This window comes from Staurois parvus, unplaced genomic scaffold, assembly GCF_062004578.1.
Source record: "Staurois parvus isolate SC_StPar_1 unplaced genomic scaffold, SC_StPar_1.0 ptg001158l, whole genome shotgun sequence".
Lineage (NCBI taxonomy): Eukaryota > Metazoa > Chordata > Amphibia > Anura > Ranidae > Staurois > Staurois parvus.
The window spans coordinates 602,094-674,182 of NW_028318954.1; the positions used below are offsets into that span (position 1 = coordinate 602,094).

The 72,089-nt window shown below is 39.9% G+C and overlaps 1 long non-coding RNA gene across 1 annotated transcript; it reads right to left on the reverse strand.

Annotated features, from left to right (window-relative positions):
• Positions 1-9,974: 9,974 nt before the first annotated feature.
• LOC149439110 (uncharacterized) lies at positions 9,975-44,767 on the reverse strand. Its single transcript, XR_016307855.1, has 3 exons — positions 44,498-44,767; positions 13,283-13,444; positions 9,975-10,321 (listed from the first exon to the last, which is right to left on the reverse strand). It is a non-coding gene; the product is annotated as an uncharacterized LOC149439110 (long non-coding RNA).
• Between the last annotated feature and the right edge of the window lie 27,322 nt (positions 44,768-72,089).

A 72,089-nucleotide genomic window follows, 5' to 3' on the forward strand; every position in this document is an offset into this window, starting at 1 on the left:
GTAGATAAGATGCATTATTCGGTACAACACTGAAGCTTGTAGATCTTCTCTTCAGTCTATAATATAGCAGGAGTTTGGCAGTTAAAGTACATTAAGATACACACAACAGGTTGAACATGGAGATTCAATTGGATTGACCAGTGTCTTAACACCATGGCTAAAATTTTGTGGACATGCCATTCCAAAACCATGGGCGTTTTTATGGAGTATGTCTATATGAACTTGTGCCCATTCAATCAAAAGAGCTTTTGTGAGGTCAGGTACTGATGTTGGACAAAAAGACCTAGCTCACTATCAGAATTTCAACTTCTCCACTGCAAACTCACCAGAACATATCTTTATGGGACTGGCTTTATGCACAAGAGGCACAGTCATGCTAGATCAGAAATAGACTTGCCCCAGAATGTTGCCACAAGATTTGAAATACACATTTGTCTAAAATGTCTTTCTATGCACTAACAATGCCATTCACTGGAAACACCTGAACTAATTAATTTGGAGGGGTTTACATACTTTTGGCTAAATGTTATACTGTATACATAATTAGGCCTCACGTACATATGAACTCCCCTAGACGTTAAGCTCTCTTGGCAGCAGAAAAACGCTAAATGAGGCAAAATCGTGTGTAAATGCGGTACCGCGTTTAGTGATTGAACATTAATTAATTTGATTGGCCAGAGTATTTTCAATTGACATGGATGAACGCCCAAAGCTAAATGTGGCTAGCATGTAGTCATGTTTAGCCACGATTTTGCCGTATTTAGCGTTTTCTTGGCCAAAATGTTCCTCTCCTCAATGTGATTCTTCTGCATTCAGGAGAAGAACTTCTAACTGCCCCTAAACTCTGCTGCTCCTAGACTCTGGTAAAAGCCTATGTGTACATGGACACAGGCTTTTATTGAGTTGAGTTCAGGGGCTTTGGCAAAAAAACACCAAAAGCTCCTAAACTCACGTTTAGGAGCAGCAGCGTACATGAGGCCTTAAGAAAAAGATCAAGTAACATGAACAGTATTCATAAGATGGAAAGTTTGCACATATAATACACAGTATATAAAACAGTGTTGCAGCACTCCATCTTCTTTATTTCAAGTGGGGATATCAGTACTTTTGAAAAGGCAACATTTTCAGGTAATTTCATTCAACCCTTCCTCAAGCCAAGAATCAAAAATCTGATTGTTGACTTAAAGCGAAGTTCCAGTGACGGCGAGCGGGGGACCAGTCCTTAAAGAGGAACATCCCCTTTTGGGTGGAGCTCTGCTTTAAAGTGGAACTTCACTCTCTCAATCAACATAGACTGTTTTTAATCCTTATGCTGCTAGCATTAGTAAATAGATAGGAGACTGTATTGTATTTACTTGTTTTAAACTTTTTTTTGCATTTTTTCAGTTACTTCCTAGTTACAATACCTAGGCAAATTATGCCATACATTCCAACAGTCTTCAGGAGAGGAGGGAGGGTTCTCAGCTCAGTCTATGCCTGAGCTAAGGGCAGATGGATTTTAGAAAGTTATTGACTCTGAATCATCTGCCCTTACTCAAGATGGCCACTGCCAGAAATGCCAGGGGGTGCTTTTCAAAATGATTTCTCAGGAAAAAAAAGAGCATGGAGACATAGATGAATGGGTTAGTTTGCTTTGAATATTAAAAATGAATTAAATAGCATTTTTTGTTCAGATGCAGTGCAGTTCCACTTTAGGTAAGGGTAGAGAGAGAACTGTTGCTTTTTGAATTACCTTCTGAAATGTAACATTGTCGTGACCTGGAATAAAGAAGGTTGAGTGTTGCAACACTTTCTTGGAGTTATTTATATATTGAAAATTGTGTACGGATTTCTGTTGATGACACCAAAATAAGAGGGGTGTGATCAATCCTTTTTTTGAGTGTATATATATATATATATATACATACACACATACACATACACACACACACACACATACAATATTGCCAAAAGTTTTGGGATGCCTTTACACGCACATGCAGTTTAACCTCTTCCTGACCACCCTGTAGCAGAAATACTGCTACAGGGTGGCAGGGCTGTGCAAAATCATGTATATAAACGTGATTTTGCATTTCCAGATAGGGACGCACATGCGCCACCCTGCCCATGCCGCCATTGCCCGCTACAGCTGTTGATCACCGGGTCCCTGCAGGAGATTCCCTGCTGGCACTCGGCAATCGCTGACAGGGGAGAGGTCTGTATGAAAACAGCACATATCTCTCCCCTGTCAGCACCAGCATGCTGCTTTGTATTGCTATACCACCAAGTGTCAGAATGCCTGCCGCAGTCCCGCTATAAGTTGCTTATTACCAACATTACTAGTATAAAAAAAAAAAATTCCAATATATATACTGCCATTTGTAGACGCTATAACTTTCATGTAAACCAATTAATTTACATGTATTGGAATTTTTTCGGCAAAGACATGTAGCAGAATACATTTTTGGCCCAAATTTATGACGAAATTTGATTTTAATTTTTTTTACTGGATATGTTTTATAGCAAAAAGTAAAAAATATTGGGTTTTTTTTTCAAAATTGTCTGTTTTGTTTTTGTTAATAGCGCAAAAAATAAAAAACTGCAGAGGTAATCAAATACCACCAAAAGAAAGCTCCATTTGTGGGGAAAAAGGACATAAAGTTCATTTGGGTGCAGAATTGCATGACCGTGCAATTGTAAGTTAAAATAACGCAGCGCTGTATCGCAAAAAATGGCCTGGTCAGGAAGGAGGGTAATTCCTCTGGAGGGCAAGTGGTTAACGGCAGCCCAGTCTTAGTCCATAGGGTTCAATATTGAGTTGGCCCACCCTTTGCATCTATAACAGCTTCAACTCTTCTGGGAAGGCTGTCCACAAGGTTTAGGAGTGTGTCTATGGGAATGTTTGACCATTCTTCCAGAAGTGCATTTGTGAGGTCAGGCACTGATGTTGAATGAACTGATGAATTCATCCCAAAGGTGTTCTTTGGAGTTGAGGTCAATCAAGCTCCTCCAACCCCAAACTTGCTCATTCATGTCTTTATGGACCTTGCTTTGTACACTGGTGCGGAGTCATGTTGGAACAGGAAGGGGCCATCCCCAAACTGTTGCCACAAAGTTGGGAGCATGAAATTGTTCAAAATGTCTTAGTATGCTGACGCCTTAAGAGTTCTCCTCACTGGAACTAAGGGTCCAAGCCCAACCCCTGAAGAATAACCCCAAACCATAAACCGCCCTCCACCAAACTTTCCACTTGGCACAATGCAGTCAGGCAAGTAAAAATTGTGTGTAGTGTGACACTGCTAATAAGTGCATAAATAACAAAGGCCAATAAAAGAAAGTAAATAATATATAAAAAAAAAACAATAATGTGAAACAAAAATTGATGTATCAGCAAACACCCTGCTGACCATCAAACTCGTGCATCAATCAATCCACTTTAAACTCAATAATATAAATTAAAATAAGTGTATGAACACTAAATTACAGCTGTATAGAAAACACTAAAAAGACACAATTAAAGAATGAAAAATAAATAATAATCACCTGGCTGACCACCAAACCCATATAGGGCAAATACTGGAAAATCAAACAAAATAGAATAATCTAACATAAGTAGTATTGGTATGTTCAAAATAAATCCCCCCCTATTGGTAAAGTCCCTAATCTACTTGCATAAAAAAATACAATGAACACCCGGCTGACAATCAAACATTTTCAAGATAAAAAAATAAACAGTGCAAAAATGAAAAATATTAATGTTTATAGTTAATGACTAGCAATTTTCAGTCCCCAAGTGAAATTACCCTTCAAAACAATCTTTCCATCACGGTGCTCATCCACCACCAGGCGTGCCTGCTCACCTCCTTTTTTTGACCTATATGTTATACAGGTCAAAAACAGTGCAAACAGTTTTAATGAAGTAAAATAGAAAATTAAAAATAAACTCACAAGGATTGTGGGCTCACACAGCCCAGATACAGCATGTAAAAACAGAGAGGTAAAATGGCGGCTTCCAGTGATACACCGGACATTTATTTATCATTATTTATTTCAGGTACTTATATAGCGCTGTCAATTTCCACAGCGCTTTACACATATATATTGTACATTTACATCAGTCCCTAACCCTCACGGGGTGTACAATCTAAGGTCCCTAACTTACATTCATACATACACATACTAGGGACAATTTAGACAGGATGCAATTAACCTAACTTTAACCACACTTCCATCCAGCGTGTAGCGTCTCAATATCATGTGACTTCCTCAGGAATAGGACCTACCTGTGATGCTACGTTGGATGGAAGTGTGATTTTTCACTATTTGCCCTATATGGGTTTGATGGTCAGCCGGGTGTTTATTATTTTCCCTTTAACTACTTGCCAACCGCAGATAGCCGAATGACGGCTACACTGTGGCTAGCCAGTTCTGGGTGGGCGTCATATGTCCTATGGACACAGCTGATCACGTGATGTGGTAAAAGGCCAATCACAGCGGCCTTTTACCACATGATCAGCTGTGTCCAATGACACGCTGATCACCGGGAAATGCAATTGCCGGTTCTCGGCTGCACTTTCCTCACGCTGTCAGATCGTGAGGAAAGTACTGCCGAGAACCGGCAGTTGTTAGAGCGGGGATCGACACTGATCATCAGGGCACTGATGATCAGCACCCTGATGATCGGTGCCCAGCAGTGCCACCCACAAGTGCCGCCCACCTGTGCCCAGCAGTGCGCCCACTAGCTCCGCCCACATGTGCCACCCACCAGTGCCACCCACCTGTGCCCACCAGTGCCACCCATTAGTGCCCACCAGTGCTGCCAGTCAGTGCCACCAGTTAGTGCCCAGCTGTTGTGCCAGTCAGTGCCCAGCAGCACCGCCAGTCAGTGCCCAGCAGTGATGCCAGTCAGTGCCACCTATCAGTGCTGTCTATCAGTACCCATCATCAGTGTCGCCTATCAGTGCCGCTTTTCCGTGACACCTCATTAGTGCTGCCTATCAGTGCCCTTCAGTGCTGCCTATCAGTGCCCTTCAGTGCCGCCTCATCAACACACATCAGTGAAGGATAAAAATTACCTGTTTGAAAAATTTTCTAATAGAAACAAAAACTTTTTTTTTTTTCAAATTTTTTGAAATTTTTTTGTTTATAGCACAAAAAGTAAAGCGCCCAGCGGCGATTAAATACCACCAAAAGAAAGCTCTATTTGTGAGAAAAAAATGATAAAAATTTCATATGGGTACAATCTTGCATGACCGCGCAATTTTTAAAGTGCGACAGCGCTGAAAGCTGAAAATTGGCCTGGTAAAGAAGGGGGTATAAGTGCCGGGTAGGCAAATGGTTAGTTGAGTCTATTTAGTGTTTTCTATACAGCTGTAATTTGGTTCTTATGCACTATATTTTAATATATATTTTTGAGTTTAAATAGGATTGATTGATGGACGAGCATGATGGTCAGCAGGGTGTTTGCTGATACATCCATTTTTGCTTCACTATATTGGTTTTTGATTTATTATTTACTTTATCTTATTGGTCTTTGTTATTTTTGCATATATTAGCAGCACAAATTTTTTCTTTGTCATTCTTATGTGAGAACATATTTTGGTGTAGGCAGCAACTTTTCTCTGTAAGTGTATTTTGGCAATACATGAGTCTCTCCTTGCTTCTCAGTCAGGCAAGTACTGTTCTTCTGGCAACCGCCAAGCCCAGACTTCCAGGGGATAGCCAGACAGAGAAGCGTGATTCGTCACTCCAGAGAACACGTCTCCACTGCTCTAGAGACCACTACATCTGACGCTTTGCATTGCACTTGGTGATGTAAGGATGCAGCTGCTCGGCCATGGAAACCCATTCCATGAAGCTCTCTACGCACCGTTATTGTGCTAATCTGAAGGCCACACAAAGTAGGAGGTCTTTAGCTATTAACTTTGCAGACAGTTGGTGACTTCTGTGCACTGTGTGCTTCAGTATGCACTGAACCCACTCTGTCATTTTACGTGGCTTACCACTTCGTTGCTATTCCCAGTTGCTTCCACTTTGTTATAATACCACTAACAGTTGACCGTGGAATATTTAGTAGCAAGGAAATTTCATGGATGGACTTATTTCACAGGAGGCAACCTATTACGGTACCACACTTGAATTCACTGAGCTCCTGAGAGCGACCCATTCTTTCACAAATGTTTGTAGAAGCAGTCTGTATTCCTAGGTGCTTGATTTTATACACCTGTGGCCATGGAGGTGATTGGAACACCTGAATCCAATGATTTTGAAGGGTGTCCCAAAACTTTTGGCAATGTAGAGTATATACCACTGAGTTCCAGTGCATATTATTGACACTCAAAAACACGATGTAAATCCGGCAGGATAAAAAAATCAATTACTAATATAATTAGACACAACTTACTGTACGATTTATATTTTGCACATTTGATGAGGATAATAAGTTGGTTCTTTTTTTTATTATACTTTTATTGTAGCTGTTGACACATACTGTGCAACATTGGGTGATGCCGTTGATGTCACAGATGATATAAATGAGATGTTCTGCCACTAGTATACATGTTACCAAAATGCAATGTACTTGATATCAAATAATAAAGCAAAACTGATATTTATACTTACACATTTTATGTAGTTTCCTTTTTTTGTATTCTTCTTTTGACTGATGTATAATAAGCTACAATGAATAAAACATACAGTAGTACATACCTTATCAAGGCACATACAGTATGTTTTCTTGTTGGACAAAAGCAGCTGGCAAAAGGAGACATAAATCCAAGCAAAATAAACAAAACAAAATGTAAACATTAAAATGCATGTTCAGTGTTTAGTGAGGTAGTCTGGTGTCTGGCATCATGGAGTAAATGTTTTGTCCTTCTTTGAATAGATATCCTGCTGCCTCCACAAAGTTTCCATTATATGGTGATGTTTAGTTCAGTCATCTTCTTTATGGCAGCAAAGTTCCGCCTTCCCGAGCTACAGTGCTTCATCTCAGACTCACAACTGACCAGAGATGCAGCACTGCACCTTGGGCTGGAAGAAAGTAGGCAGCATGGAGTAGTAAGCATCCATCATTAATGAAGATTGCTATAAGAGGCAAAACCACACACACACACTGACCTTTCACCACACTGGGGACAAATCATAAATATATTAGTATACACGGTAACTATCAATTTAAGGTATTAAGTTATCTCACAGCTGAACGTCAAGCAAACAGCTACATATACAGATCCAATACATATAAGGGAGCTGTCTTCACTGTCAAAGGGTTTGCGCTTCTGTCTACCCAGCCCGGACATTTACATAGCCCTGCTAGACAAAACAGCCAGGTAGATGATAACAGTTACAGTGGTTTTCTCTCTCCATTCCAAGCCTTCTGACTTGACAGAGAAAGAGCATCAGAAGACTTATGAGGTCTATATATCTGTCAAATCCATCTCTTCTCTTCTATCAGCAAGTTTCTTGTTGGCACATTTGGTTCACTTCTCTCCACTAGTCAGTCTGCTGCTGGTGATTACAAGAAGGTGATGCACCTATACTAGCTGCTTTTAAAAAATAATTGGTGTTTTTCTTACGTACTATATTTAACTCAAACATAAAGAGGAACCCTTGTGAGGCCCTCCTTTTTAAACCCATCGAATCACTCTTCAAGGCAGATCGCGAGTTAGCGATGCATCTTTTTAATGCTGCGAACCTTACAATAGCAAAAGCTTGGAAAACTCCTGCTCTCAGTTTCGAAACGGTAAAACATCTCATGAACGATATCATGGTCAACAAGAAATTGACGTCTCTTCTTTCTGATTCTCACGACTGTTTCCTGCGTGTTTGGCAACCATAGATTTCACACGTATAGCCTTCCCATTTTGATCACACATTTTTAACATTGTGATTTCTTGAACACGTTACCCCCCGAGACCATTCTTCTTCCTTCTTCTTCTTCTTTTCCTTTCCCTTTCTCTTGATGACTGTTCTTGGGGTCGTCGTGTCTCTCCTGTTTATGAACTCTACCTACCCTAGCACTATTCTTGTGACGCAACTAGGAAATAATTGCAACTTTCAACCAGGGTGTGGATGACCCTTCTTCTTTTACATTATTCTCTCTTTCCCTTTCTTCTCTTTTCTGTTTTTTTTCTAACTCTTCTTTACTACAATGTATTTCGTTGTTTTGGCTTCTCACTGTTATATTGGCTTTAGGGTCAAATAAGCACAGTAAATCCATATGAGATGTTATTCTTTTCTTGTATGGTAGGGCTTGTTGCCCTTAGGTTCTACTTCAATTATCTTAAGCTGTTACTGGTTTTTATGCTTGAATTAAAAAAAAAAAAAGTCAGAAAACCATTTTCACACTCGGTTTAGGTCCTTTGCAACCGCCATTTGTATAATGTCACTTCTAATCTTTTGTCATGACTTGCTGCTGTACTTTGTACTACAATGTATACATTTTTCTGATGTTTTCGTTATTTGGCTCTGCATCTGTGTGCCATTTGTCAATAAAACCTTTTGTTAAAGAAAAAATAATTGGTGTTTTATATCTGCCTGGAATTTAGCTTTATCATAATCTGCAGCCTTGTATGAGTTGTGTTACAGTATCTTTTGTTAGCTGTTCTTTATTTAATTAAAGTGTATCAAAAGCCAAAACTTAGTTTTTTTCATGTTGGATAGCTTAGAGGAGGGGTTAAACATGTCAGTAGGATGGTTATACCTAGACATTGGAAAACCACTACTCATCCATAATTGATGGAATGGGTGGGAGAGATGCAATACCTGACATACATTAGAGAGCCAATGGCAATTCTATATGATTGCTATGGAGAATAATACACTATATAGAGTTCATGACTATTCTTCTGTACTACAGTACAATTCTAAACATAATTTGCCTTATAACATGGCTACGTGGACCTCCCCACTGTAACGTCAGAATAGTAATGGCTATCCCCCTCTCCCCTTTGTCCCTCTTTGCTTTCTCCTTGACCATCCATAACCTCCTCCTCTCAAAATCCTCCCTTCACTCTGGATCCCTCATCTTCCTCTACTCTTCTCCTTGATCCTCATTTTTCTTCCATTTCTGCTCTTTCCATCTAAGCATACAACCCTATTATCCACATTATTGTGGAGAGCCCCGTGTTTTCCTGTCAAAGCTGATAGTGACTGTTTGGCCACTATAGTGATTGCTTAATTCTAAACCAAAATGCAATACAACAAGGCCTAGTCTACATGTATCTTGTCTCATTTTTGGATCTTTTGTCCTGGGATCCGTACAGTTGACACTTAACCCTGTACTATATAAACAAAAAAAAACAAACAAAAAAACTTAAGCATAATTTTTAGAAAGATTTCCCTTTACTTCTTGTGCTGTAAACTCTATGAAGGAAATCCTCTCTTAGACAATTGTCATGGCATTGGAAGATTTCCCTTATTTTTTACTTTTCTTAATTTACTTTTCTAGTGGCAACTCAAAATTTTGGCTATACTCTCACTTCAGGATAAATTCCCTAACAGAAATAAAAACCTTAAATAAAAATCTGCGCTAAGAATATAAAGTGCAAAGAAGTGTAGCAGCTGAACACTAATACCCTGATACTAGGCAATACAAAAATACTGTGCATAAAGTGCAGCGCTTAATAAATCTGAAATACATAAATAGTGGTAATACAAAATGTCCAAAATGAAAAACGGGTCAGAAGAAGATAGTCCCCAAAGGCTGTGATGAAACAGGGAAATTTTCAAAGATAGCTGATGTGCCACCAACCACTTGCATGCAAGGCTTACCAGAAAGACATGGCCCTCTGTAAAGAGTGGTCAAACTCGCTTGTGTTATAACAACTGGGAAGGCTAGAGAGCTCAATCCTCCTTTGAATCCCCCAAGAGAGATAGGTAGAAGGTCCTCTACAAAAATTCCCCATTGGGGTAACTTTTTCCACTCCAGATAGGTGCAGGGCCAAGACTGGTGGCATTAAACATGAAAAAGGAATAAATTGCTCCACATAGTGTAAAATTCTTAATAAAAGATCCTTTATTTATATAAAATTGCACTCACGTGGTAGTAGACATGAACAAGCGTGTACAAACAAAAAGATCAATTCTTTCCAGCATCGAAAATTGCCGCCGGCCGGTCGCGCATGCGTGGTAGCATGTGTACGTAGCTCCTCCCTATGCGTTTCATCACAATTGACGTCATCAGGGGCACATACACACGTCCCACCACGCTCCTTATATAGGGCCCAAAGCCCCAGAGGATCGCCCCCATTGGTTACAAGTTGCAGGGGGAAATGACAACACACCTGCAAACTAATCCAGCAATTGATCGGTTTGATGTTGAAATATAATATAACTCCATCTAGTGTTGAAAAGATAGATAGAAAGTAACTTACTAATTAAAATAATAGTATGTCACCACAAATATACGAATAGAACATAGCACCTACTAATGTTGGTGATGTGAAAGTGGTGATAACACCCCTCCTGATCAGTAACCCAGCCGGACAGAATATAATCAGTATATTGTGAGCCATTTACCATTATGAAAGCAAAAAGGCATTAACATAAACTTATTAAAATTAAATTAAAATAAGAGTATATAAAATTATTAAATTATGAGTATATGGTTTGTGATATTAACATATACCCACTATTGCCTCAATATACTATAATACCACCCAGTATTTAAACCATCAATAAACTAAAATCTAATAATAACAATCCTCTGTGAATAAAGGTCGCATGTACTCAAAAAGTCACATGAAATACAACAACAAAAATAATCTACAAAATAACAACAGGACAAGGTTCAACTATTATTAATGAAACAATTGATATCCCATTCAATATTTAAACCCAAAGTTGCATAAATCTTGAGTCGGTATATCCAACTTGTTTCAGCTTTGGAAATCGTTCTCTTTGCATTGCTACCTTGCCAATCCGGAACATACTTCTCTAAAGTAATAAAGGTTGTACCTTCAGGGTTGTTATGTTTTAAAGCATAGTGCTTGGAGACACTGTGTTCCTTGTAGCCCTTCTTTATATTGGCATTGTGTTCACCTAAACGAACATGCAAGGCACGTGTTGTACGCCCTACATATTCTAAGCCACATGGGCACCTTAATATATAAACCACGTCTGGTTGCACATGATATAAACTATTTCATACATTATACCAGTTTGTGTGGCAACAAAATTAGTCATCTTTCTTAATCTAAAGCAATTAATTTGGCAAGCTTTGCACTTCCTTCACAGGTGGTAACCCTCCATATTGGCAAAAAATATTGGCCTAGTAGGTGCTAGTTTGTTCCTAAGATTACACGCACCCCTGAAGATGACAGTAGGATGATCGGGCAAGATAGGGCCCAAAATTCAGTCGTTCTTTAGAACAGACCAATGTTTCCGGATGATATTTTGATCCTTTTGATTGTACATGCTTCTTCATGTCTACTTCCACGTCAGTGCAATTTTATATAAATAAAGGATCTTTTATTAAGGATATTACACTATGTGGAGCAATTTATTCCTTTTGCATGTTTAATGCCATGAATCTTGGCCCTACACCTATCTGGAGTGGATAAAGTTACCCCAATAGGGGATTGTTCTAGGAGGACCTTCTTCCTATCTATTGGAGGATTCAGAGGAGGATTGCACCCGCTAGCCTTCCCAGCTGTTATAACACAAGCAAGTTTGACTGCTCTTTACAGGGGGTCATGTCTTTCTGTTAAGCCTTGCATGCAAGTGGTTGGTGACACATCAGCTATCTTTGGAAATTTCCCTGTTTCATCACAGCCTTTGGGGACTATCTTCTTCTGACCCGTTTTTCATTTTGGACATTTTGTATTACCACTATTTATGTATTTCAGATTTATTAAGCGCTGCACTTTATGTACAGAAATAAAAACCTGACAGATGGTCTAACCCTTCATCACGCTATAAAGAGTTTTGCCTTTAGTTATACTTTATTACAAATAAGCCTGGTATTTTAGCTTGATGCATTCAAGTTGGGTAATTCACAGTCTGACTTCATACAGTATATCTTTCCTAAAATGGTGTCCACACCATAGTTACAAAACCTGGAAACCAAGTCTACCTTCTACTGTGTAATATGAATATTTTTCTCTCCTTTCTCCCCTGGGAGAAACATGGAGGCTGCCATTGCTGTCTTCTCATACTGTAAATGCTAGTTGCCTGGCTGTTAATTTGACCCTTTGTTTGAATTACCCTGGATCATGCAGAAAAGGAATTATGACTTTATGTTGACTTTCCTGGTCTGTGTATTGTTCTAGATCATTGACCTATTAATGTCAGTGGGTCAGTCAGGCAATTTGCATTTTCAGTGAAAGTCAGCATTGTCACTCCCCTTCTCTATTCCTTCTCATTTCCCTTAGGAAGGTATTACTTTAAATTATATTTAAAGCCTTATTTGCTGTTTTGCAGTAAGGAATGGTTAAAACCAATTTTTTGTTCAGCTGGGGAAATTCCTCTTCCTGCTCTGTAGACACATCAGGAAAATTAAAGTACAGAATTTAGCATCACCAATACGGTCAAAGAATGTCCACAGTAGTTATAGGTGACATGACCCTTTAGGACATTGGTCTCCAAACTGTGGCCCTGGGTCCTGATGTGGCCCTTTGCTTACCTTTATCCGGCTCCTGAGGCATTACTCCTGCCACTGACGCCAACAAAGGGGCATAACTCCTGCCACTGACACCAATGATGGGGCACTATTCCTTCCAATGACAGCAACCATGGGGCATAATTTACTCCATTGACAACAAAAATGCGACACTATTCTCCCACTGACACCAACTATTTTTCCCCCTAATACCAAGGAACAGGCATTGTTTACTCCACTTGGTATGGTCCGGACCTCCTAAAGCCTGAAGGACAGTAAACTGGCCCTTTCTTTTGAGAAAGTTTAGAGACCCCTGCTTTAGGAGATAACAGATGTAAGTGAGAAAACAGGAGCTTTTGACTTACATACATAAGATTTTAGAAGACATTGCAGTTTATCAAATACTGTATACTACACCGCAGTTAATCAATGCAAATAGCAGAATAACAATTTAAAAAAAAAACTAAAAAAAAACCCCAAAAACGGTAAAAGGCTAAGTTGTGCATGGCCAAATCTTGGCAGCAATGTAAGTTGTGAGTTAAGCCGGCTGCTCTCTGTGACAGATACTTTTATATACAACTGTTCAAGGTATTTCCTCTGTCTCTCGCCAGCTGCTAATATGAGGTTTGGACTGAATGTTAGGAAATAATTTCAAACCATAAAAGCCAATAGTGAGCAGTTCTCCTTCTCCCTCCTTCTCACCTGGCCTCCTTCTTGCCATATGATTGGAATGCTATGCTGTACTCCACAGCTGTGTGGGCCAAATCCACGCCTCATCCTCCTTCATAGACTCTATTAGGAAAATAAATGGTTGCTGATTTCTTCCACCTCCACAATAGCTGGGGACACATTTTGAAATCATGCCTGCAAGAAAAAAAGAAAGCTTGCATAATTTAAGCACAATTAGCCTCTTGTAATAAGATGACTGAAAAAGGATGTGGATTGTTCTATGACTACGATGAGCAGTAAGGTTTATTGTGAATGATGGCATTGATCTAATCCAGTCCTCCTAAATCAAGTTCTTAAGAAACCCTTAATAGGCCAGAGTCAAAGGGCACTTCTGTTTAAACTAAAATGATGTCATATTGGCTGACTTGCATCTAAGTGGGTAGGCAATGGCAAACGTCTGCTCGGTTAGAGCTTATTTTAAGTGCCACTAATCTATTCTTTGTTCACTTCAGCAATTAAAGTCTAATGTATATACATTAAAAGCACGCTCATTTTACTGTTGTACCATGTGCTTGAGTCATATTAATCTTCTATGGTTTTCTGCTATATTAGGATAATAAGTATTGCAGTTTGGTTAGATGTATACATACACAAAACAGGTCAAAGGAAACTATTCTGTTCGGTGAACAGCGCTACATCTTTAATGCCATTTCTTTGTGGCCTGCAAGATTTACACATGACCCCAAGCTTCCAGTGTTCAATGATTTCACCAGGAGTCATCTGCTGCTTCCCAGCACAGAAAAATGTGTGCAAACCACTTTGATGACCTTCATCAAGCACTGAGAGGGTAGCAGTGCAGCCTCCATTCAGTCAGCCAAGATCACAGAATGCTCATATTGTAGGACTGTTGTCCTTATTCCATGCTCAGTATAAAAATCAGACTCAAACATTGAATATCCAGCTCACTCATATTCAGCCATAAGTGTACATGCATGATACCTCTGGGATGCATGTATGACATAACTAGGACTCATGTCAAAATGTCTGAATTAAGAACTGTCTGTGCCTGTCCAAATCTACCAATTAAAAAAATGTTACATAGAATTAGAGACTAAATCTGATTGATTGCTGTTGGGTTATACTCGTAAATCAGACTCTGATAGATGAAGTCACATATAACCAAAGGTTAGCTACTGTGATCATTTGTGCACTCAAGAACTGTACTGTTATCAAACTATGAAAATTTCCTACAAGCAAGTGATGATCCTCAAATGGATCTGGGCACTATAAAGCTGTCCAAGGTGTCAGATTTACTCAGTCAGTTAAAATAAGACTTCCATGTAGGACCTTACAGATTTGGTAAAATGTCATTACAGACAACCATTGTCCCCATTAGAAGGCTCCCTGGTTCAGTGGTAATCTAAGAATCTGGAAGAAATAAAGGGTACATTGCTCACTGAAATATTGGCATTTCTCCATGTCTCTCATTCTCATCTGCTTTAAGATTTTGGAGAACTCGATTAGGTCTAAGCTTGCAATTCTTTTATCTTTTCAGATTGCTGCATATACATCATAGTTGTCCTGAAATTTAAACTGGGCCAAGCACTTTCGTGATATGAGAGGCATTCGAAAGAGTGACCAAATCAGGCTTTACTGCTTTATTGACATTACATTAGGTTCCCTTCGAAAACTGGATGCTCTCCAATTCTTGTCTCTGGGGATGATGAGTGTTTTCCTGGAAGTTTGACCCCTTGGTCACTGCTTTTATTACGGATAAAGGGGGAGGTCTGGAAGAGGCTGGATCTCATGCGTCTTTATTTTTACTAATTTTTAAAAAAAAAAAAGTTCTGAACAGATGGACAACAGCTGGTTTATGTCTGCTGCACCTCTGGGGAAAAACATCATCATTAAATTCAACCACAACATTAACTGGGATACTGAACTCTACTGCTGTCACATTTTTTCAGCATTTCCCAAAATGCCTTGCAGCATGCCTTAGAATCCTTTAGATTATAGAGATCAGACATCTTATCATCAAACCTATTTCCTATAGAAACCCATTAATTACAAAGTAGGCAGATAATAGGGACTTTGTTGCTATTTGAATAATTTAAAAAATATCCCTTCTTTCCTTGTGCATTTTTATTATAGTAGGCTTCTTCCTTTTTAGTAATTTGTTTATATATGATAGAATTTGATATTCTTGTTTAGAAGTATGCTGTCTTTTAAAAAATCTGCTTGCAGGAGTTTTTTTACTTTAATTTGAAAATGGACACATTATGGCGAATAGCAGTTTCTGAGGAAACCTATGAGGCACCAAGGCCTGGGTGCTGTTCTGTTTGGGGACTGAGAAAATTTAGCACCACTGTTACGAACATATATGTGCAAGGCTTACTTTTGTGATCAAGTTAAACGTCAGCAGCTACAAGCACTGTAACTGCTTACTTTAAAAAAAAAAAAAAAAATAAAAAATATACATAATAGCCTATAAAGTCCAGTGCTGTCTTCCTCGCACCCAATTCTGTTTCTGTTCTTCCATGCCACCATCTTGAATAGAGAAGTCAGCTGTCACCTCCTGATGATTTACAGCTGAGAACCCTAAATGCAGAGAAATTTTGTGAAGCCTCCTGGAAAGTGTGATGTGATATCTCAGAAGACTGCAGACAGGGTGGGCATGTTGATGGCTAAGCCATCCTCACCTAGAAAGAAAAAATTGGAGCAAGTTCCATGAGAAGGTATTTGCTCCAGTAATAAAAAAAATATAGGGGAGTAAAGGTCCGCTTTAGGGTCTAGGGCAGTGTTCCACAACCTCTTTTCAGTTAAGGCACCCTTTAAAATTCTGCAGAATTTCAAGTCACCCCATTACAAAATGTAAAAACTAAACTGATAGTTTTACATAACGCAGCAATATCCACACATGTAGGACACCGAATGTAATTTATTCTTTCAAAGAAAATACATCTTTACACACTGGTACTGACAAGTAATTGCAATATTTCTCTCCCTCACTCAGCTAGTGTGACCCCAGTGATGGAGAGGGGCAGAGGATGTGCAAATAAGTATGCTGTCAGGCACCTGATATCCTCCTTATCAACCAATGAAAGGTGGTATTTGTGCACAGTGAAAACCTGTGATTTGTGTAACTAAAAGGCAGGCTTGATACACCTGCTGGCTTGTATACAATTTTTAGGCATTTTGTCAAGGCACCCCTGAAGAAACCTGAGGGCACCCTGGTTGGAAAAGGCTGGTCTAGGGTAAGATAAAAGGTTGAGTGTTCATGACATAAGCTGGACAAAAGTTGTACCTGATTCTTTCCCTTCCACACATTCACATTTTTTTTAACCTCTTCCAACACCTTTTTCTATTGTCACATGTCTCTTGCTGGCATCTCCTCCAGGAGTGAAAACTGGTGTTCCAGCATTGCAGTCTATGCCCACTCATCATGATGTCATCCTGCTGATACAATCTTCTGGAGCCTGAGAGGACTCTTCTATTGAACAGCCAATAGAGAGCATCCACATCATTCTGGCAACAACCTGAACACCAGAAGAAGGACTTTTCCACTCTGCAGGGAGAGGTAGAGAGTAATCTAGGGACCCAGTGCATCATGTGACCATCGATCTTTGTAATTAAAATATGCTGTAAGGTATTTTTTTTTAACCCAGTGATTAGTTGGGGAAATGAGGCAGGCCAAAGCCATTTAAAAAGTAGTGTATCTAGAAAGGAAAATGTAATAAGGATATGACATTCAATATAAATTGCTGTACAAGGGCAAACCACAAGGTAGGAAAGCATACTATGTGCAGTAAAAATGATTCCCTAATCTAGAACTTAGGAAAGATATTTGAATCCAATAATTCAATACACACAAAAACTTGGGCTTGGTTCACATATATGCATTTTGTGTTTGATGCTTTCTCCAGTGCTTTTTGCAGTTTTGTGTTTTTCTACACGCGCTTTTGCGTTTTGCTCAGCTCTTTTTTTTCTTTTTTTTTTGTTAAAGTGGAATATTTTTTGTTGCTGGGCAGAATAAAAATGCAAACGTGACAAAAACACACTGTCATGCATTCAGCAGCTTCTCCATTGAAATCTATTGTAGCAAAAACACTGCTTTTTTGCATTTAAAAGGGTCCCTGACCCTTTCCAAAAATGTAGCAGCTCAACAAAGCATAGATGTGAACATGTTCCATAGGAAACCATGTTAAGTGGACTGTAGTGCGTTTCTGCAAAAAGCACAAAAAAAACGCAATGGTGTGAATGGAGCCTTATACTACTACATGCTGTTTTATATTAGAAAAAGTCAACTCCAGCATATGTTGATGTTGATACTTCAGGCCCATTCATTTGTATGCAACCTATCTGCACCCAAAATGACTGGTTCAGTTTAGCCAAACATAGGGAAGACCTATCAAAAGTGTTGAGGTTCAATCATTAAATTTTCCCTGACAACTGTTGCTGTTGATTCTGGCATCTAGGCTCTCCTACCTTGTATTGTGCATTTTATTAAATCCAATTTTTTTTTATGCATCTTTCATGCAATCTGTTCTTAAAAAAAAAAAAAAAATTCAGGAGCAACCAATTTAACATTACCTCGTTATACCAGCCAGTGAAGGTATGAGTTACTACAAATGCACTTTGGCATAACAATGGCAATTTTTTTTCCAGAAAGGAAATCACAGCTTAACTTTTTTTTAGCTGTGACCGTTATGTTAATATTACTTCCAAGTCCATACTCCATTTAACTACTGTTGTAAAATTCATATAGACTCCGAGCACTGCATATGTACAATGTGATTGTAACATCAGTGTATCAGTGTATATGTGTAGGTACAGCAAAGAGACATTATTTGTATAATTTGCTTTTTTTTTGTAAAGTAAACCTGTCATGGTACACAGAGGGTACAGAAATGACCAATCCTCTGAAGAGGAAAGGCCTCTAACCCAAACCCTCTGGAGCGCAAGCCTCCAGACAGGGGCAGGGTACACAAAGGTCTGCCTATTCTGCAGCAAGGTGGACCCCACTCCTTAGGGACCAGCCGAAGCCGGTCCACCAAGTACTTGGTGAGGGACTCTCCTGAAGAGAAACTTCTGCAGTTGGGGAGATCCAAAAGAATGAAATGCCACATAACCTCTCCCCGACATCAACCTCCGATAACCTGCACCCTTCATCTCTGTGCAAACAAAAAAAGCAACACACTGGCAGTTTAAGTGCTCCTGAATAAATATGCAATGTGCAACACACAGTGGGCCTTTTGGTCATTATAAAAAATGCCCTGGCTGGCCAAAAGGCATTGTGTAAGAAAAAGCATAAGGTGGCATGACCAAGTGCCAGTGTAAACACAATGATGTGGCTCAACCCAAAGTACCTTTTCTGGCACCTCTGGGGCAAAATATGTAATATGTAGTTTTCTAAAAGAATATAATTCCCATCTGTCCATCCTGTGTAAGCCCTGGTTCAAAATGAATGGAGCTTTGAAATAGCACTACTTCAGCTGAAGTAGCGTGATTTCAAAGCCGCCGGTCAGTTCGATTTCATGTGCGGCTTCATGATATCTTTGTGACTTCATGCACAGATGTCAATGCAAGTCGCACATGAAAATTGACAAAAAATAGTGCAGGAACCTTTTTTAAAATTGGTGCAAGTTGAACAGTTCCATAGGCACAAATAGGGTGCGACTTGTCATGCAATTTTGAATTGTCAAATCGCATGACAAATCACATTGGTGTGAACGGGGGCTGAATGTATCACTCTGTGACAAAGCAATCAAAGTATTATTTAAAGCTTCTTGGCATGACAGTTCGCATGCTATGAGGGGTTCAGCAAGGTAAGATATAAGCATATTGTATTTTTGGTTCCTGGTTTATAACATCTACTTGCTATATTAACAGAACAATGCACTAAATATTAGGTATAATAAGTAAATATATCATGATGGATGAGATCCTGAGTCTGAGATCTTGCAGGCTCTTTCTGCTATACATTTGCAGAATGAGAATACATCTTTAATGTATACAACAGTGTTAATGTGTCACGCACTGGCTATAGATCATTATCACGCTTTACAGTTCTGATGCAGCCAGGCCTCCAACTATAAATAGCTTTTTTCATTTTCCATGATCCAGAGTCAGGGAAAAATGTCTCTTCCTTTTATGGTCTGAAGCAGTTTCTTGGTACTTCAAACACTTAAAATCCCCCTTAGGCACTAAGCCAGGTTGCTGGGGGTATGCTCTTTTTCCACCTATTATTCTTGTGTGGAATTTCTTGTGAATTAGGAATAAATAGAAGGGAACGTAAGACAAATAAGAGACATTAGCAAGATTTGATGATTGCACCTTGCGTCAGTCGACAGAGATACATTTAAAGCCTGTCCATCTATGTTAGTACAGGTACTCCTCGCTTAACGACCGAGTTCCGTTTCAACGACTTGGTCGTTAAGCGAATTGGTCGTTAAGTGAGGAACTACATGTACTGTATACAGTAGTACAATATATGCATAGTATTTGACAATACAGTATTCTGAATAAGTAAAATAACAAGAAAGATCAAACTGAAAACTTCCACTTGTCTTAATTTGCATAGGTTGTGTAATTTACACACAGTACTGGAATGTTGTATTACAGAACATAAAGTTAGCAAAGTACGGTCGTAATGGTCGTAAGTGCGAGCGGTCGCTAAACAGGTAGGTCGTTAAGCGAGGAGTGTCTGTATTTAACACAATGCTGCTTTTTGGTTTATCTTTAGTCTAATCATTTATTTGTAGTTTATAGTTTTGTTTTTTTTATATTTCTGTTATTGGATTGCTGGTAGAAATGTGTAGATAAAATGATTCCCTATGGTGGTTTGGGAACAACAGGTGGCCCTCTGGCAAGTATCTGCTGAGAGGGCAGATGACGGTCATGGATGATCCTCATTAGCGGTTTACTTTAATGCAAATGTTTTTTAGGCAAGTATTTTAAACAGTGCTAACGAGCCCATTGCAGTCTCAAGCTGGCCATACATGGTTCAAAATTTGCCCAGTTCAGCAGGGACCGGCCGAGATTTGATCCATGTATGGTCAGGCTCAGGGGCGGACTGACAACTCATGTGACCCCCGGGCAATAGGGGATAATGGGGCCCTTGTGTCCTTGCCCACACCCAAAAAACCCTATGAAAAAGACAATAAAAAAGGTACCAGGGGCATCTAATGGGGCCCCCTACTGACCTTGGGCAGTGCCCGAGTGCTCAAATGGTCAGTCCGTCTCTGGTCAGGCTGATTGTACCCAATTTGATCCATGGATCTACTTGGATACAACCAGCCTGACGGATTTGTTTTACATTCATACTGCCAACAGCTATAGCTATTAGCAGTAATCATAGTGTTCTGCCAGCTGGGAAGGCTCCCCTCGCCCCTCCTGGTAGAACATAATAGTGCTGAAGGAGGCATTCCCCCATCAACACTGAATGTGTTGATGGGGAACTAAATTATTTTCTTTCCTTTCAACCCGTGCTGGAAGGACAGAAAATCAAGTAATCTATCGGCTGCCCTAATAGCACCAACAGATTTTATATGACTATTGCCAGATTTTGTCAACAGCAGTGTTTGGTGAAGAATAAATACAATCAACTGTATACCACTGTTCCATGTTGGTCCACAATTTAGCCATCAGAAATAACCTAGAGGTGCTAATCTGGCTTGTATTTATCCTAACAAATGTCCATTTTTCAAGTAAGGATCACATTTCAGGTACAACATAGATATACTACAATCTTCAATATAAATCACATCTATATAAAAACAGAAAAAGTTTTTTCATCATTTGAGACTTATTTTTAATTGATTGTGACGGGGTCCAGGGTTGTATGCTCCTTTTTATTAAGAACAAATGGTTGTCTAAGGGCCTCAATGTGTTAAAAACGGTGTGCAGTTTTCAAATAGTGTCCTTAGTTTTAATGCCTTACTGGTAGGCCATGACTGAAAGGCCCAAAGCCTGCCACAAAAAATTGCTACTTACGTGATCAGCTATGTCCTACCAAAGTCTAGGGGTGCTTCTTGTGTTAGATACTCCCGACCATGATCACAGAAGCAAAGGCACTTCTGCGTCACAAACCCATCCATATGCAGTGCAATCTCCCTACCTTATAGCAACTGCTGTGGATGAGGCACAAAATTCTCTTGCGTGAGTTTGGAATGCAGAACCTTGCTCACTTCTGTGATACTGGGAGGAAGCATCCCTTGAGCAGGAAGCTGCCGATCACTTCAGTGAGAGTTTTTGTGGCAGGCTTTGGGCACATTGGTCATGGCTTACTGGTAGCTATTAAAACTAAGAACAATTTAAAAACTGCACTGGGGTCCCTAGATAGCATAGTGTATGTTATTGAAAAGGAGAACTTAGCATTTAATATGTACATTGCCCAAGAACTGGAGCATACAACTACGGAACCCCTCACAATCATCTAAATAAAGGTGTCAAAAGATGAACAACCCTTATTTTTGTTTTTATAGGTTTTTACATTTCACACTGTCCTTGGTGCTCTCTCCTGGAGAAGCTAACACAATGCTTTTACATATGAACAAACGAAACCAGCGCTCAAATCTTCATGCAGACTAGGATAACTGAAACTGTCATTCGTAGAGGTGCAGCCCTTAAAAATTGGGAGATTTTGATACTGGTGAACAAAAGCAAAACAGGGCGCACTCTCTTAATGCGTTAACGTAGTAAACCAAGAATTTATTATGAAGCAGACGATAGACCCTTAGTGAGGTAAGCTACCGCATTTCGAGAGACGAACGCCCTTCATCAGAGCTCTGATGAAGAGAGATTGTCTCCCGAAACGAGTTAGCTTACCTCACTAAGGGTCTATCGTCACTTTGGACTGTCATTATGGACTCTTCTTGTCTGTTTTTATCCCCCTTTGATTTGTGAGTATGCATTTTTATGCTTCATAATTAATTCTTAGTTTACTACGTTACTGCACGAAGAGAGTGCGCAGTTTTGCTTTTGTTCACAATGCTTTTACATGTTTCATGCTTTCTGCTATGTTTTTTCAAAGAGGACATTTTGCCTCAATTCCTGTTTTTATTGGCAATTTGATTGATAAAGAAGATTTGTGTACAATTACCTGGACTAAGGTCATTACTTTAGCTGTTTTTGGTAGTTATGGCATCTACGGTTACCTTCAGCCCGGTTGTCCAACAAGTTAGAGCCAATAAATGCTTGTTACCCCAAAATAAGAAGTAGGTCGGTCTGCTGTGACTAAATATGCACGTCTGAGTGCTAGTATAGAAATAGTTGTGGTCGTGCAGCAGCAAATGCAGCACACGCTATCTTACAGAAAAGTAGAAAAAGAACAAATACTGTAGAAAAAATACTCTTTTCAATGTTTTTAGTTGAAAAATCGAAGCTACAGTTGTATGGATATATATCTTCAGGAACAAAGTGATCTTTTCAGCCTCTGTATGGTTACTTGAAAACATTTTCAATAATATTCAGCTGGTATTTTAAACAAACAATAAAAAAAAAAAAAACCTTTCATTTTGGTAATGCATCACAGTTTTATTAATCCCATGTCCCATTTAAAAATGGACTTGGTTATAAATTTTTTGCAATTCTCCACAACTGTTACACATTTTATAATTACTAGAATAACTGTGTTTATGTCTCAACGTGGGATATTCAGAACAGACACGAATTTCCATTTACTCTCCAAATCTGTAATGTTATTAAGGTTCCATCTGATCGTCTTGTGTGGTTTTGGCATCTATAACTGAATGGCTGCTGGAGTTTTTGATGAGGTTATGTATACACAGTTGAGTCTGCATTGTACTAGAGTACACTAAGCAATATAAACACATTACTACTGGATTGGTTTGCACTGCATTGTAATTCAGCTTCAAAGCCTCAGAAGATCAGTTTAGAAATTAGCTATGAAACCAATCATATGCCACTGTGTGTATGTATATTACTTTCCACATTGAGTTTTGAGAACAGAGCTTATTCTTGTCCTTTACTATTAGTTGAAATGCAGAGTAAAAAGAGAATCTTATATACTGTAAGAACAACAGCCATTTCCTTTAACAAAATAAATTCTCATGCCCAATGAATTGCTCTGGCAAGGCTTCCCAGGAGAGGGTTAATTCATTTAAAAAGGAAATGGGGAGCGTGTGACACAGACACTTAGTTGCTCTGTTTACCAGTAACATTCTTGATGGGATAAAAACAACTGAACAGTACTGGAAGGTCAGGGAGCATGCGAGAGAGGACTCTTCACATGTTGTGGAATGGAAGGGTCAATGATGGGAACAACAGGAAGTGATGGTCTATTCCAAACCACAGACCCCACCGTTGAATTTTGTGGGAATATGGCATGCTGAATTAGGCCTGTTATATTGTGCCAAAATGCGTACCATGACATGTGGTTTATTGTACTTCTCAAAGTCAAAACTTGCTGATGGCAATGAATCCGGCCATAGAGAACTGATTTTGGTATCATTGAAACCAAACATTGCTTATCGTACCTATACAACTTGCAGCAGGTTGGTTTTTGATATGCAGGCAAAAACCTACAGTTTCAATGCTGTGGTTCATCTTTCTATGCCAGTATGCTTTACTGTAGAATAACCAGATAATTCCCTAATCAGAACAATCTTAAAAGTCTGCATCCAAGAATCTTAAAAGTCTGCATTTTATCATCTCACCTGCTGCCAGTCAGTCTGCCAAGTTTCTAATGGCTTGGGGTCAGTTTTATTTTGCTTTTTTTTAAGCTTAGAAATTGATGTTTTATATTGTGTTTATTTTATTTATAGGAAAATGACAATTCTTATAATGAAGCCCCTGTTTTATCTGCACCATGGAATCTGCTTCTGCTGCCATCTTCTATCCTCACCTCCGTTCACCAGCAATACCTTTTCTGCCCTAACTTACAAATTATCCTGAAGCTGTAATAGTACTACACATCACATATTACAAGATTTTACTGCTGCCATGTTTGAAGCTTCTTTTACTATCTGCTGATTCCCAAGAATTACAGGCAATCCACGGTGGTAGTGATTTTAGATGTTTTGTCTAAGTGTAAAGTGACTAGGATTATTTGTTTCTAAATAAAGTATAAAATATATTTTTGCTAAACAAAATTAGAAATAATATACGTTGTAATGTTATTGAGGATATATGTGGAGAACCCAATGTTAAACTGGTTACCCACCCCTGCCCTATACTCTGACATATGGGCAGGTTAAGAGGAGGGGAACAGGGGTATGCAATGACCCAATGTTAAACTGGGTACCCACTCCTGCCCTATACTCTGACATATGGGCAGGTTAAGAGGAGGGGCAACAGGGGTATGCAATGACCCAATGTTAAACTGGGTACCCACTCCTGCCCTATACTCTGACATATGGGCAGGTTAAGAGGAGGGGGAACAGGGGTATGCAATGACCCAGAGACTGAAGCTCTGAAGAAGCCAAGGCCTAAGTCGGCCACTGCTTATTTAAATAGTATGAGTTTGTTGAAGGATAGGGTGCAGGCTCTTAAAAAATGGCTGCTAGAGTCTGCCAATGTGTACGACAAAACCCTCTTGTTGTGTTAGAACCAATGACAGACAGCAGCATATATGTCATGTATGCTTTTGCCCAAAGTTCTACATTTTTAAGTACATACTCCCCACAGCATGTGCTGGTACATGTGCATGCTTGTTGCTTCATGATTTTTTACTTTCAGCAAGCTGGCAACATACAGAATAGAACATCTATTGCCTGTGCAGGACTGCAAAACAAATTAGGATATATATCTACAGTACATAGACATTAGGGCTCAGTTTCTCAACTAGGGTTCCTCCAGAGGTTGCTAGGGGTTCCTTGAGCAATGAGCAATTTCTGCATCTCAGAAAAGTTCCAACTAACACCATTGATCTTTTTGTCTATCTGTAAGGGGGAATTCTTCTCAATGACCACAAGCGTAAGGAGCATTCTTCTCACTGACACGAATGTATCATGAGTTGTAGATATAGTAATTTTTAGCAGGGGTTACTTTATACTGGAAAGTTATTTCAAAGGGTCCCTCTGTGTTGAAAAGGTTTAGAAAGGCTGCATTAGGGAGTTAAGGTGCTGCATCTGGTTTGGACCTCTGGGTGGTTAAGATACCAACTACATAACTACAGTACACAATTGGGGCCATGCCTGGAAGATAAAAGAAGATTTACAGTTACAGGTTGCCCTCCATGTTTATGGTGTGTCATCTGTAAATCCTATAATCTCACTTCCTGCTTAGGTTTTAGACATTGTTGGCAGGTCTTCCACCATTATGAGTAGTGACAAAAGCAATAGAAAAAAACCCACAGCTTTCTAGGAGATTTCACAATGTGTCGAATATCTCCTATTACAAAAAAGAAAAGAAGCATAGAATGATAATACTAGGATAAACACTCTCTTCAATGTACTCAGGAACAGAAAACCATTATAGAAATAAACTGAAAGTAGGTTAACTTCGTCTATTGTCCTATCATAAAGAAAATTATTCTGCTTAAGGATTACTGTGATCTTTTGATCTATTACAAGAAAAGAAAGAAGAAAACTATTAAAATTTGACTGGTCTAGAGTGAGCATGTGTTGACAGTAAGTATGTTTGTTAGTGGGACATTAGAAGCACGTGCTGTTTATGTTATGTGTTGAACACACATGTATTAGTCATCTCCTAGGACCTTTCAAACCTGGACCCATACATCAATTAAAAAAGGTCCATGATTCATCTTTACTGCAGCCATCCAATAGAGGTCCAGCTGACATCTGTATATGTTAGAAACTTTACCCGCCTGTGACCTTAACAAAACCTTCCTGATGTATTTCTTGGGTTTCTGCCTTTACTTTCTTAACAGATAAAAGTTACTTCAACAAGTGTTAGAGTGATATTGTAAGTTTTAGCTCTCATAATTGACAGTCATTAAACAAATTTTCACTAAAATCTTTGATTTTTGTTGGCAAACCAAATACCCAATCCAACACCCAGGATAGCAAACTGTATATGAAGTAGACTCAAGGTCACTTGTCATAAGAGAACTGAAAACATTACATGTTGTAAACATGTATTCTTAATACAAGGCATTATTTATATTTCACAATGATTATTACATTAGTTACATATAGAACAACATCACCACCTGCCCTTGAAGTTGATTGTGCCAGTCACACAAAAGCACAAGAAAACACATGCTTACCCTTTGTTGAAGGGCTTTTGTTCACTGCAGGCAGGTTTATGGGAGTGCAAAATCTGCTTGAAGCAGGTCTAATCAGAAGTGTATTTACCACAAGGCAAACAAGGCATTTGCCTAGGGCGGCATTTTTCAGGGGGGCAGTACTGCCCCTCAGAAGAAGGGATGGAAGAAAGGACACACGCGGCATGAGGGCCTGGTGAGTTCTGAGCGAGGCTGCAAGTTTCATGACGGTGTATGCATAGCCCGACTCTCATTCCCGGGGATGTCCGGGGCTGTGAAGGTGAGTGACTTTCTTTCTCTCTCTCTCCTTGGGCAGTGGTGGCTGGTGTATGGTGGGCAGTGGTAGTGGAAGGCTCTCTATGGGGGGCAGGGGTGTTGAAGGTCAATGTCAGGCTCTCCGTAGGGGGGCACCAATTTTTATGTTGCCTAAGGCAGCACAAAACCTAAATACACCACTGGGTATAATGCAGGTCAAATGCATCGGTTAGTGAATTATTAGAAGTGTTGTGATCTCAGAAGCATGTCACACTAATGTCACACTGATACCATTGACTCTCCACAACTTCACATAGAAAAAAGTTGCCAATATGTACAACTTACTAGAATTAACTTGTTCTCAACTGTTTGACAACCCCTTTAAAAGTGGACATCTTACTTCCCTATATTATCAATACATGTGGGATAGATTTACTAGTTGCTGCCTTAAATGTCATCAGTACAGCCAATAGACTGATTCAATATAAATTCATCCGCTACCTATACTACAGACTTGAACATCTCCATAAAATGGGTGTATTCCATTACTTGTCAACATACATATAGTATTTCCCAGCATACCGTGGCTCTTCATTAAACATCCAAAAGTTGTTATTCAAAATTATCACAGCAGAAGAGCACAACGTTTCGGGGCCTTGCAGGACCCCTTCATCAAACATATGATATCCCTGATAAAGGGGTCTTGTGTGGCCCCAAAACACTGTACTGTTTCACTGTGATGTGAACACTTTGAATAAAAACTTTGAGGCATTATTTGAAGATCCACGGCTTGTTTGCAAATATATTGATCTTCGATGTTACCAGTTTCCAGCTGGTTGTTTCTGCAGCACCTGTTTACCTCTAAGCCCACTGCAGCAAAGAGTGCAATGGGAATATTGAGGATTACTCCATCACTTGGCCTGCCCAAGATGTTTTCAAAGCTGAGCCATTACTGAGATACACACCAAAATGTTGGCAAGCCTTGGCCCACTACCACCAGCCTCCGGCAAAGTATATCTTCTAAAATATATCATTGATTTGACTCCTACTACTGCTGCAGGAACAATGTTTCATACTCTATACTATTATGCTCGAAAAACCATTCTGCTAGAGTGGAGAGATGCCACTTCTCTCTGGCTCTTCATACACCAAGTCTCTGATTCTTGCATAAATCACAAGTCTCATGGCATGAAGAGAAATTACTGTACCTTTTGTGTGAATGTGTGAACATTCCCCCACCTCTTAAAACTGTTATTGTACAACAGATTTTGTTTCTGAAAATGCAAAATTAAAAATTAACACTTTTCAAACAGAAGCCAAGTAGTAGCTATCAATGTGCAGGTATATTTTGACTGTTGGACAAAGCCTTCCAGGACATGTTGGTACATAAACATGCAGACCTGAGTGTTCAGACTTGGTGGGATGGGAGGAGTGAGTAGGAGAAACAGGGTTGGCGCATAAAGTGGCTTAGGCAGCCACCTTAGGACGCCAGCATAGGGAGGGTGGTAAAATCTGAATCCCCAGTAACTTGCTGGAGATTCAGATCTTTAACCGTTCTGTAGACATGTGGTATGAGGCTGGGGGTGTAGGTACTTTCGTAAAGCAGACTATTGGCTTTCATGTGGAGGTTATACAAGAGGCCGCCTATCACTTCCACAACCACTGCTGTGATGTGTCGCCCACCTACGCGACCCACCTCCCCAGGCATGATTACTGAGCTCCGCTGTCCCACTTTCCAGCCCGCTGCAGTCATGGTCGGTGTTGCTGGGAAGGGCGGAGGGAGCTCGATTGACTTCTATCCTCTAAGTTTCACTCCAATGTACAGACATGTTTAATGTCACTTCCTGGTCATGAGCTGTCAATCACTGGGATCCGTGCCCGGGGAAGGGGCTGATGGAACACAATCTGTGTTCCATCATATGCAGTGGAGTGCAGATGAGACATCCAGGGTCTAATGCACCTTCAACTGGAGTAGACAAAAATCCTTGCACCTGCCCTGAGGAGACATCTCCGGTGCTAAATTATCTCAGTGTTGAAGATAACTAAGTTTTTAAAGATTCTGATTAGTCTTTAACCTGTAAAAGTGATTGGATGGGTGCTGATGCCATTGAGTTGAAATTGTTGAAAGGAAGGATAAGCATAACATCCCTTGAGCTTGTGCATTTAAAAAATATTTTGTAGCATCAACATTGCTATTGTGACAAGTTCTCTTTAATGCCACAGTGGGAACCAATAAGCCACAATACTGCTCATATTAACAATCAAACAGCTCTAACCAGCATGATCCTATGCACAAGATCTACTGTAATCAATGTACAGCATATCTAGTAATATGGATATGATTTGTGCTGTTTTATAACATATTAAGCATAATATATAAAATGTTTGAGAATAAACAAGGCTTAAAAAGTGGTACTAAACCCATGACTCTGCATTCACTATATCTGGTCTCCCACAGTACACAAAACATGGAAGTGCAATTATTTTAGTAAATATAAACTACTAAATACCTTTTCATCAGCAGATCAGCATTCAGCAGAGCACTGGTTAAAGTTTGTACAAGGAGATTTCTTTCTGCTCTAAGAGGATGCAAAACCCCTGATCTCTGTCTGGACAGTGCTGATTGGCCCTGTGCTGATCACATGTACTCTCCCAAGAAAAAAAAACAACTCTCTAGCAATACACACCAAACTAAACATGTGCAGAACAGCTACGGGTTCAGTCTGCCTTATCAGGAGATAAGATGTGGATCAAACAGCGTTTTTACACAATGCAGAGGATTAACCCCTTAGGCTCCACAGTGAGTATTACAAGCATGCTTTACTGCATACACAGACTGATTTTGCTGTTGTGGGTTTAGTAACACTTTAAAGTTTTCCAACTGTAAAGAATATAATACATGGGTAGAGCTTTAACAAATTAATACTATTGAGATTTTAAAAGTAAGAGAAAAAAACTTTTGTAATAATGGTACATTTATTCCTTCAGGTCAGAAATTATGAAGAGTGCTTTAGGAGTGAAGAGTTTACATTGAGGAGAGGGTTGGTTTTGTTGTTCTATGGCACAAAATATGCAGTGTACTACCAATCTGATGCAAGAAGTAATAGAAAAGACACGTAACCTATCTTAATATATCATAGGATCATAGGAAATAGGACATCGGTGCACAGTCTAATCGCTGAAAGAATTCCTTGTGGAAGGACATTTAATGAACAAGACTGCATGCATTTTTAGATCTTTGAAAGAGGGAGGAGAAGATCAGGAGGAACTCTCCAGTGCTGGATTAATTCAGGTGAAGTTATGGAAAACCTACAAAATTCCCATTACTTCAATGGGACTTTAAATTATAGCACCCAAGAATACATAACAGAAAGAAATCTTTTTTAAAAAAAAATTGACAAAATTTATTAGTGAGTTTGAAAAGTTGCTGGTAAATATACTGTACATACAAAATTAAAAATCAGTCTCTTTTACAAATAATGTGCATAAAGCAATGTTTTTACCACTTGAAAATTTCCATCATATGTACAATAATATTAGGTATTGAAGCATTTCACAGACAAAGGTCAATGCAATTCGCAGAATAGATCTGCCTCTTCAGGACCAATGTAAAAGTTATTTCATGAGGTATGGTACTCAGTGTTCTATACCTCAAGAAAAAAAACATACACATGGTGCGTATGTTCAATGGGGTCAAAACATTTGCTTTGTACTCATTTGTACCTGGGACTATTTTTATGTTTTTTATGCATATTTACTGGTATTTTATGTAAGTCATCAATACACTTTTTGGAATTTTTTAGGATTTATTATGCGCAATAGTATATTAATAACTGTTATCTTGAAACAAACTTTTTTAAGCAAGCTTTACCAAGCTTCAACAGTGCTTGAAGCTCTCTAAAGCCTGCTGAAGCCTTCATAATACTTTTCTGTACAGCTAGGATTAACACTGAAATATACATGGCATGAGAGAAATATGAAAATAAGGAAGGTGTCTTTACTGAGTAACTAATCTGAAATATAGGTATAGGGATATAGAATTTTACATTTTTTCTACACTTTCCTTTTTTCACTATCTTGAGTCTGTGAATCAGAGTTAAAGTGTTACTAAACCCACAACAGTAAAATCAGTCTGTTTATGCAGTAAAGCATGCTTGTTATACTCACTGTGGAACCTAAGGGGTTAATCCACTGCATTGTGTAAAAACGCTGTTTGATCCTGACTTCTCTGATCCTCCCTATCTTCCAGTATCCCACTCTTATCTCCTGATAAGACATATTGTGTGGAGTCACACTGCACATGCTCAGTTTGGTGTGCATTGCTAGTTTTTTTTTCTTGGGAGAGTGCATGTGATCAGCACAGGGCCAATCAGCACTGTCCAGACAGAGGTCAGGGGTTCTGCATCCTCCTAGAGCAGAATGAAAACTCCTCCTACAAACCTTAACCAGTGCCCTGCTGGACACTGATAGAAGTCACAAGACTGCTCTAACTGCTGATGAGAAAAGGTATTGAGCAGTTTATGTTTGCTAAAATAATTGCATGTCCATGTTGTGTGTATGGTGGGAGAACACATATTGTGAATGCAGGGTCCTGGGTTTAGTAACACTTTAAAGCCAGGCATATCCAAGAAGCTAGTATTTTAAGAATTGAGTGCTCAAGAAGCCTGTATATTTATCTTTTGATAGGTGTACTTTACAGCTGAACTACAGGCACAAAAACACTAATTTAAATATATTCCTTAATAGCCACATGGGATATAAATTAACTTTGTGCGCACCAAATGTCTTTTTCAAGCTCAGCTATTATTTTATAAAATTAGTGATGACGTCATCACTGTGCTGACATTGCTTGTGCAGAGCAGAGCTGTGGGAGGGCCCAGCTGGACTGGCCACTACAGGCTGCCTGCAGAAAACCACAGGAGGACAGCACATGACCAGTCACCCTGCACAAGCAGAGGGAACTGTAGTGATGGGTCTTACTATAGGAAGCTCTTGCACAGAGGCAGAGTTTTTGGATTATTGCATACATCTGGAAGAAATACACAAAGCACATCAAGATTCACGGAAGAATACACATGCCTCTTCCATGTAAAAATTTGCTTATGCTGAAGTTTATCTTAAAAGCGGAACTTCACTCTCCTAATCAATATTGACTATTTTGAATCCTTATGCTGCCAGCATTAGTAAATAGATAGGAAAGTATGTTCTATTTACTTGTTTTAAACTTTTTTTTTTACATTTCTTCATTTTTTTTCCTGTTTTCACGCCTAGGCAAATAATATCATGCATCTCAGGAGTCTTCAGGAGGGGAGGAAGGGTTTTCACAAAGAAGCACACCCTCCTTCCTGAATGCCTGAGCTAAGGGCAGATGGATTCCAGAAAGCAAATGGTACATGAATCATCTGCCCTTACTCATGGCCAGAATTTCTAGGGGGGTGTTTTTCAAAGTGATTCCTCAGCAAAATAAAGCATGGAGACATGGATGGATGGGGAGGTTGCTTTAAATATTTAAAATGAATTAAATAGAGTTTTTGGCTTGGGGTTCTCAGATGCAGTGTAGTTCCGCTTTACGGTCTGTATTCAGTATTCCAAGCTCAGAGCTGAAGGGTGCTTTAATGAATTAAAAAAAAAAAAGTGCCCAAAGCTTGCTAAATACTTTGTATATGCTTGCTGAATCTCAAGGCCTTTAGACTAGCATTTGGAAACTAGGATGAAATAATTCCCGTGTGTTTAGGGCCTTGGGGTGGCAATGAAGTAAGTGCATTTGGAATCTCTCTTTGCATGTATTAAGAATAATAGTGCCATTTAGAGCTGCTGATTCTTAACACATGCTGATTCAGCAAGGGGCCACAGTAAATCAAGATTTGGGGCTTTTAAGTTTCTAAAACTCTGAAACAAAACAGATGAATCGTCTAAATATGTAAATGATTACTACAAAATATAAAAAGGTGTTCAACACTGAATAGTGGTTGCCTCCCAGTTCTGTGACAGTTTATTTAGTGGATCTTTGGTAGCACATGATCTATGCACCTTTGTCACTGGGACCATAATTAAAGGGTCTGTCTACTCGAACATGACATTTTATTTGTATGAAGATGCTAGAGAGTTAAACCACACAGCAATTTCTTCTATCTTTCCAGTAGTTTATTAGTAGATATCTTCACTTGAGATAATAGGTCTGTGCACCTGCTGTGGCCATTATAAGGGGACCCTCTTTCCATGTTGGATTTCTTTACTCAGATTGATGAATCTTCCAAAATGTTCAGATCAGGGGTGGACTGACCATTTGGAAACTCGGGCACTGCTCGAGGGCCTGGGGTCAGTAGGGGGCCCCATGAGACGCCCCTTGTACCTTTTTCATAGGCTTTTTTGAGTTTGGACAAGGACACAGGGGCCCCATGATCCCCTATTGCCCGGGGGCCCCATGAGTTGTCAGTCCGCCCCTGGTTCAGATAGTAGACTCAGCCAACCAGACCCCAAGTAAAATATCACTTCTGGTATGAATGACCGCTAACCCTAGGTTCACACCTAAGGGTTTTCCGCAGTTTTTTGCAGAAACGCAGTAGTCCATTTAACATGATTTCCTATGGGACACATTCACATCTCCACGTTTTCACCCGGTGCGCTTTTTGGAAAGGGTCAGGGATTTTTTTGAACGCAAAAAGTTGTGTATTTGGTTCTATAGACTTCAATGGAAACACTGCAGAAAAGCATGTAGTGCGTTTTTCTGCATTTTTGTGTTTTAAATCTGCCTAGCAACAAGAAAAAGAAAATGCATAAAAAATGCGGCAAAAACTCAGGTGCAAAAATGCAAAACGCAACGCAAAACACAATGCAGAAATGGCTCAAATGCAACCTGCATAGGTGTGAACCTAGCCTTAATGCTGAGCAATTAAATGCTGTTTAGGAAGCAGCAAAATCTGGTGCAGCTCTGCACAGAAACCAATCAGCTTTCAGGTTTTATTGCCAAAGCTTCATTGAACAAGCTAAAGTTAGAAGCTGATTGGCTATGTACAGCTGCACCAGATTCTGAGTGCTCCAGTTTTAGTAAATCGCCTCCATATTTCATTGCTGCATAAATGAGGGCATATTGCAAATAGTTCAGTCCCTATGTGTTGTGAATATGTGGACTCTGCACTATGCTATACTGTGCAATGAAATTAAACTAGTTAAATGTAGTAATAAATATATATATTGTTCGCGTATATATATATATTTATAATTTTTGTTTTGTTTTGATTTTTTTCTTTTCAAAATAATAATAGGTCTGGTTTGTAGCCACCACATCCCTGCAGGAGTGCGAAACACGTCAGTTATTTTGCACATTCTCCCTTTCATGGGCAAGAACATTTTGGCAAGCAATATTCAACATCTAATGTCCATGTGGGAGGGGAAGTGCATGATGGGGCTTGTGATACTGAGCAAATAATGTGATGCTGTTTCAGAATTTTCTTTTATGGGAATGTTAATAATACATGAATACTTTAAAACTATTTGTACAATAAAAGCGATTTTATTAAATATGGTTGTCATTTCTCTGAGAGAAGGTATCAGCGCCTATAAAGTCCCAATTCTTTAAGCTTTCTTTTGATATATTTTTTTTTTGTTTAAAACATTTTTATTAACGCAGACTATTTTAACTGCATTCTGCATTTTTTGACTGCCTATTATGTCTTGACAGTTGGCAACCCTAGATGGCCCTAATCTTACACATGGTGCTGTTTTCATATCATCTCTTATACAGCATTAAAAGGCATGTAAGGTATATAAAAATATTTCTAAGAAAAAATAAAGGGCTGAACTAATTCTGAATATGCTAGTTGCCTGGCTGTTATACTGAAGCTGTACCTTTAATACTGTCCCACACTAAGTATGCATATCAGCAAAGTCAGGGAAAATTCGGAAGCCCTGATTTGCATACCTGTTCTAAATTCATGGCTCATGACAGTTTGAAAGCCAACCTACAGAATTATTAGTCTGCCTTTATATTTCCTTTCTTTTAATTTAGATAGCATCAACAATCTGGGGGGCATTCATACCTGCGAATGCACCTGCTCTCCAATTAGATGAGAAAACCCCAGTGGGGGTCCTGCAATTAGCTGTAGGAGGCAGCCTCATTGAAAGCAATGGAAGGCTGCCAGCTCCGCAGCTAATCATGGCCACTCACATGTAATTTTTCATGCAGCGATCACATGGAAGCAGGGGCGGACTGACCATTTGGAAACTCGGCCACTGCCTGAGGGCTCGGGGTCAGTAGGGGGCCCCATGAGATGCCCCGGTACCTTTTTCATAGGCTTTTTTGAGTTTGGGCAAGGACACAGGGGCCCCATGATCCCCTATTGCCCGGGGGCCCCATGAGTTGTCAGTCCACCCCTGCATGGAAGCGATCAGCCCTGGACACAGGCTGCTTTTGTCTATGCCTACTTGCATGCGATTGTTGCATTAATGATTACATGCGAGTGACCGCAGTTAGCTGTGGGGGCTGGCAGTCTTCCATTGCTTTCAATGGGGCTGCCTCTTGCAGCTATTCCCAGGAACCCCCTACTGGGGTTCTCTCATCTAATTGAAGGGCAGGTGCCTTTCACAGGTGTGAATACACTCTTATCTACCTCTTTTATATTGACTTCAGTCCCTGCCCTCATGGAGCTTACACATTAAGGCCCCTATCTCATATACAAACATATACATACCAGGACCAATTTGGACAAGAGTCAATTGACCAGCCTGTTTTAGGAGTGTGGGAGGAAACCCACACAAGCACAGGGAGAACATACAGACTCCATGCAGGTAGTGGCCTGGATGGGATGAGAACCGAGGACACCAGTGTTGCAAGGCTTCCTTATCCTTTAACACACAGTCATATTTCTAACAATATTACTACCATGGTTTCCAATCATATTTCAAACTCAGACAGGTCACCTGCATCTTTCTACAACATCAGAGAGAGAATGTCTGATTTATAATAGAAACCATCTGCACAGTTCTGACAGATGTTTAATTGTGACAGGCACACAACCAGTATTTCTCTCAGTGCTTCTTCACAATAAAATGCGGAGCAAGAGAACCGCGGTTCCACGTGGCTTCCCGCACCATATTCCGTTTGCAAAGCCCTTGCGATCTGTTGTGGGGGTCAGTTAAAAGATAATGACACCCCAAACTCAGGTCGCAAATGCATTGCACTTGCCTGCACTGGCCCACATCAAATCGCATAGTAGAAAGTACCATGCAATGTGGTTGCTGTGCGTTTCAAAAAGTACTGCTAGGCTTGAAATCACACCGCACAGAGCCACAGATGGCGTTCATGTGCGATTCAGCTCAGGGCATGGTGTGAACTGGCCCTCAATGCTTAAAAAAAAAAAATTGTGTCTTTGGCTGTTACAGTGAATCTTATAAGCTAAGTCTGACTTACATAAAGTGATACTGAACTGATATCCTTATCCTTCTAAAAACAAATCCATGCATATCTACTAATAAATGGCACTGCAATTTATTTTTCATGAAACTGTTCTTTACTGAGTTTTCTGCCTCCTTGTAATGTCTTTGGTGAGCTCCCAAACCTCTACTTTTCCACACTTCTGTTTGTTTGGAATGAGCAGTGCAGATTAGTTGTGGTCATGTGCACTGCTCTATGCACACTACAAATCCCATAGTCTCTAGTCCATCTCAGGAGCAAGCAAGAGAAAGCGGCTACGTTTCTACATACAGTGGGGTCATAGAGAACACATGTAGCCACCCTTTAACTACTTCCGTGCCTCCCTATAGTGAAAATAATGCTACAGGGCGGTACGGGGGAGCAAAATCACGTATATATACACATGATTTTGCAGTTGCGCATAGGGAGGCGCGCCCACGTGCCCTACCTGTGCTGCCATTCGCAGCCTCGGCTGTCAATCACCGGGTCCCAGCCAGTGATTCCCCGCCAGCTCCCGGCGATCTCTGAGGATTTCAGGTGGGGGGGGGGAGAGATCTGTATGTAAACAATATAGATCTCTCCCCTGTCAGCTCCTGCACACTGCTTTGTATGGCTCTGCATAGCAGAGCCATACAAAGCAGTGTGCTTACAGTGAAACACACAGCCCCCACACTAAAAACAGCACACAGTTAACCCTTTGATCGCCCACGTTAACCCCTTCTTGCCCAGTGCCATTAGTACAGTGTCAGTGCTTTTTATTAGCACTGATCACTGTATTGGTGTCACTGGGGATGTCCGTGACACCAAGTCAGTTCCCCCCAGTGTCAGAATGCCCACCGCAGCCCTGCTATGTCACTTATCGCCGCCATTACTAGTAAGAACAAAAAAATTCCACTATATATACCGCCATTTGTAGACGCTAGAACTTTACCATAAACCAATTAATTTACACGTATTGGGATTTTTTTTAGCAAAGACATGTAGCAGAATACATTTTGGCCTAAATTTATGACAAAATTTGTTTTTTTTTATTTTTTCACTGGACATGTTTAATAGCAAAACATCAAAAATATAGTTTTTTTTTCAAAATTGTTGTTCTTTTTTTGTTTATAGCGCAAAAAATAAAAAACGCACAGGCGATAAAATACCACCAAAAGAAAGCTCTATTTCTGGGAAAAAAAGGATGTAAATTTCATTTGGGTGCAGTGTTGCATGACCGAGCAATTGTCAGTTAAATAAATGCAGCGCCGTAACGCAAAAAATGGCCTGGTCAGGAAGGGGGGTAAATCCTCTGGAGGACAAGTGATTAACAGGAAGTGGGATTACAGCAGCAAAAAAAAGGAATTTGGAGATTTGAAGGCAGCTGAAAGCAGTAGAAGGGAATTTTTATTATTATTATTATTATACAGGATTTATATACCGTCAACAGTTTGTTCAGCGCTTTACAATAAAGCAGGAGACAATACAGCAATGATACAGTTCAATACAAGAGGGTTAGGAGCAGGGGCGGACTGACAACTCATGGGGCCCCCGGGCAATAGGGGATTATGGGGCCCCCTGTCCTTGCCCACACCCACAAAAGCCCATGAAAAAGCCAATGAAAGGTACCAGGGGCATCTCATAGGGCCCAGCATTGTGCTACATGCTGGGGTCCAGTGCACTCCTTTGCCTTTAAGAGGGGTGGCTCCCTCAGGTCCACCTGCCCTTGATCTATCCATTAAATGCATGTGCCTCTACTATGGGGACTCACAAATTTTAGAGTTAGGACCACAGATGATCAGGGTGCCGTGTCGTGGCTCTGTGGCTTACGTATGTATTTGCAAATGTGTGCTAACTAAACCCCTGTTATAAACGCATACTGTTAGACAGGTTAATTCGGTTGTTAGCAAGCTGGCTGGCAAGTTGTCCAAGAACATTGTTCTCTCCCCCTTTTTTTCACTTTCGCATCTCATAGGGCCCCCTACTGACCCTGGGCCCTCGGGCAGTGCCCGAGTGGCTAAATGGTCAGTCCGCTCCTGGTTAGTAGGGCCCTGATCCTTGGAGTTTACAATCTAAGAGTTAAGAATACATACTTTAATAGAATTTTAGTTTAGTGTCACTTTCATAAAAGTAGAGATGATGTGCAAAGTGCAGTCACCTACAGCAACCATCTCTCATCCATTTAGAGCAGCCAAAACAAAGAAAGATGCTACACGATTGGTTGTCTTGGCTTACTGCAATTTTCAAATTGATCGTTGCTTTATTAAATAAACTGGATTATGATCTAAAAGAAGATATGCAAAATTGCAAGGTGTTTAACAGAGACATATTCATTGTAATATTACTTTAATATTTTATTGTGAGAATGTTCGATTCATCAACTACTGGGCTTAAATTACTTTGTATATGAAAGAGGATTAAAAAAAAAGCTGCTTCCTGTAGTGCGGATCTAGCAAGACCTTATTTGGAGCACACAGACATAAACGCGGGTCTATGGACATTTTAGAGTATAATGTGCAGGGGAAATCTTTAAGCTTCGCCAGTCAAAGCATGACGGTGAGAGCCTCAGGGTTTTTCCAGCGGTTAAAGTGGTCACATCTGGAGCAGCTGCATCTCCATTGCCAAATCCGTGTCCTACTCCTAACAGGAAGTAGCTGTGAGGTTTGGCAGGTCTAGAAGGCCACACTCGCCTAGAGAAAATACACTCTTTCTAAGGAAATCTATTATTCTTATCATCAAGGCTGTCATAAATTTCATTATGCAATGCTCAATAAGTTACAGCAGAGGAAATCTGCTTGGCAGCTATGAGAGATTGCTATGCAGTACATTGCAACAAACCAAAATATCATTTTTCAGGTGTCCATCATTTACGATACTTTAGTGTTAAAAATACTTCTAGAGAATGGAATGTGCCAGGACAACAATCTTTAAAGACAAATGGCAATATCCCCTAGCCACCAAACATTTCTTGTAGTGGTTGACCTACACCTACCTTTGAGATCTGGTTAGTATGTGCAAATAGACATAAGAAGCCTTGGTGCTTTATTGAGAAATAAAGATCAATGTTCACCTAAATACCCATTTTTCAACACATGCACCTACTGTTTGTAGACACATTACAGAATATCAACACATTTTTCTTTTACCATGGCTGAGTAATAGGTGACGCAAGCAAGTTCCCCGAGCGAATGATGAATTTACACCTTTTGGGCTACCCACAGACATGAGATGGTTGTCTGGTCCATTATTGGGGGGGAAACTGGGGTTTGATTTACTAAAGGCAAATAAACTGTTCACTTTGCCAGGAAAGTTGCACTTTGCAAGGGAATTTGCTCCAGAACCTAATGAATAAGGTGAAGCTGTGCTGACTTCCATCATTCTGTCTTGTGCAAATAAATACAGTGTTTTTACAAAGTGTATTTTTCTTGCACTGGATTGGGTATTCTTTGTAAAGTAAAATTTCACCATATGTACTAAGCTCTGGCAATCATTCCCTTGCTAAGTGCACCTTCCACTAAAAGTGAACAGTCTATTTACCTATAGTGAATCAACCCCTGGGAGCTATATGTATGCCTTTGCACATACCTTCTTAGTGGCTGATCAAGGGATTAAACAAATGTTTGAAATGGATTTTCCTGGATGGTCGCTTTTTTTCTCCCTGAGAAAATTTCAGTCCCAGTGGTGTTTTCTCATTGTATAAACATGCACAGTTAACTAACACAACCATGCCTGTTTATGGAAAAAAAATTTGTGTGAAGGCTGCTTGGCCAGTCAGCCTTCTGAGCATGTCTACTGCAAACCTTAATCAATCAATCACTGCTTTAAAATATATGCACGAATGATGTGTGAGATGCAATAACCCATAGAAAAGAAATAATTTTATTGATCAGAATTTATAAACTGAAATCAGATTATTTACCTTCTTAAATAAGGCAGATATAGGGGTTAAATTACAAAAGGCAAATAGGCTGTTCACTTTGCAAGGGAAATTGTACTCTAGGAGCTTAGTAAACGTGGAGAAATTTAACTTTGGCAAAAGTACCCAATCAAGTGCAAGAAATTAGAAATAAAAACACAAGGAATTAACAAAAAAACTTGATTGGATGATGAAAGGCAGCAGAGCTTCACCTCATTTTACTAAACTCTGGGGACAATTCCCTTGCAAAGTGCAACTTCCCTTGCAAAGTAGGTTATTTGGATCCTCTCTAAATTGTCCCTAGTATGTGTATGTATGAATGTGAGTTAGGGACCTTAGACTGTACGCCACTTGAGGGTTAGGGACTGATGTGAATGTACAATATATATGTAAAGCGCTGTGTAAATTGATGGCGCTATATAAGTACCTGAAATAAATAAAGTGAACAGCTTATGATGCTTTAGTAAATCAACCTGATACGGTCACACCTGTGAAGCCATCCAATCTGTTATCTAAAGCAAGCATCTGTCACATTAATTCTATCATGTCTAATGCAGGCCATAGATGGGGAGAAAAACGGCAGATTTTTCTTTTAAAAAACGAAAAATCGGTCGTTCAAGCGGCCGACGTTACCATCAATGGTAAAAAAAAAATCGTCTGATTTTCATCCTGTCTAGAGCCGGCAAAAAGTGTCCCTGCAGAGAGCTCTGCTATTTCTTTGACAGTTCTCTGACAGTTCCTTGACATTTACAGAGGTTGCAACATTGTATCTATTTGTTTCCATTTAGGATACAGATGTTTTTATTCGGAAACAAATAGATACAATGTTGCAACCGCTGTAAATGTCAAGGAACTGTCAGAGAACTGTCAAAGAAATAGCGGAGCTCTCTGCAGGGACACTTTTTGCCGTACTGGAATTCCTCTAATTTTTCATTCTTCTTCTTCTTCTCCTGCTTCATAATCCTCCTCTTCTTCTTCTTCTTAATCATCATCCTCTTCTTTTTCATCATCATCATCATCATCCTCTTCTTCTTCGTCATCACCATCCTCTTCTTCTTCCTCTTCATCATCATCATCCTCTTCTTCTACTTCTTCTACTTCTTCTTCCTCTTCATCCTCTTCTTCTTCTTCTTCTACTTCTTCTTCCTCTTCATCATCGTCCTCCTCTTCTTCTGCTACCTCTTCCTCTTCATCATCATCATCCTCTTCTTCTACTTCTTCTTCCTCTTCATCATCATCATCATCATCATCCTCTTCTTCTTCTACTTCTTCCTCTTCATCATCTTCATCCTCTTCTTCTTTTAATGGGCCGATTTGCCCATTATTGCCGCGAAAATCGGCCGATCGGCAAAATCGCCCGATTTTTTTCCAACTTTACCGAAAAAAAAAACGGCCAAAATACCGAAAAACGGCCGACCAAATCGCCCACTAATGATCCGAAAATCGGCCGATTTTATTTTCGGCCGAAAAATCGGCCGATTTTCGACCCATCTATGGCCTGCATTAGTCTAGGTTCACACCTATGCAGGTTGAGTTTGATGTGCTTCTGCATTACGTTTTGCACTTGCGTTTGACACATTGTGTTTTTTATTTCATTTTTTTTTTCTTGTTGCTAGGCAGATTTTAAACTTATCAAAAACACAGCAAAAATGCAATACATGCTTTTCTGCAGTGTTCACACTGAAGTCAATAGAACCAAAAACACATTTTGTATTCAAAAAAGTCCCTGACCCTTTCCAAAAAACGCCCCGGGTGAAAACATGGAAATGTGAACCTGTCCCAAAGGAAATGATGTTAAATGGACTGCTGTGCGTTTCTGCAAAACGCTGCAGAAAACTCTTAGGTGTGAACCTAGGGTAAATGCAAGGTTCCCTTTGCAGAAATTGGTTGTGTACTTTTTTGATTAAACTCTAACTTTATAACCTCAGATAGAAAGATGTGGAGTTCTCAACATCCTATAAAGCAGAAAATATAAACACATGCTCTTGATGCTTTCCAGACAGCTCCAGACGAGGGGCTGTACCTTTACTGGAGTTTGGAAGAAACAGTGTCTACAGGAAACATACAAAGGAACAGACAGAATGATTCCACACTTAAGCTGGCCATACACCCATAGATTTTTGTCCTTTAGCCTGTAGGTTGATTGAAAAAAATCAAATGGATACCTACATTCACCCTAAACAGATGTATCTCCTGCTGCTGCTATAGTATTTGATTGTTCAGCTGACAATGTTCTGCTTGGCTCCTCCGATATTTCAATTGAAAGATGTCGGGCAGAGTGGTGCCTAAAAGCACCACCCTCTGATTGACGTTTCTCCAGTTCATTAAGAACCAGATGAAATTTTCTCAGTGTATGGCCAGCTTTAGAGAGAATAAACAGCATGACATGTACACTATACACAGATGGGTATTGACTTATTATTACAGGTAAAGCTAGCTAGCCAGTATACGATTGTTGCAAATATTGCTTTGCAACATCTGCATAGGGTAAGAGATATGAGGTTGATTTACTAAAACTGGAGAGTGCAAAATCTGGTGCAGCTCTGCCTAGAAACCAATCAGCTTCCAGTTTTTTTTTTGTCAAAGCCTAACTGACCAAGCTAAGGTTAGAAGCGGATTGGCTACCATCCACAGCTGCACCAGATTTTGATCTCTCCAGTTGTAGTAAATCAACCCCATTGTGCTGCTTATTGTACACATGGGAGTCGCTTGAATACATTTTCTCAGCATACAGGATGATCTTTTAACTTGTTTTTAGTAGTCTTCTTTTACACAGGGAAAAGAAATAATTTCACTGGATATATGTCCTAGATACAAATTGCACATTCTGGGTATTGACAGCTATGAGAACTTCTTGTCTATGGCAGATCAATGAATGATCTAAAGTTCAGGCCATAAAATACAGCCACCTTGTGTACAATGTGAAAAGCTGAACAACCGGTTATGTTTTTATGATGCACTGATTCATTTTATGCAGTAGCCCATAACACATTTTACTGGGAATCATCTCTCCAAGAAGAATAACCTGCAATGGATGCTTCAAGGACATATCCTGTATAAGGGTGGTGGTTGAGTGCTAGGTATATAAGATAAGAAGAAGAATATGAGTGGCTTCTTTTCATTTTAAATACCTTTTGGAGTAGACATATAATACATCAGCTTACCTGAAACCCATTAGCAGTTATTCAGTTCATTTTTGTTTTGTACTATCAAAAAAACAGATGTCTCATAATAAAGAGCAGTTATAAATGTTTATATGCAATATTATAAACTGAGCAGCTGTCAACATGTGCCTTCTATATTTTTATTTATATCGTTTTATTGGCTTCACTAGGTTGCGAACTATAACATAAAGCACACATGACAAAACATTGATGTACTTGCAACTTTAAGTGATGTACAGGGGTTGATTTACTAAAACTGGATAGAAACTAATCAGCTTCCAGCTTTTATTGAAAAGGCTATACAATTTTCTGTCCAATTTATGCCCAATTTCCTTTAGATTTACCTTCAACTATGTAGTGCAAGAGCCTGCCTAATTGGATACATTTGAAAGTGTTGTTAGGTTTGACCTCCTATTATATATTTTTTGGTAAATCAAAACCAAAAATCTCAAGAAAATTGTATAATGTATGGCCAGCCTAAAGCTTAATTGAACAAACTGAAGATAGAAGCTGATTGGCTACCATGCACAGCTGTACCAGATTTTGCACTCTCCAGTTTTAGTAAATCCACGCCACATCAGACATACTATACATTATAAAATGTATGTATGGGTAAAGCACGTTTAAAGTGCATAGAAATGTGGCTATTTCATTTCTTTTGCAAATGTGTGCAACAGGAAATAAACACCATTAGTGGCATCAGACATACTATACAATATAAAAATGTATGTATGGGTATATCAGGTTTAAAGTGCACAGAAATGCTGCTTTTTTAAATTCTCTTGCCAATGTGCACCAGGAAATAAAACACCATTAGTGGCATCAGACCTACTATAGATTATAAAAATATATGTATGGGTGTATTAGGTTTAAAGTGCACAGAAATGCGGCTTTTTTAAATTCTCTTGCCAATGTACACTAGGAAATAAACACCATTAGTGGCATCAGACATACTATAGATTATAAAAATGTATCTATGGGTATATCAGGTTTAAAGTGCGCAGAAATGCAGCTTTTTTAAATTTCTCTTGCCAATGTGTACCAGGAAATAAACACCATTAGTGGCATCAGACATACTATAGATTATAAAAATGTATATATCAGGTTTAAAGTGTGCAGAAATGCAGCTTTTTTTAAATTCTCTTGCGAATGTGCACCAGGAAATAAACACCATTAGTGGCATCAGACCTACTATAGATTATAAAAATGTATGTATGGGTATATCAGGTTTAAAGTGCGCAGAAATGCGGCTATTTGATTTCTCTTGCGAATGTGTGCACCAGGAAATAAACACCATTAGTGGCACAATTAACAAAGAAAAAAACAAATTACTTACTGTCTGCAAGGTTGGCTTGATCTTGTCACCTTGTTCCCCCCTGGGGCTGCAAACGCAGAGCTTGAGCTTCTGTAAGTGTGCTGGTCTCGGGATTGGGGATTTTCGGCACTAGATTCTAACCAGCTGGGAGAAAAGACCTTTTTTCTTTTACCTTATATGAGCTGGAGGGAAGAGAGGCCAGGCAGTTATAAGGCACATCTGTCAGGTCAGCATGGAATGCCATTGGTTGGGGGTGTAGTCATGTGACACCCCTCCTTTTCTTGTCTTGACCTGTGACAGTTTAGGAGGTTTTCGGTTTTACCCACTAAGGACTGTCTGTTTGACAATTTTCATATTTCTTCTAAATTTGGAGTTTTCAGACAATGCTAGGGGGCTTGGCTGAGATACCAAGAACCATGTGGGAATCATTAGGGTTGAAAGAGAAGGGGGGTGAAACAGAGCAGGAGGAGGGACAAAAACAGAGAAACAGAGGGAAAGAGAGAGAGTGAGACCAACTCTGTGCCAGCAACTTGTCTGGGAACACTAATGAACCAAGCTGACAGGGTCCCGCATTTATTAACCAATTACTTCTCCAATGCATTGCTTGGGGCATACAAGGAGTTAACAAAATTTCCTGCTCAATTCCGAAGAGTGTGGGAATTGTCTTGGAGTGTGTATGAGAAAGCAGGATGGGGGGACCTCAGTAAAACAACTTAACCCTCCTCAGCCCTACAAAATCTCACAAATATCAATAGCACAGCCAGCCCCATATTGGCCTCTATTGCACTAAGCCCATTAGGCACGATCGTAGTCTCCAAACGCGGATACCCATGCTTCAGTTTTCTGTAGCAATATGATCGACTTCAGCAATTCTAGTGTTGAGAACTAGTCACTGACAGTGGCTTTTCCCAAGAAAAAGGAGCAATCTTTATTGTTGAGCATATGTCATATACGTAGTTGCATCTATCTGTCTATGACCAGCCCAAGTTGTATATTTATCCATAGAGTGCACGGCAAACATAAAGCATTATTGTCCATTTAAATTACTTTTATTGATTTCAGATTTGTTTATTAAAAAAGGATCTGAAAAGAATATAATGTTATAAGTCTAGCCAATTATTATACTAAAAAGTATAGATGTAAAGGGATTTTTGGTGTTGCGTCTTTAAGGGAAATCTGTAGTTGTATCATTTGGGAGTTCTGCTTGATGAGCTATTATAAGTAGCAGCTGGAAGATCTTGGATGACCATGGGAACTTGATCTGATTTCCCACTTTATAAAAAATAGACATTTCTACTTTAAGAAAAAAAAAGCAAAACATTTTTTTTTCTTTTGCTCATACATCATATTTTTAGACTACCAAGGTTGTTGATACCAGGGGCGGACTGACCATTTGGAAACTCAGGCACTGCCCGAGAGCCCAGGGTCAGTAGGGGGCCCCATGAGAGGCCCCTGGTACCTTTTTCATAGGCTTTTTTGAGTTTGGGCAAGGACACAGGGGCCCCATGATCTCCTATTGCCTGGGGGCCCCATGAGTTGTCAGTCCGCCCCTGGTTGATACCTAGTGCATTTGCAATGAGTGATACTTAAAGCTGAACTCCTGGCCAACAACTAAATACATAGATAAAATACATACAATTGACTTGTTTTTTGTGCCCAAAAATGTATACTAATGTTCAGTCTTGTGAAAGATACTCATGCCAGACAGTGCAGCCAGGTCTTGGGCCTCCCTACAGAATACAGTGCAGCTAAGCAATACAGCCTGGTTTAGGACCTGTGATTAGGGAGTGAAGAAACAGCAGCACTCTTAGCCCTGGTTCACACTGATGCGGTCCGGCACATTGCATGTGATTTGCACAGGAACCGCACTGTATTCCTGTGCAAATCACATGCGATTTCTGCGCGGTGTAATTTGAGCCATACATTTTCTATGGCTCAAATCGCACCACATTCGCACCAGAATAGTGCAGGACCCTTTTTTTTTTCCACACCAGAATTGGATCACATGGGTGTTAACACGCATGTGATTTAATTCTGCACACTGCGCCGCGTTTTGCAGTGTTGTTAACTTAAAATACACATCCACATTAGTTAGCATAAACGGGGTGCGATTATGATGCGGTGCAGAAATCGCACAAAAAACGAATTTCGTACCATATCAGTGTGAATTAAGACTTAATTGTCCTCTCCTCCTGTATGCATTTTCATGGCAGCTCTGTGCTCAGCAAAAAGCCCCAATTGGCCCAGAATGCTGATCCTTAGGCTGGGTTCACATTGATGCGGTGCAGAATTCACAGCGTTTTCAGTGCACATTCCGCACTGCATCAGAATCGCACCCCGTTCATGCGAACCGATGTGGGTGTGCATGTTAAATTAACAACACCCCGAAATCGGTCCGCAAAACACGGTGCGATGTGCAGAATCGAATCGCATAGGTTTGAATACCCATGCGATCCAATTCTAGATGCGAGTCTGGTGCGATTAGAGCCATACAAAATGTATGACTCCAATCGCACCGCACACAAATTGCATGTGATTTTCACTGGAATGCAGTGCGGTTCCTGTGCGAACCACATGTGATGTACCGCATGCATGAGTGTGAACCTAGCTTTAGGCTCCGTTCACACCAATGCATTTTTTAGTGCTTTTTGCAGAAACTACACTACAGTCCATGCACTACAGTCCATTTAACATGGTTTCCTACGGAACATGTTCACATCTCTGCTTTTTTAAGCTGCTGCGTTTTTGGAAAAATACTTTTTTAAAAGCAAAAAGCAGCGTTTGTGCTACAATAGAGTTCAATGGAGAATCTGCTGAAATGCATGGTAGTGTGTTTTTGCCATGTTTTGCATTTTTATTGGGCCCAGCAAAAAAAAATTCCACTTAAAAAAAAAAAGAGCTGAACAAAACGCAAAACACCATAAAAACGTGCCAAAAACGCATAAAAACGCATGCAGAAAAACACAAAATGAACTGTAAAAAGCACTGCAAAACGGACAAAAAGCAAACTGCATAGGTGTGAATGGAGCCTCACTCTTCCAGTCTGTCCAAGAATTTGGCAGTGCAAGGGGATACAGAAGATTGATATCATGACAGATTAAATTACATATATTTAACACACTTGATGTGTGTTTGTTTTTTTTATTTTGTTAAATTAAAATACAATTTTAATAAAAACATGCCTGCATTCATTTTATTTTGTTGTTTTATCTGCTTGGAATTAATACAAATATCACAAGAGTCTCCACCTCCACTCCAGTAGATACACCAGGGATGTAAGACTCAGCAGCTCAGGTTCCTGTACAACTCATAAACACACATTTGAGGAGAGAACTGAAGTTCGAGAACACTCCTTTATAATACTTTATACTGGATTTTTTTTCTCATTTTGTCTCTCATAGTTGAGGTCTACCTATGATGCCAATTACAGGCCTCTCTCATCTTTTTAAGTGGGAGAACTTGCACAATTGGTGGCTGACTAAATACTTTTTTCCCCACTGTAAGTACCTGACATAAATAAATAATAAAAATAAAATGTACTCAGGATACTTGTTGAACAGGTCTTTTTCTTCTGCTTGGCCACTATCTGCAGCTGGCTTCATCACAAGATAATAGCATAACTGTAGGCATCCTCTTTGAATGGCCATGTAAATGATGTATGTATGACAAGAGATTGCAGATGCACAGAAAACATATCTTTTAATTCACTGTGAACCAGTGAATCTGGTTGCTTTGATTTACCGAAATGTGGAGGTAATTGTTTTCTAATTTTAAAGGAGTATTAAAGTGACACTAAAGCTTAGATTTTTTGTTTTTGATTTTTTAAATAAAAATATCTATACTTACCTGCTCTGTGAAGTGGTTTTGATCGTTCCTCTTATACTTGGGCCCCTGCTGGCACTCATGGCTCCTCCCCCTCGAGCAGTGCCCCCAGGAAAAGCCACTCATGCTTGTCCCTGAGCTGCTGCTCTATACGTCCATAAGACACATAGAGCTGTGGCTTAACCCCACCCCCACTCTATCCTCATTGGCTAACTGGCTGTGATTGACTGCAACCCAAGCCGATGGGCTCCCACTGCTGTCTCATCTAATGCGGAGGAAGAGTCCCCAAACAGCAGAGGCTGTCGAGAACGTGGCTGGATTGAAGGGGGCTTAGGTAAGGATTGGAGGGGGGGGGGGTGGGGGGCAGCTGCACACAGAAGGTTTTTTACCTTCATGTGTGCAGCTGCCCCCCAGCCCCCCCTCCAATCCTTGAGCCTTTGGAGCCACTTTAACCACTTGACCTCCAGAGGATTTACCCCCCTTAATGACCAGGCCTCTTTTTGCTACTCGGTGCTGCACGAATTCAACTGATAATTACGCGGTCATGCAATGCTGCACGCAAACGAAATTTATGTCCTTTTTTCACACAAATAGAGCTTTCTTTTGGTGGATCACCTGTGCACTTTTTATTTTTCACGCTATAAACAAAAAAAGGCCAAAAATTTTGAAGAAAAATTATATTTTTTACTTTCAGCTATAAAAAATATATAGTAAACTCAAAGTTAGTTATAAATTTAGGCCAAAATGTATTCTGCTACATGTTTTTGGTAAAAAAATTCCCAATAAGTGTATATTGATTGCTTTGTGTGAAAGTTATAGCGTCTACAAACTATGGTATAGATACTGCAATTTACGCCATTTTTTTGCTATACAGCGCTGCGCTAGTTTAACGGACAATTGCGCGGTCATGCAAAACGGTACATAAATGAAATTTACAACCTTTTTTTTCCCACAAATTGAGCTTACTTTCGGTGGTATTTTATCACCTGTGTGTTTTTTATTTTTTGCGCTATAAAAAAAAAGGCTGACAATTTTGAGGAAAAAAAACAATATTTTGGACTTTTTGCTATAAAACATGTCCAGTAAAAAAAAATTTTAAAATCAAATTTAGTCATAAATTTCTGCCAAAATGTATTCTGTGACATGTCTTTGCTAAAAAAAAAACCCAATACGTGTAAATTAATTGGTTTACGTGAAAGTTATAGCATTTACAAATGGCGGGAAAGATACTGGGATTTTTAGTTTTTTTTAATACTAATAATGGTGGCGATCAGCAACTTATGGCGGCGATCAGTGACTTATGGCGGTGATCAGCGACTTATGGCGGGACTGCGGGACTGCGGCGGACATTCTGACATTGGGGGGTACTGATTTGGGGTCACTGACATCCCCAGTGACACCAATACAGTGATCAGTGCAAAAAAAAAACACTGACACTGTACTAATGGCACTGGGGAGGAAGGGGTTAAGTTTATTATTCAGTGAAAGGGTTAACTGTGTGAGGGGAGTGTTTCACTAGGGGGCGGGGGTGTGTACTGCAGGGAACACCGCTGATCGGGACAGAGAAACTCTTCTGTCCCGATCAGCGTGTCCTGGAGCTGTCAGGGAACTGACAGAAAGCACAGCTACTGCAGCTGTGCTCTCTGTCAGCGATTGCTGCCGATCGCCGGGTCATAGCTGTGACCCGGCGACTGACATCCCCGGCTGTGATCGGCGGGACAGGTAGGGCGGCGTAATTTTGCCCAGCCGTGCCACCCTGCTGCTGTATTTCTACAGTGACTGGGCGGCATGTGGTTAAACCCAACAGCAATCAGTTACTATATAGCAGCTCACAAATTCTAAGATGTGATAGATGCATTAGTTTCCCTTTTTAGGTTTTCTTTCTTCAGTTTTCATCTGGTGAACCAGCCAGAAAGTCTGTGGTTTTTCAACAAAAAAGGATGAGACAGACCATTTAACACTGGAAGGGGTGGTAAAAATTCTCAGCTTTTATTTATTTATGTAAAACCTCTATGCTGATGACACCCAGATCTATCTCTCCACTCCCCAGCTCACCCCCTCAATCTCCTCACATATCACAAATCTACTAAGCGACATATGAGCATGGATGTCACATCACTACCTCAAACTTAATCTTTCAAAAACTGAGCTTTTAATATTTCCTCCTCCCTGATCCCCCACTCATGACTTTACCATAAAGATCAACAGCACTACCATTGGTCCTTCCCCTCATGCCAGGGTGCTAGGTGTAATCCTAGACTCTGACCTCTGCTTTGGGCCCACATCCACTCACTGGCTAAATCCTGCCGCCTCAACCTCCGGAACATTTCCAAAATCATCACCTTTCTGACCAATGACACCACAAAACAACTTAATCATGCCTTGGTTATATCCTGCCTCGATTACTGTAACTCCCTCCTCACTGGTCTACCGTTACACTGGCTATCCCCCCTTCAGTCTATTATGAATGCTGCTGCTAGACTCACACACCTTACCAGCCGATCAGCAACTGCTGCCTCTCTCTGCCAATCCCTTCATTGGCTTCCACTAACCCAACGTATAAAATTCAAAATACTAACCACAGCTTACAAAGCCATCCACAACACTGCCCCTAGCTACATCGCCAACCTCACCTCCCCCTTCCTTTAGATTGTAAGCTCCACGAGCAGGGCCCTCATATTCCTTCTATACTGAAATGTATTGTAATTGTACTGTCTCCCGTTATATTGTAAAGCGCTGAGCAAACTGTTAGCACTATATAAATCCTGTATAATAATAATAATAATAATAAACACAAATGGAAAAAAAAACTGTTTGCTGATACTGATTATTAAAGCGGAGTTCCACCCAAAAGGGGAAGTTCCACTTTAAAGATTGGTCCTCCGCTCCCCATTAAGGATTGCCACCTTTGGGGAGCGGGGGGGAACGGGTACCCGAATTTGACAGGTACCCGCTCCCACTTCTGCTGCGAACCCCTAGGCGATCGGAAATGGAAGTTGTCCTCCTACCCTCCCTCTCCGAAGTCTTGTGGGACACGTGACAGGTCTCAGAAGACGACGGGGCCATTCAGGAAGCGCAGAGCTACTCGTGCATGTGCAGTGGGCATCCGGCTGCGAAGCCCCAAGCTGTCCACACTGAAGATGCTGGCGCCTGGAATAGAGAATAACCAGTGAAAATGGCTGCAGCGGGGGCAACGCGGGATAGTGGGACAGGTGAGTGGCTGTTTTTTAAAAGTCAGCAGCTACAGTTTTTGTAGCTGCTGACTTTTATTTTTTTACAAAGTGATTGGAACTCCACTTTAAGTATTACCTGGAACTCAGCTTCAATTTGTTACTGTAGTTACATTTGCTAGTACATCTAATACTCCCTTCCCCCCCAAATTGACAATGCTGCTGTCTGAATCTGCTTCCTATGCTTTCATCCTAGATTGTAAGTGCTAATGAGCAGGGCCCTCTGTTTCCTCTTGTACCAAATTATATTGTAACTATAATGTCTACCTTCATTTTGTAACGCGCTGCGCAAACTGTTGGCGCTATATAAATCCTGTATTATAACAATAATCCAGAGAGGTTTCTGTATAATATAAGAGGTGTGTTACTGGCCAGATGACCAGGTGAAAAAGCCTAAAAAGAAAATGAATGCAGACACCACATCTAACGATTGATAAGCATCAATATATTACATTTTTGGTTAAGTGTTTAATACTGCTTTAAACAGTATTAAACCCAAAAGAAAACATTATATTACAGCTTACCAATTCTTATTTGTGATGGCTGCATTAGTTTTCTTTTTTGTAGACTCTCTTTCTTCTAATTTCATCTTGTGATCTGGCTAGTAAGTCTGCTGTTTTCCAAAAGAACAAGCTCTCTTGCAGATTGTACCGGTTACAGAGATGAGATAAACCATTTAGCACTGACAGGGGTGTTTACAATGATCAGCGTTTATTTTTTTTTAATGTAAAACCTTTATCCCAAAAGGGAAAAAAACTGTTTGTGTAACTGCTTATAAAGTATCAGCTAAAGTTTGGCTTCAATTTGTCAGTGTATTTAAATGTGCTCGTACATCTAACACTCTTCTCCCCCTGAAATGCTGCTGTTCAAATATGCCCCCTCCACCCCTTCATCCAGAGTGAGGGCACTCTAATACAGGGAGTGTATTACTGGTCAGATCACCAGGTGAAAACAGAGGGGAAATTGCCTAAAAGAAAAACTAATGCATCCACCACATCTAAGAATTGGTAAGCTGCAATATATTGCATTTTTAGATTTAGGTTTAATACCAATTTTGTGGCTCCATGTACACTGGCTGCTAGAGGAGTTTGGTGTTTTGCCTGTAGAGGCAACTAATGTTATCCTGTGTCCATGCACATTAGGTAGTCTAGAGGCATTTCTTAGTGTTTGGAGACAGAACACTTTTTTGAGAGTGTTTTTCTGGCAGAAAAAAGCCCCCAAACATTAAATACTCCTAAATGCTAGTACAAAAAACACTCAAAATTTGTGTTTTTTTTTTATGCCAAGAGCACTAGCGTATTTTAAGTTAGTGTGCATGGAGCCTTAGCATGGTGGCAAAGTTTAAAAAAAAAATATTCAGAAATGATTGTTACAATATACTGTATAGAAATGTTCAGTTGCAGTGTATAACTACTGTCACAAATTCCTTTTCTGATAATAGCCAATTCTGCATGATTGGACATTTCTCCAGTCTCTTTCAAGGTTTCCTAGCATGAGCCCTGAATGACGTAATCTCTGCAATGTAATACTTCAGTGATGTAATCATGTAATTTCAATGGTTATTTTTTATATCACGAAAAGATGAGCACTGGGGCCGGTAGTGGACAACTCAGACAGAAAACGTTACATTCACAAAGCTTTAACATAGGGCTAAGGATGTTTATTTTAGCCTTGAGACTGTAATTTTCAAATATCCTTGGATTTAGCTAAAAAGGACTGCCATTTTTATTTAAAATAAGGTGCCCTTTTTGGTGTTTTAGTTATGTGAATTGCAACTAAAGTCAGTTCACAAGCCATAACCAGGGCAACTTGGATAGAGAGAGTAGATACAAATAAACAGCACATGTTCAGATAAACAGATAGAAAGTCTAGGATACAGCAGGTCAGGAAAAACACAGCAAAAAGGGCAAAAGACCAAAGTAGGAACACACAAGGTCTCAGAGTTCAAGTCAACACAGACTGTATAAGTACATGCTAATTTTAACAATCTTCTGAACTAGCCATTATTTCGCCCGCTTATCTAACATCTATGAGGTACCCACAGACACTGCTGCATGAGTTTTCTCGAAACATGTTAAAAAACTTGTTAGATCAGCACTGATTTCAGCTAATAAAGAAGCATTGGAGGTATCTACCATGTACCTCCCACGCCTCTACCCATACGTTAGAAAGCAAGAGTCTCCCTAGGCTACTTTGTCACTTGTCATTGGGCCAAACGAGCATTCATGTGCCAGTTCTGCTTCCATAAAATATTTTTTATTGCTGACACTTATTGCTTACCTGAGCCTGACAGGTGACCGTAGCAATGGCAGATAATCATTTAAGGCAAACTTTAGTCATGTACACCTATGTGCCCTGGTGTGCTTTATATACCAAGGCTGCCTTTAACTACCAGTTCTGCCTTGAAAATGGTGTAACTAAATACTGGACATTAGTCTTGGCATTCTATAAAAGCTTGTTCTCACCATGTGCATTGCCATGCATATTGCTGTATTGGCCAGTGCAAGCACTGCTCTCTACAGTTTGGTATTCTAGGAACGTTTGCCAAATTAAGGCATTAAAGTAAATAGAACCCTTTTAAAAATTCAACACAAGACACTGTAAATGTCATCATGTAGTTTGTTTGCATCATGTGTATACAGCTCTAATATATGTGTAGCACTTACCTCCACAGGAGACGCTTGATATGATGGGTTCTCTGTTCTGCCAAGACTCTATAAGCTACTTGGTTCCCATTGACACACCTGGTTATAGGTAGAGGACAGTTGTGTAATGTAAATTTTAATATGCTACCACTCTAATGGTGCACAGAAAATAGGCCACAAGCAACTTGATGGTAAGTAGAATATGTGTATAATAGCAAGGTAAAATAATACAAAGCACAAACCAATAAATGGGCAGAGATCATGTTAGAATATGTGAGTTTAACTAATTTGAATAGCCTTTAGTATGGAAATTAGCTTAGAACAAATTACCAATAAACCAAACTAACATGGATTCCACTGAGTTAATAAGGAACCGCATAAACAGTGAGGTAGTCATCCCATATTAACTCTGCAATTACTAAATTACTAAAGAAAGTGTCCTGGAGTGCACTCTGCAGCGATACCTGGTGCCTAGTGTGAAGCGTTAAGCCGGCTGACGTTGGGGCCCTTCTGTGAATTGGTGCCTATGAAACTGTCCTTTTAACAGTGTGCAATGGATGGCTAAGGGCTGCAAAATAAGGAACAGTCTCTATTGCACCAGCTGTGTAAGTGTTGAGATATGCACAGATGATTCAGCTCACCCCTCCAGGAATCCACACCAGATTACTTGATGGTCTGTTGTCCTCAGGTACCCAGGACCCGATGACTCAGTCCTTATGAACAATTACACACAAGGCTAAGTCTACCAGCTCTGGTCCTTGCTGGTTCTCCCTTGCTGTAGGCACTCACAGCAACAGATCCTTTCAGCTCCAGTCCAAGCTCAGCATCAATCTCTCAATCTCTTAGTCCCACTGGTGCTATGCTCACACACCAGCAACAGGTCTGTGTCCTTCCTTAAGTAGGCAAAGACACCCCAGTGGTTTACACTCTCTGGTCCCCCAATGCAAGAGTGTCAGGGATCGCTGCGGCACATAGGTGTGCACATGCGCATATTGCCAAAACGCACTAATGCGTCCTAGTTGCAGTTGCAGCCGCGCATGCGCACTCGCACACACTGGCTTGTCACCAATGACAGCGCAGGGCACTATATTTAAATGCTCAAGTGCCGTATGGTCTTATTCCTGTTTGAGCAGAGCAGGCTCGGGATTTCACACAGAGCCTGCTCTGCTCAAACAGCAGAGAAATGAGCTGATTGCTGCATAACACACAGAAGTCCAGGCTCTGTCACTGCCTACGGATGGACAGAGAAGGCAAGCATCTTGGGTACATAAATGATGTATAACATGCAAGAAGACCTTTGCATGCATTGACTATTTATCCAATGCTTAATAAATAAATTAATAACTGTACACCCACCGGTCACTTTATTAGGTACACTTTGCTAGTACTGGGTTGGACCCCCTTTTGCCTTCAGAACTGCCTTAATTCTTCATGGCATAGATTCAACAAGGTGTAGAAAACATTCCTCAGAGATTATGGTCCATATTGACATGAGTTCATGTTGCTCTCTATCATCTTGAACCAGTCTGCCCATTCTTCTCTGATCTCTGACATCAACAAGGCATTTTCTTGCACACAACTGCCGCTTACTGGATATTTTTTCTCTTTTTCGAAACAATTCTCTGTAAACCCTGGAGATGGTTGTGTGTGAAAATCATAGTAGATCAGCAGTTTTTGAAATACTCAGATCCGCACCAACAACCATGCCACGTTCAAAGTCACTTAAATCCCCTTTCTTCCCCATTCTGGTGCTCAATTTGAACTTTAGCAAGTTGTCTTCACCAAGTTTACATGCCTAAATGCACTGAGTTGCTGACATGTGATTGGCTGATTAGCAATTTGCGTTACCAAGCAATTGAACAGGTGTACTTAATTAAGTGGTTGGCGAGAGTATGTTAGGGAAAGACAACTTTTCAGGTGCTGATGCCATACCACAAATTAATATCTATGGCTAGTCTTAAAATTCATTCTCAAATATCACTTCCCAAATAGGGAATGGCAACACTTAAATACAGCATCAAATGTTTAACTTATAGAAATTTATGTGTGCTTTTCATCCACGAGTCCACAAGTGTTCCATTGTTATGCATGTATGTAATTTATATATTGTATGCAGCTTTCAGTGTTAAGTAGGGAAGGGTGTGAACCTTTCTCATGTTTTTATTGGTGTTTTTATCCTAGTTCAAGAAGTCACTAGGATATGTAGTGAAATAGGAAGTGGTGGTCACAACTGTACCAACTGCGACCAGGCTTCAAGTTAGCCAACACGTTAGTTTCCAGCCCCTTTTACTGCAGACCACATTGCTGTTGTACTGTTCCCCTCCCCACTGTATGTATCGAATTCTGCCACACCAGTTCCTTATTATAGGTGCAGATGTTTTCAATGACAGAGAGTTAAAATAAGAAGAGGAGCTACAGTCTGCCTTATTATATACAGTATATTGTAGATATACATGAAGTATGAGATTGCAGATCTCCAATTGGGGTTCCACTCAGGAAACACCCTTCAATTATTCCTATAAATAAACCAATTTGTGTTCTATGACAACAACAGAAGGCAGAACTATGTCCACTGCAAACAAGAAGATTCGTCTTTCATCCATGTAGAGAAGTCAAACTAATAGTTAGTGTTGGCAGAAAAAAGTCTTGTTTATGTGTTGTCCCCACAAAGCCCTTTCTCAGTGTTGTGCCCTTAACTAAAAATCATTGTGTTTGCACCGTTCCATACTTAGCCATGTTTTACACTGGTGTGATTTCTGATGCGTTCCAGAATGCATGGAATTGTATGACAAGTGAATCAACATGAGTTTCTATGGAGGCCATTTATATATATATGCAGTGTGGTTCCAATGTGATTTTAAAAAGGGTCCTGTGCAAGTTTAGTACAGTGCGGTGCAATTTGTAGTTACATAAACTTGAATTGAAGTTGCTTCTCTGTCCTAAGATAACATTATTCTAGTACGTTTTCTGTAAGTCTTTGCTTTGTTCCTTATCTCCCATCTCTGGTCCATGGGAGAGAGAGAGAGAGAGAGAGAGAGAGAGAGTGAGAGTGAGACTGACTGAGAATGCTAGCAGGAAAATAGCATCACATATATGTGAACCCAAGTGTAATCTATGCGCTTGGAAATGTTATTTTTTGATCTATGTGGTCTTAATCATGATTAAAATAAAGAAAAAAGCAGTATGTTGTCATTCCCTAGTGCAGTGGTCTCCAGAGTGTGGCCCTGTGGCCAGAAGTGGCCCTTTGCTTGCCTTTTTCCAGCCCTTGAGGCATTACACCTGCAAACCCAAATGCTCCTGCGCTTGTAAATGGACTCAACATAGGTTATAACTACATCTTGAATGTCCTGGAAAGTGCACGCCTTGCTGCCTTCAAAGGACCGGGGAAGTCCAAATACACTGGATGCAAAGAAAACAAACAGAGGGCGCACCGGCTTGGTGCTTTACCTTAAAAAACATTTATTGATAAAAAATAATAGGTATTATACTCACAAATGGCAATAATGTCAAAGGCACATCATGAGAGAACAGCACTGTCCAATCCACATTACGTGACTATCCGAAAGGGGAATCCTGGACTTCCAACAGGCTACGCATTTCGAGGACGTCTCTTCCTCAGAGCCAGCCCCTGTATCTCTGGGACAGGAAGTTTAGGTATTCTCATGATTATTTCTTTTGTCTGTATTGGTATGACACAAAAAAGTGGAGAAACAAAAATATGACACATGCAATGCAAAACCGCAAAAATGGACTGGACAAAACTATTGGCACCTTCTCAAAATTGTAAGAAATAATTGCATTCCACGTTTGTGATGCTCCTGTAATTTGGATTAAACTCACCTGTATCAATTAACAAATCTTAATGTTCCACTGTGCACAACATTGTCAAGAAGTCTATAGCCCGTGGCATTGTAGCTAATCTCCCTGGACGTAGACAAAAGAGAAAAACTTGGTCAAAGATTGCAGCAAAGGATTGTTCAAATGATGGATAAAGAACCTCTATCAACTTCCAAACAAATTCAAGATGACCTTCAGGCACAGGGTACAACTGTATCAGCTTGCACTATACGTCACAATCTGAATGAAAAGGGACACTAGTAGGAGCTCCAGGAAGACCTCACTGCTGACACAAACATAAAAAAGCCAGATTGCATTTTGCCAAATCTTACCTGAGGAATCTATTATCCTTTTGGGAGAATGTGCAATGGACAGACAAAACAAAATTACAGCTAAAAAAGTAAAGTCCATCATTCTACTGTTTTCAGAAAAAGCAATTTAAAGAATACAGTCCCTACAGTCAAACATGGTGGAGGTTCACTGATGTTTTGGGCTTTGCTGCTTCAGGCACTTGGTATCTTGACCGTGTGCATGGCATTATGAAATCTGAAGACTACCAAAGAATTCTGGGGTGCAATGTAGGGTTCAGTGTCAGAAAGTTGGGTCAGAGGTCATGTGTTTTACAGCAGGACAATGACCCAAAGCACACGTCAAAAAGCACCCAGAAATGGATTAAGACAAAGCGCTGCAGAGTACTGAACTGGCCAGCAATGAGTCTAGATTTCAATCCCATAGAGCAGTGGTTCTTAACCTGGGTTCGTTCGGTGAGTCAGTCTCGAGGGTTCGGCGGAGGTGAAGACCCACACCCGACTCATATGATTCGTGCAGTAAATATTCATTATTATGTTTTTGTTTTTGTGTGAAAATCATGTTTTAATGATTTTTTTCTTTGTTCTTAATGGTTCTGTTCATTTTGTGCACCTATGTATAAATATATACCTAAATATATACCTATGTTTTGAATTTGAAAAATCATATTTTATTTTTCCAATTAAGAAGGGTTCGGTGAATGCGCATATGAAACTGGTGGGGGTCAGTACCTCCAACAAGGTTAAGAACCACTGCCATAGAGTATCTGTGGAGAGATCTCAAAACAGCAGTTGGGAAAAGGAACCCTTCCTATCTGAGAGACCTGGATCAGTTGACGAAAGAAGAGTGGTCCAAAATTTCAGTAGAGAGGTGATGAGTCTCAATTTCCCTAGAGATGGTTGTGCGTGAGAATCCCAGTAGATCAGCAGTTTTTGAAATACGCAGACCAGCCCATCTGGCACCAATAGCCATGCCACGTTCAAAGTCACTTAAATCCCCTTTCTTTCCTATTCTGATGCTCAGTTTGAACTTCAGCAAGTCATCTTCATCGCATCTAGATGCCTAAATGTATTGAGTTGCTGCCATGTGATTGGCTGATTAGCAATTTGAGTTACCAAGCAAATGAACAGGTGTACTTAATAAAGTGGTTGGGGAGACGATGTTAGGGAAAGACAACTTTTCAGGTGCTGATGCCATACCACCATTTAATATCTATGGCAAGCCTTAAAATTCATTCTCAAATATCACTTCCCAAATAGGCAATGGCAACACTTAGATACAGCATCAAATGTTTTACTTATAGAAATTTATGTGTGCTTTTCATCTGAGTCCACGAGTGTGCCAGTTTTATGCATGCGGCTGTATATACTGTATATAGCCCAGCCTTCAACAGAAGGGCATCTGTTTACATTTGTTTTATATTTCCCTCTTTGGCGAGGTGGAAAGTCTGAAGGCATTGGGTAGCTCAGGAATACTCCACTCACAAGTGTCAGAAACTATCTACAATGAGCCTCAGTACAACTGCACTCCATAGGCAGCAAGCACAGCAACAGATGTACTCTATATACAAATTCCTGCTCTAGGCACACTACTCCCTCTGACTTGCACAGGAAATCAAATCAATGCAATCTTGAGAAATGTCTTTGAAATCTGGAGTACCACATGTAATCAAGAGGAGGCAAAGCTAAAACTTCCTGAAGTCTAAGCAGGACTTTCACATTCCTTACATAAAATGGAAGCAGAAAACCACAAATACGTTACTGTGTAACTCTGTCTAAAAAAACACAGGTAGCAGTATGAATGGGATGTTTAGCTGTGCATAGCTGCCAACTGATTTCAAGGGATGATTGCAGGTTTTGTCCTTAGATTTGTTTTCTAGAAATGCCCCTTGCTTACAGCACTTACCATGCAAAAAGTTTCCTTTTACTTGCTTTGTCTTTTTTTATGTTTTGTTTTAAGTGTATGTACAGCCAAAACATTTCTTTTTAGTTAAAACCCACATTGGTTTATTTTTTGCTCCCTGTTTCCCATTGGAATGATTTCCCTTTTCTTCCTGTCCCCGGTGACACAACAGGAAATGAGAAGAAATCTTCCCAAATCTTCCCATAAGCATCCTTATTATAAGATTAAATTTCACTTGTTGTTCAGATGAAAACTGTAAAATTCTGAAAGGCTTCATTCACACTTTTGCGGTTCTGTGGGCCGTGTTTATGCAGATATGGCAGCCCATTCATTTGAATGGGCTGCTGTGAACTGCATTTCTTACAGGAAAAAGGTTCCTGCACCTTTTTAAAAATGCAGCTGCATGGAAGTTACCACATGTTCCCACACCTGCAAATGCACTGCAGTTTTAGATGCATGGGGTGTCATTAAGAATGAATGGCATCCTCGTGCATCTGTTAAGAGCAGCGTATTTTGGTTGTGGCTGGTTGCAGGTGCAGGAACAAGTGGGATTCCTACACCCACAAGCACCCGTGTAGGTGTGAACCTAGCCTTAGAGGGAGAACTCCTTTCCTTCTCTCCTAGCAGATATGTATTCCTGGGGCTCTTCAAACAGACAGTAATATCCAACAAATGGACAGTACTCTGCAAACAAATAGTCATGTAAGCACCAGGTATTAAATAACTTGAAATCATAAAAAAGTAAATATTTACTATATACAAATATTTGTATATAGTAAATATTTACTTTTTTATGATTTCAAGTTATTTAATGTGGATGTCCAGGTGCATGTGTGTCACTTACCTAGGGAAGAGGTGGCACCAGGATGCAATTTGGGAAGAACGCAAGCCAGCAGAGGCAATGTTGTGCTAGGAATCTTTGGGTCCTTCCATTTATGTGGATGTTTGACATGTACCATCTACCTAAACATTGTTGGGAACCAAGCACACCACTTCATGAAAAAGGTATTCCCTTATGGCAATGGCCTCTTTCAGCAGCATATTATGCTCTGCAAAATGGTTCATGAGTGGTTGAGGAACATAACAAGTTTGAGGTGTTGACCTGACCTCCGAATTCTCCAGATCCCAATCCAAATGAGCATCTGTGGGATGTGCTGGAAAACATTTCCAATCCATGGAGGCCTGACCTTGCAAATTACAGGACTTAAAGAGTCTGCTACTGACAGCTTGGTGCCAGATATCACAGCAAAGCTTCAGAGGTCTAGTGATGTCCATGCCTCGACAGGTCGGTTTTGGCAGCAAAAGTGGGACCTATTCAGATTGTGCTCTTCTGAAACAATACTGAGCATAATTAGAACATTTTAGAATGAAAATGCTGACAGTTGTGGTACCAGTAAGCGTGAGAAAGGGCAGAAAGTAGGTAGATGAGTATAGGCAGGGGATAGAGAAAGAAGGCATGTGGGTTGGTATTCACCTTTTAGTGAGTGTGTGGACCGCTGCCATACTGATATGCACTCTCATTAACTGACTTAGGGGATGCTGTATGAGATGGTTAGCAAAAAAAGAAGTACCCCTTCTAAAGCATTGGTGCCCAGGAGGCAGATGCAGTGGCAGCATGGGGAGTGATGTTCTTACAAAGAGTCAAGTATCTATCTGCTCGTCCCCAATATAAATGTAAATGAAGAATCCCCCTATGGGACTTTAATGCAGCAACCATGTCATTACATATATACTCAAAATAACTTTTTTAAAACATATGCTTTTATTACATATTCATACTTGTGAAAGATAGATAATCTTTTAAAAAAGATATATTAGCTCTGATGGATATTGGAAAGATACTTCCATTACAGAATAACAAAATTCCCAAAAAGATACCCCAACGCATTTCGATCATTCCATTTTTTTGATCTTCTTCAGGGAGCATAAATACAAGAAAGATTTCTAGATAAACACACAAGAATAAGTGATATTGTATACACAGAAAGCTAGTCAATAACATTTATAATATTACCATTATGGTACTTACAAGGGAATTAAGCAATCAATATTAATCATAGCCAACATAAAATCAAGATATCCAAGATGAGGCTGCATAGTCCAAAGTTTTGGTGGCGTAAACCATCGGAAGAACAAAGCTGGTCAGATATCTATCTCATAATGCTGACGGCAAAAAAAGAGCATCAAATGACCCTCTATATCCCTCTATAACTATCACAATATTTGGTTAGTATAAAGAAAGACGCTAACCGTATTGGGGGCATGACCAATAAGCAAGATGAACCAAAATATCCCTTGTTTTATAGTGAATATATCACAGGTCCCTCGGGATCAAAGATTATGTATACAATTATTTAATCTATAACAAAAAATTTAAAATTATAAAAACACTATCAGCTATCAGTAGTAGTACAAAAATACCAACACTATTGCAGATCACCGCAATGCTTACTGTACTGTAGAGTATGGAAAATGTCCCAGATCCCCAGGGAACAAGGAGTTGTGTCCAGCTATTTTAACTGTAATGAAAGTCAAATAAGACCATAAAAAAGACTCAGCTTCCCATAATGATAAATGCTTTTCTTCACAAAAAAAAAGATATAATGCTCACCAAACCATCCAGAACAACATAAAAGACCACCTTCAAACCAGAAAGCCAACAACCAACTGTGGTAACACATCCCATATATATATATATATATATATATATATATACACACACACACATATATACACACACACAGTTGTGCTCAAAAGTTTGCATACCCTGGCAGAAATTGTGAAATTTTGGCATTGATATTGAAGATATGACTGATCATGCCAAAAAATGCTCTTTTATTGAAGGATAATGATCATATGAAGCAATTTATTATCAAATAGTTGTTTGGCTCCTTTTTAAATCATAATGATAATAGAAATCACCCAAATGGCCATGATCAAAAGTTTACATACCCTGGAATGTTTGGCCTTGGTACAGACACACAAGGTGACACACACGGGTTAAAATGCCAATTTGAGGTTAATGTCCCACATCTGTGGCTTAGTGTCAGTGTATAAATAGTCAATGAGTTTGTTAGCGCTTACGTGGAAGCACTGACTAGGCTAGATACTGAGCCATGGGGATCAGAAAAAAACTGTCAAAAGTCCCGTGTAACAAGGTAATGGAAATTTATAAAGATGGAAAAGGACATAAAAAGATGTCCAAAGCCTTGAATATGCCAATCAGTACTGTTAAATCACCTATTAAGAAGTGGAAAGTTTGGGGATCTCTTGATACCAAGCCAAGGTCAGGTAGACCAAGAAAGATTGCAGCGATAACTGACAGAAAAATTGCCGGGATTCAAAGAAAAACCCACAGGCAACCTCAAAAGAAATGCAGGCTGCTCTGGAAAAAGATGGTGTGGTTGTTTTTAAGGAATTGTTTTTCTTGGTCTACCTGACCTTGGTATCAAGAGATCCCCAAATTTTCCACTTCTCAATAAATAGCATTTTTTGGCATGATCAGTTATATTTTCAATATCAATGCCAAAATTTCACAATTTCTGCCAGGGTATGCAAACTTTTGAGCACAACTGTAGGTTCTCCGTATGGAGTAATTATCATATCAGAGGGTAATCTGATCCACTTGTACCGCCAGCAAAGAGATGAAGAAACATATGCCACCAATGACGCCAAATGGTGTCTCAATATGGCCACCTTGGAGTCCGTGAGGGAAAGCTTCAACCCTGGCATCAGCTGTCGACCCTGATACATGCGCAACGCCACACAACGTCCGGGGCAGTCATAAGATGCCGCTGACTTGGGAGATTGCCCCCTAGAGACAACTGGACAAAGGGCCCCCTGTCTGTACCATCAGTGGCATAGAATAACATAGCAGGGAATAATCCCCCGCAAGGCCATCCATATCCCATGCCGAATGTTCAAAACGAGGGTCACCCATCAAAACAAGGCCAGTGTCATCCTGGAATTCATCTAAAGACATAAAAAAAACCAAGAAAATTCTAAATTACTAACATATGCAATATAACAAAAAAGTAATATTAGTGCACATCCTCTAAATAATTCCTAATTCAGGCTGATATCAAAACATCTATTTATGATAAAGAATATGAGTGAATCCAGGGATCACAGGCATCATGAAGTTCTAGTCCTATTTATTTGAAAAAGAAAAACATGATCAACCAGAGCTGAATCCCTTTAAAAAAATGGAGAAAGGATATGGCTTCATTCAAGCCTGGAGGAACTGTAGCCTGCATCGTATATATCCATTTCTGTTCTAGTTAGAGGAGATTTTTTATTCTGATCCCCCCACGATTGGGAATATGTATCCGATCCAGGACAATAAATTTACGTTGCGGTACTCTGTAGTTATGCACTAATACTGCATGTCTACCAATGGGGAGGTAGAGATTTCTTATATGCATGCTGTAAACATGTTTATAAATACGGCGCCAAAATTCCTGTTTGGTCTTACCAATATAAAAGGTGTTGCATTCACACGACATAAGGTATACTACCCCTCTGGACTGACAGTTAGCAAAATGTTTAAGTGTATAACGAGTCCCATTAGGTAATACAACTACTTTTTTCTTGTCCACCAAATGACAATAAGAACAATTCCCACAAAGGTAAGTCCCATAATCATGACAATGTTTGTCTCTGAATTTGTCCTTATATTCACTATGGACAAGTTTGTCCCATAGTGAACTGGCCCTTCTAAAAATTATAGAAGGTGTATTATTCACAAGTTGTTTCACCAAATCATCATCCATTAGAATTGACCAATGACTTTGCAAAATTTATTTTATCTGTGAATGCTGATTGGAAAATCTCAATACTATACGGGTTGGTTCCTTCACTATATCTGCTTTTTTCTTCTTTTGAAACAAAAGGCTATAACGTGACTGTCGACAAGTACGATGATAGGCTTTACGTAAGCAAGTCTTACTATATCCTCTGTCAAGTAATCGCTGTCTTAAACTTTCTGCTGCCTCTTGAAAATCTTGTTCAGTGGAACAATTACGCTTCAGCCTTAAAAGCTCTCTCCAGGCTAGAGGATACACCACAGGCTCCTAAATTCTCGCCTCCACCTTCCACTTGTCCTCCACGAGCCAGTACCAGTATACACATATAAATTCATGAAGTCATGGAATGAGAACACAGAAAATCCTCCATAGTGTAAACCTGTATAACTTGTTTATTAGATAAATAGTACCGCCAAGTGAACACTCACGTATGGGCAGAAAATGCAATGCATTTGGTTATCATCCCACATGGGTGTACTGATAGTCCTCTGGTTCGCTAAGATGGCGCCGGACCAGAAGTGCATCACCACGTTGCTATGTCACATCTACGCGTTATGCCACGCCCCCCGTAGCTACTGTTCTATTGCCTGATTTAGCATGTGCACACCTAAGGGAGAGTTTTCTGGTAAATAACTGAAGATCTTTAACTACTTCAAATTCATCAGCGTTCTGGTGTGCACAAAAACTCAACCCATGGGACAACAATCCTTTTTCAGTTTGGGTTAGTGTATAGGAGGATAAATTGACAATATTTAATGATGTTCTGTACACCACCCCATACCATACCACTTCCATGCCATCCCCGTACTACTCTTGCCCTTTTTGGGATCCTGGCCAGGAGGTCTGAAGTGATTTTCCTTAAGTAGATATGAAACAACTAAAGATTGGTTATAAGGCATTTTCCAAAAAACTACAACACTGGTCAAAATATATTTCCAGTAATTTTGCATGAATGTACAAATTATTAGTTTTGGATACAGTAGGAAAAAGTTTTTTGTTTTTATTTTCTGCCATTTGTGCACTGTTGACTTTGAAAAAGTCTTGATGGCACAGCACTTGAGGCTAGTGGTGAGGTAATCGCAGTGAGTGGAGTCTGGATGCCATTTATTGGAATATGGATGAGACATGCCTTGCTTTATCTGTTAAAATGTGAGAGTTTTTTTTACCATTTTCAATAAAAATCGTGAGAAAGTTCTGCACTATCAGTGTCTTTTTGCTTCCCACATTTTGCCATTCTGTGAGTAAAGAGGAAGACTGGAGAGGAGTTACATTTCTACATATGTAAATAAAGTGCAGATTTTATCTGTGGGGTCTAACAATTAAGTGGGAACTGGAGTTTCCTTGCACTGTCTGAAGATCGACTTAATTGCAAGAGGAGATTGCACAAAAATTGGATGGTGTATGGGTGTCACTTTATAGATTTTTTTAATGGAATTTTTTTCTGCCACTGTTGCACTTTATATTGACTTTTGAATGAATATATTTAATATCACTGTGACATATGGATTGATTATGTTATTTTTTATTTAATCATTTACATGATTTTTTGTATTGTGGTTTGATTCACTCATTGATTTATTATATCTTATCAGATTTATATATATTTATACATTTATTTAGATAGTGTTTATAATTTATTGATTTAGGGTCTTTGCATTGATAGCGCTTCACTGTTTGCAATATATCCCCCCCCCCCCCCTTAGACAGTTGTCACCAGACAGATGTCCTCACTGGAAGATTTCTTCTTGCCTCCTATACTAAGTGACAACTTACATACACTTTATTCAAACACATTAAAATGGACCAGCTTTAAGAGAAATATTTTCTTCTACCTTGTGTACCTTAAGAGACTGCTGTGGCCATCCAAGTACCTGCTGACTTTGTTTGCAGAGCCTGGAACAGTTCTGGCAAGTCATCTTTAGAAATAGGTATTACAACCCACCTTGTAATTAAGAGAAAGAGAATAATACTATTTAAGTTCAAAGTTCTCGTTCGCCCAAACTGCAAAATGCTTATAAGCCACCTCCGAAGTTTAGTCCTATAAATAGACAGCTAAGCTTTATGAGATGAAAATCCGAATGTCAGTTTTTGTTTGTTCTTGGGATGGTAAAATCATGTTTCATGACCCAGCGGGCGTGACCCCACCTTCCAGAGCAGACTTAATAAGGCAATGTTTAGATGTAACCCAGCTTCCCTGCTCCTGTCCTGTCACATAAACACTCGCCATGAACTTTTATTTTCAACAGCCATTTTCAAACTATTCCAGCAGTATTATAGGTATAGACAAGGGGTGCAAGAAAAATTATACAACTTTTGAAGTTCCCTAGCTGTTAAGTAACCTTTTGTGTTCAACAGTCCATATATACAGCACTATTTTCATCCATTAGAGTGTATAGGCTACCATAGGTACAATTATGACACTAACATTAGCATGATTTTTAGATAGGTAATGTAAATTATTTTAAAAGCTATGATTTGTATTTCAATTATGCCATACAAAGAAACACAATAGTGCCAGCAAGGGCGGTTTACAACATAGCAGAGCTGACGCCAGTCTTGTCATAGACTTTATGTCTTTGTCTTGCTAGTTCATGAAGTAATCATTTCATTCATAGTAAGAAAAAAACAATATTTTTTTATAGGTAATTTTTATTGGTTTTCCAATAGTAACCAAAAATTATGGCCTTACAGAACCGTTCATTACGATGTAAATGTGCAATGGAAGCTTGGTGAAAGAGGACCCCATATAACAGTTTACAGAAGCAACAAGACACAAAGGAATATGTATTTCACCATCATTGACAGATACAATGCAACACAAGTGTGTAGGAAAATCATGCTGACTGATATGTGATGTACACAAGTAAGAATAAACCCAATATGTTAACAATATTTTGTTAATGTAGAACCTTTAGTCCAAAGGCACAGTACTTTGTGTTAATAGCCAGAGTGTGCCAAAGTTTTGTTTTAACATACTTGGTCAGCCATGGATTTTATATGTTATTTTGTAAAGGGATCAGCCTGGTAAGGTATGGATTTGTGTAAGTGGTGGGGATGTGATTTAGTGTTTGGGTATGTTGGATTTATATACAGTGGGCAAAATAATTATTTGATCCCCTGCAGATTTTGTACATTTGCCCACTTACAAAGAAATGAAGGGTCTATGATACAACATGATACAAATGTTATAAATTGAGTTGCAGTTCAGTGAGTAAAATACGTAATTTATACCCTACCAACCAACAATCATTCTGGCTCCCACAGACTGGATATGTGTTTTTGTGGTACACAGATTAGTCCTGTCAATTTAAGAATGTGCTCCTAACGACAACTCGTTATGTGTATAAAAGACACCTGTCCACAGAATCTCTTTCATCCATTCAAACCTCATCACCATCATGGGCAAGACCAAAGAGCTGTCAAAGGACATAAAAGGACAAGATTGCAGACCTGCACAAGGCTGGAATGGGCTAAAAAACCATCAGCAAGAAGCTTGGTGAGAATGAGACAATTGTTGGTGCGATTAATCGCAAATGGAGGAAATACAAAATAACCAGATTTTGCCTCATGGGGTAAGGATGATCATGATCATCATGATCGTGAGAAAAGTGAGGGATCAACCCAGAACTACACAGGCCCTTCTGAAGTTTGCCAATGAACATCTAAATGATTCAGAGAAGGATTATGAGAAAGTGCTGTGGTCAGATGAAACCAAAATTTAACTCTTTGGCATTAACTCGACTCGCCATGTTTGGAGGAAGAAAAATGCTGACTATGACCCTAAGAACACCATCCCTACTGCCAAGCACGGAGATGGAAACATTATGCTTTGGGGCTGTTTTTCTGCTAAAGGTATAGGCTGACCTTTGCCATATTGAGGGGCCAATAGACGGGGCCATGTATTGTAAAATCTTGGATGAGAACCTTCTTCCCTCAGCCAGAACACTGCAGATGGGTTGTGGATGGGTCTTCCAGCATAACAATATCCCAAAACATACTGTCGAGGCAACAATGGAGTGGCTCAAGAACAAGCACAGTAAGGTCATGGAGTGGCCTAGCCAGTCTCCAGACCTTAATCCTATTAAAAATGGAGGGAGTTGTAACTTTGAGTTGCCAAGCAACAGCCAAAAACCCTAAAGATTTAGAGAAGATCTGTAAAGAAGAGTGGACCAAAATCCCTCCTGAGATGTGTGCAAACATAGTAACCAACTACAAGAAATATCTTACCTCTGTGCTTGCCAACAAGGGTTTCTCCACCAGGTACAAAGTAATGCTTTGCTTAGGGATCAAATACTTATTTACTGCAACTCAATTTACATTATTATAAGTATATTTAAAAGTATTGGGACGCCTGCCTTTACACGCACATGAACTTTAATGGCATCCCAGTCTTAGTTCGTAGGGTTCAATATTGAGTTGACCCACCCTTTGCAGCTATGACAACTTCAACTCTTCTGGGAAGGCTGTCCACATATTTTAGGAGTGTGTCTATGGGAATGTTTGACCATTCTTCCAGAAGCGCATTTGTGAGGTCAGGCACTGATGTTGGACGAGAAGGCCTGGCTTGCAGTCTCCGCTCTAATTCATCCCAAAGGTGTTCTATTGGTCTGGACTCTGTGCAGGCCAGTCAAGTTCCTCCACGCCAGACTCGCTCATTCATGTCTTTAAGAGTCTTGCTTTGTGCACTGGTGCGCAGTCATGCTGGAACAGGAAGGGGCCATCCCCAAACTGTTCCCACGAAGCTGGGTGCATTAAATTGTCCAAAATGTCTTGGTATGCTGATGCCTTAAGAGTTCCCTTCACTGGAACTAAGGGGCCAAGCCCAACCCATGAAAAAAAAACCCACACAGTAAACTTTACACTTGGCACAATGCAGTCAGGCAAGTACACATCTCCGCTGCTCTAGAGTCCAGTGGCGGCATGCTTTACTCTACTGCATCTGACACTTTGCATTGCACTAGGTGATGGAAGGCTTGGATGCAGGTGCTTGGCCATGGAAACCTATTCCATGAAGCTCTCTATGCACAGTTGTTGTGCTAATCTGAAGGCCACACGAACTTTGGAGGTCTTATGCCAGGGGTGTCCAAACTTTTTTCAAAGAGGGCCAGATTGGATGAAGTGAACATGGTGGAGGGCCGAACATTTTTCCGAACATTCTTTGAACCATTACAATTAAATGCAAATAAATTATTTTATGCCAAGTTAATTGCAAACGACATACTTTTCATTTCATAACATTAAGATCAACTGACAGCTGAGTTTTCACAATGTATTGAAAATAAATTTTAAAAAAACTTACCTGCACTAATGTGAAGGGTGAAAAAGGTAGCTGGAGCTGAAGTCTCTGCTCGGCAGCGGGGAGGGGAAGAGAAACACACTTCACGCTGGAAGCCCGGCCCTGACGTCACCGCCCTCTGTCGCTCCCAGCGCGGCGCAGTCACGCATGCGTACTGCTCTCAAGCAGAAGACTGTCTGCCACAGAAGGGAGGGCCGTGCGACAGCCGCATTTACACAGTCCAGGGAGAACGCGCCGCAGTCAGGCATGCGCACTGCCCTCTGCTCTCAAGCAGAAGACTGTCTGCCATAGAAGGGAGGGCCGTGGGAGGGCCACATTACACAGAGCAGGGAGGGCTGTTGGAGGGCCGTATTAAACCGACCCCCGGGCCATAAATGGCCCGCGGGCCGGACTTTGGACATGCCTGTCTTATGCTATTGATTCTGCAGACAATTGGTGACTTCTGCACACTGTGAACCCCGCTCTGTCATTTTACGTGGCCTACCACTTTGTGGCTGAGTTGCTGTTGTTCCCAGTTGCTTCCACTTTGTTATAATACCACTAACAGTTGACTGTGGAATATTTAGTAGCAAGGAAATTTCACGGATGGATTTATTGCACTGGTGGCAACCTATCATGGTACCACACTCTAATTCACTGAACTCCTGAGAGCTACCCATTCTTTCATAAATGTTTGTAGAAGCAGTCTGCATGCCTATGTGCTTGATTTTATACACCTGTGGCCATGGAAGTGATTGGAACACCTGAATCCAATGATTTGGAGGGGTGTCTCAATACTTTTGGCGATATAGTGTGTGTGTATATATATATATATATATATATATATATATATATTTTTTTTTTTTTTTTTTGTTTCACATTTTATGCAATAAACACGCCAAGAGGTGGAGGTTGTTTTTTGCATATAATATTGTACTTTATTTTACTTTGTTGTAATGATTATTGGTCTCATAAAATCCATAAAAGCAACTGAGACTGAAGAAGTCCTGATGAAGTGGATGATTCTGCGAAACGCGTAGAATTTATTCTCTCATCTCATTGTATCATGATCAAATGACCTGTTTTAATGCATTTGCTCATTATTCATGATTTGTTAATTTTTTTTTCCAGTGCATATAAATGTATATTACCGGTACATTTTAAACTGCTCCTTTTTGAGGCATTATTTTACATAACTTTGTAATAAAATTGATGAATTTTATCTGGATTGTTATCTGTTTGCATTTGGAGGTATATCTAAAGTCCCCTATTTTTTCAGCATTTTTTTTTATGGGCAGATAAATTTCCAATTTTAAATAGTTTATTGGTGCCTAGTATATCTTGCCAATGTCTTGCTATTGGGTCTTGGTTAAGGTAAAACATGTTGTTTAGAGTGCAATAATAATGAATAATAAGTTGTAAACAGCTTTTGCTGTCCTGGCTGAAGCAGTATTTGTTCCAAGTTAGATGTGTGCAAACGCACCGCCACTAGTCCCGAATGTTTGGTTAAAACATGCCTAAGTTGCAGGTTCTGAAAACATGCAGTTGAAGGAACAATATAGTCACTGGAGAGTGCAAAGAAGGATTAACGCTTCACCATTGTACAAGTGTTGCAGATGTTTAACCCCTTAACAGGCCCAGCTAATACCAATTTGGTGTTTGCAAATCTCCTGCCACAAAGGAGCATTGGAAAAAAGCAATGTATTAGACAGGTCAAGTCTTGCAATATGGAAAATATGCAGTGTCATATGCAACACCCCAGTACCCACACAAAGGAGAATACTGTAT